At 41.9% G+C, this 71728-nt stretch overlaps 2 protein-coding genes across 2 annotated transcripts in view; both read right to left on the reverse strand.

The window, feature by feature from the left end:
* Window positions 1-6110: 6110 nt before the first annotated feature.
* Window positions 6111-46525, reverse strand: LOC310940588 (regulator of G-protein signaling 12-like; the record flags this gene model as incomplete). The annotated part of the gene is made up of 18 exons (XM_083905578.1): window positions 6111-7237; window positions 7444-7618; window positions 9613-9683; window positions 9773-9869; window positions 11456-11582; window positions 11689-11762; window positions 11852-12049; window positions 12201-12295; window positions 12918-13068; window positions 13155-13337; window positions 13796-13939; window positions 14032-14124; window positions 15205-15374; window positions 17189-17210; window positions 38872-38991; window positions 43146-44192; window positions 45087-45323; window positions 45416-46525. 18 exons carry the CDS (start codon window positions 46523-46525, stop codon window positions 6681-6683), a joined length of 4671 nt encoding a protein of 1556 aa, XP_083761704.1. The 3' UTR covers window positions 6111-6680.
* A 5649-nt stretch (window positions 46526-52174) lies between these two features.
* htt (huntingtin) overlaps window positions 52175-71728 on the reverse strand; it is a gene marked incomplete at both ends in the record, with an annotated part of 32562 nt that continues 13008 nt past the window's right edge. The window contains 43 exons of the mRNA XM_083906412.1: window positions 52175-52388; window positions 53583-53743; window positions 54181-54343; window positions 54436-54658; window positions 56164-56377; window positions 56793-56907; window positions 56997-57187; window positions 57283-57438; window positions 57961-58093; window positions 58196-58326; window positions 58395-58480; window positions 58569-58708; window positions 58802-58956; window positions 59676-59779; window positions 59860-59986; window positions 60067-60251; window positions 60335-60436; window positions 61091-61268; window positions 61357-61502; window positions 61592-61799; window positions 61888-62010; window positions 62088-62223; window positions 62309-62385; window positions 62490-62666; window positions 63566-63745; window positions 63824-63965; window positions 64060-64276; window positions 64798-64940; window positions 65037-65296; window positions 65840-65962; window positions 66058-66174; window positions 66836-66972; window positions 67075-67223; window positions 68041-68096; window positions 68170-68331; window positions 68421-68499; window positions 68582-68805; window positions 69888-69965; window positions 70045-70155; window positions 70259-70383; window positions 70490-70616; window positions 71398-71621; window positions 71704-71728. The exon at window positions 71704-71728 is cut by the window's right edge and continues 157 nt beyond it. Of these exons, the coding sequence (XP_083762538.1) occupies window positions 52175-52388; window positions 53583-53743; window positions 54181-54343; window positions 54436-54658; window positions 56164-56377; window positions 56793-56907; window positions 56997-57187; window positions 57283-57438; window positions 57961-58093; window positions 58196-58326; window positions 58395-58480; window positions 58569-58708; window positions 58802-58956; window positions 59676-59779; window positions 59860-59986; window positions 60067-60251; window positions 60335-60436; window positions 61091-61268; window positions 61357-61502; window positions 61592-61799; window positions 61888-62010; window positions 62088-62223; window positions 62309-62385; window positions 62490-62666; window positions 63566-63745; window positions 63824-63965; window positions 64060-64276; window positions 64798-64940; window positions 65037-65296; window positions 65840-65962; window positions 66058-66174; window positions 66836-66972; window positions 67075-67223; window positions 68041-68096; window positions 68170-68331; window positions 68421-68499; window positions 68582-68805; window positions 69888-69965; window positions 70045-70155; window positions 70259-70383; window positions 70490-70616; window positions 71398-71621; window positions 71704-71728 (6324 nt within the window). The remainder of the gene's footprint in view (window positions 52389-53582; window positions 53744-54180; window positions 54344-54435; window positions 54659-56163; window positions 56378-56792; window positions 56908-56996; window positions 57188-57282; window positions 57439-57960; window positions 58094-58195; window positions 58327-58394; window positions 58481-58568; window positions 58709-58801; window positions 58957-59675; window positions 59780-59859; window positions 59987-60066; window positions 60252-60334; window positions 60437-61090; window positions 61269-61356; window positions 61503-61591; window positions 61800-61887; window positions 62011-62087; window positions 62224-62308; window positions 62386-62489; window positions 62667-63565; window positions 63746-63823; window positions 63966-64059; window positions 64277-64797; window positions 64941-65036; window positions 65297-65839; window positions 65963-66057; window positions 66175-66835; window positions 66973-67074; window positions 67224-68040; window positions 68097-68169; window positions 68332-68420; window positions 68500-68581; window positions 68806-69887; window positions 69966-70044; window positions 70156-70258; window positions 70384-70489; window positions 70617-71397; window positions 71622-71703) is intronic.

Genomic DNA, 71728 nt, shown 5'->3' on the forward strand with positions numbered 1-71728 from the left:
TGCTATGTCGTCCCACTTTGACAACTTTTGAGAGAAAAAAAATTTAGTCCAAAATTTGAAAAAATGCCATACTATACTATGTCGTCCAAAATCTGAATAATTTTTTGAAAAACGTTTTTTCGGTCCAAAACTTGACAAAAACGTCATACTATACTATGCAGTACGTCCTACTATACTATGTCGTCCAGAATGTTACAATTTTTTGAAAAAAAAAAATTGGTCCAAAATTTGACAAAAACGACATACTATACTATGTCGTCCAAAATCTGAATAATTTTTTGAAAAACGTTTTTTGGTCCAAAACTTGACAAAAACGTCATACTATACTATGTAGTACATCCTACTATACTATGTCGTCCATAATGTGACCATTTTTTGAAAAAAAAAATTGGTCCAAAATTGGACAAAAACAACATACTATACTATGTCGTCCAAAATCTGAATAATTTTTTGAAAAACGTTTTTTCGGTCCAAAACTTGACAAAAACGTCATACTATACTATGTCGTCCATAATGTGACCATTTTTTGAACCAAAAAAATTGGTCCAAAATTGGACAAAAACAACATACTATACTATGTCGTCCAAAATCTGAATCATTTTTTGAAAAACGTTTTTTGGTCCAAAACTTGACAAAAAACGTCATACTATACTATGTAGTACGTCCTACTATACTATGTCGTCCAGAATGTGACCATTTTTTGAAAAAAAAAATTGGTCCAAAATTGGACAAAAACGACATACTATACTATGTCGTCCAAAATCTGAATAATTTTTTGAAAAACGTTTTTTTGGTCCAAAACTTGACAAAAACGTCATACTAAACTATGAAGTACGTCCTAGTATACTATGTCGTCCAGAATGTGACCATTTTTTGAACCAAAAAAATTGGTCCAAAATTGGACAAAAACAACATACTATACTATGTCGTCCAAAATCTGAATAATTTTTTGAAAAACGTTTTTTGGTCCAAAACTTGACAAAAAACGTCATACTATACTATGTAGTACGTCCTACTATACTATGTCGTCCAGAATGTGACCATTTTTTGAAGAAAAAAAATTGGTCCAAAATTGGACAAAAACGACATACTATATACTATGTCGTCCAAAATCTGAATAATTTTTTGAAAAACGTTTTTTGGTCCAAAGCTTGACAAAAACGTCATACTATACTATGCAGTACGTCCTACTATACTATGTCGTCCAGAATGTGACCATTTTTCGAAAAAAAAAATTGGTCCAAAATTGGACAAAAACGACATACTATACTATGTCGTCCAAAATCTGACAATTTTTTTGATAAACGTTTTTTTGGTCCTAAACTTGACAAAAACGTCATACTATACTATGTAGTACGTCCTACTATACTATGTCGTCCAGAATGTGACCATTTTTTGAAAAAAAAAATTGGTCCAAAATTGGACAAAAACGACATACTATACTATGTCGTCCAAAATCTGAATAATTTTTGAAAAAACGTTTTTTTGCTCCAAAGCTTGACAAAAACGTCATACTATACTATGCAGTACGTCCTACTATACTATGTCGTCCAGAATGTGACAATTTTTTGAAAAAAAAAACTTGGTCCAAAATTGGACAAAAACGACATACTATACTATGTCGTCCAAAATCTGAATAATTTTTTGAAAAACGTTTTTTTGGTCCTAAACTTGACAAAAACGTCATACTATACTATGTAGTACGTCCTACTATACTATGTCGTCCAGAATGTGACAATTTTTCGAAAAAAAAAATTTGGTCCCAAATGTGACAAAAACGACATACTATACTATGTCGTCCAAAATCTGAATAATTTTTTGAAAAACGTTTTTTTGGTCCTAAACTTGACAAAAACGTCATACTATACTATGTAGTACGTCCTACTATACTATGTCGTCCAGAATGTGACCATTTTTTGAAGAAAAAAAATTGGTCCAAAATTGGACAAAAACGACATACTATACTATGTCGTCCAAAATCTGAATAATTTTTTGAAAAACGTTTTTTTGGTCCTAAACTTGACAAAAACGTCATACTATACTATGTAGTACGTCCTGCTATACTATGTCGTCCAGAATGTGACCATTTTTCGGAAAAAAAAATTTGGTCCCAAATGTGACAAAAACGACATACTATACTATGTCGTCCAAAATCTGAATAATTTTTTGAAAAACGTTTTTTTGGTCCTAAATTTGACAAAAACGTCATACTATACTATGTAGTACGTCCTACTATCCTATGTCGTCCAGAATGTGACCATTTTTTGAAGAAAAAAAATTGGTCCAAAATTGGACAAAAACGACATACTATACTATGTCGTCCAAAATCTGAATAATTTTTTGAAAAAAGTTTTTTTTGGTCCAAAACTTGACAAAAACGTCATACTATACTATGTAGTACGTCCTACTATACTATGTCGTCCAGAATGTGACCATTTTTTGAAAGGATAACATTCAACTACATACATAGTATGTTAATATTTGTCAAATTTTTGGACCAAAAACATTTTTCAAAAATTTTTGGATGACATTGTACAGTTTGTCGTTTTTGTCAAATTTTGGACCAAAAACATTTTTTCAAAACATTTTGGACATACTATAGTATGTCGCTTTTTGTCAAATTTTGGACGACATAGTAAATAATGTCGTTTTGGTCAAATTTTGGACGGCATAGTATAGTTTGACGTTTTTGTCAAATTTTGGATCAAAATTTTGGACGCCATAGTATAGTATGTTTTTTTTTGTCAAATTTAGGACCAAATTTTTTTTCAAAACATTTTGAACAACATGGTATAGCATGCCGTTTTTTATCAAATTTTGTACGACAAAGCATAGTATGTTGTTTTGGTCAAATTTTGGACGGCATAGTATAGTTTGACGTTTTTGTCAAATTTTGGATCAAAATTTTGGACGCCACAGTATAGTATGTTTTTTTTTTGTCAAATTTAGGACCACATTTTTTTTCAAAACATTCTGAACAACATGGTATAGCATGCCGTTTTTTATCAAATTTTGTACGACAAAGCATAGTATGTTGTTTTGGTCAAATTTTGGACGACATAGTAAAGTATGTCGTTTTGGTCAAATTTTGGACGGCATAGTATAGTTTGACGTTTTTGTCAAATTTTGGATCAAAATTTTGGACGCCATAGTGTAGTATGTTTTTTTTTTGTCAAATTTAGGACCAAATTTTTTTTCAAAACATTCTGAACAACATGGTATAGCATGCCGTTTTTTATCAAATTTGTACGACAAAGCATAGTATGTTGTTTTTCCCAAAATTTGACAAAAACGACATACTAAACTGTCGTTCAAAATTTGACACTTTTAGAAAAAAATGTTTGGTCCAAAATTAGACAAAAAATGATAATAATGAAGCCTGTTGAAATATCAAATATAAGAAATAACTGAAATCAATGTATAAGTACACGTTACATTAGTCATAACAAATGTCTCTCATTACAGAATCATCATCAGGTTTAAACATGACAGAACGCATCAGTGATGTTTGAAAGATGTTCCTTTTCTTCCATTCTACTGCAGTTCCCATAAAGTACCACAGGAGGGAGCTGTTTTGCACATATAGGATACCCTTTTTTAAAATTATTATTATATCATATTTCTAGATTATGTTTTAGTTTTATTCTTTATGGATTCATCTAGCATCATAAGTGTTTTTTCTTATTGAAAAACGATGCATCATACCGCGTTAAAACCAACACTTTTACTTTGAAATTGGGTCGTAACCGGAGTCGTAAACAGACGCTGATTGTGATGAATAAAATAAGGATTTAAACATGGTTTTAAATTCACATGATCATTTTAACAACACTTTCAGAGATGGATTTCAACTTACCTTTAGAAGCCCCGCCTCCTGCCACGCCCCCAGTGCACGTGGATGTGTACTGGCGTGCTTCCTGTTGACAGAAACATGTCACAGAGACTTTGTTTTGAAATAAATAGTCAATTAACTGACAACTAATGACCTACACATGGTCCCGTCCTTCCCGTGAGGCTCCGCTCCACGGTTTGGTTGGTTTTCCGTTTCAATGTCGCACCTGGTCAAACTGGGCGGAGTCATCACTGCGCAAAAAAACTAAACACTAAAACTAATGAAAAAAATTAAATTAAATAAAAACTCAATCGATCAATTTTCAACAACACACACACACACATATATATATATATACATATATACAAAAAATATATATATATACATATATACATATATATATATATAAATATATACACATATATACATATATATATATACATGTGTATATATATATATATACATATATATATATATACATAACACCAACTACTCTGACGAACTGTTGTCCTCCTCTGTTGCCGTTTCTCTTCCCGCCAGCAGGTGGAGCTGCTGCTCTTTATATTTTTTTTCTGTTGACTGGTGGAAGAAGGAAAAAAGAATGGTCCCAACTTTAACTTAACTGTAAATTTCTACTTTTGTTAATTTTCTTTTCCAAAAATGTAAATTTCAACTTTTGTAAAAAAAAAAAAAAAATTTGAATAAAGTAAATTTCTACTTTTGTCAATTTTTTGGGGAAAAATATAAATTGTTTTAATATTATATATATATATATATATATATATTTAATATTAATATTTAATGTTTTTTCTGAAAAAAATTATGTTTCAATTTTAATTAGTTTCAACATTTGTAAATTCAAAACAATTTGGAGTTGAAGATTTGATTAAACCACCACACAGACTCCAGTGGAGGTGAGAAACTCAGCTCAGGGCTCCATGAAAGACCTGGACCGGCCCTCACGATCAGGAGACCGGGGATGGAAATAAAACTGCACAAAAAAATAAAAAAGGAGAATAAATGTGTCGATTGTGACCCGGGCTAAGAAAAGAGGCCGCTCACAATCACATGAGGATCTTACGGTCGCGAGTTCTATCTCTGAGACATTTATTTCATCTATTTACAGACAGTAAAGTACAAGTCACGTGGAAACAGAGAGGACATTTCTACTGTGACACAACTGAAGAAGACGATGTACAACTATGTACAAAAAGTTAACACTTTTTCTTATAAACTGAGAGTAAAAATGAATGAAACGTGGGATAAATTAATGTTGCTCTGGAGAATAATAAGCACTGTGCGAAATACAGGGGGATCTTGGGGGGGGGGGGGGGGGTTAGACCCTCCTGATTAACACTCGAGACCCCCTGAAAGCCTCAAAGGCAAAATTTGAGGGGGGTCTAAACTAGGGCTGGACGATTAATAGAATTTTATTCATGATTTTGATTTTGGCTTCTCACGATCATAAAAACATTATAATCGAAGAAAAACGATTAATGCGCCCGCATGGTGCGGCGTGTATGTAAATTCCTATGCTCGAAAAACACCCTGAATGCACCCATGTTATGTGCAGCTGCAGCAAGCGTGTGACGTGTGCGGGAAATTTTTTTTTTTTTTTTTTTTTTGGAAAGTCAAGATCTCGAGTTCCCAATTTTTTTTGCTTTTTTTCCCAAAAAATGTTTTTGTTTTTTAAAAAAATTTTTTAGTTTTTTTCCCAAAATTTTTTTTCATATTTTTTTGGAAACTCGAGATTACAAAAAAAAATGATCTCGTCATTTTTTTTTTTTTCTCATGTCACTTCGGTGGCTCCGTAACTTCTGGCTGTTCTTTTAAACAATATTTAAAGTTGAGTTTTGGTGGTTCAATAAATACTCAAGTTTTGAAATCGATGAATATCGTGTCCATTAATCATGATTTCAATATCAGTCAAAAATAATTGTGACTAATATTTTTGCCATAATCGTCCAGCCCGAGTTTAAAAAGATCTTTTTGATTTCAGTTTTACATATATGATCTACATACATTATACACGTTGCATGCTTTCTTATCCTTTATAACCAGACAAAATGTAAATTTAAAAATGTCAAATTTTATTTGTAATTTTGTATTTTTAATGTTTTAATGAATTGCTTTCCAAATGGCGCTGTGGAAAAGGCCCACACAAGCCCACATCTGACAGGGAAAATATCCAATACTGCAGCGTGGCACCTGGTGGTGAAACAGTATTGTGCAACAAATTGGAGATGGGACCCCCCCCCCCCCGGTTATTAATGGGTATTTCGCACACTGATAATAAGAACAGCACAGATTATTAAACATGAATTGGAAAAGAAACGGCTAAAAAAAACTGCTGGAATGTGGCAAAGAAAGCAAGAAATATGGAAAACGATGAAGTTGTACAATGTGTGTTTATAGTCTTTGTGTTCGTAAGTGAAGAGAAACACGGCTGCAAACACAGAATGTCCTGTGCTTTCGCTTTCTTTTCTTTTTTTAATATTGGATAAAAATCTTATGAACATGAGAACGGAAACTTGGCTAAAGTGCATCGATAGATCCCTGGTACACAGGTGGGAGGGAGGGAGGGCGTTTGGCACCTTTCGTCCTGAACTCCAAAGATGAAAAATCCACGGCAAAGTCATCTGGAGAGCTCACACAGATCCACAGCACTCACTCTGCGTTACAATAATAACTCACTATATCCACGGTTAAATTATATGAACACTTATTGTACTGTATATTTACACAAATCTGTCCGTGAGTCACGTGACGTGGTAAAAAAAAAAGGACGCATTCGGACGCAGACTGACTTCAGAGGCGGGGGATCGCTCGCTCCATCGGCGAAAATGTCTCACACGGGAAAAGCGCCCGAGGTCGGTCGACCGCGCTGTTGTGCTCGGGGTCTGCAGGGCAGAGGCGAGGGCGTGACGTAGCAGAGGCTGGGGCTGTCGATGTCGCCCTCTCCCACCAGAGTCAGGTCGGACAGCGCGTCCTCCTGCGGCTCGCCCCTGTTCGACTGCTGCGGGTGGACGGGGGAGACGGCGCCGGGGAAGGGCGGGAGCGGCCTGGACGTCCTCCAGGCCCGTCCGCCGCCGCCGCCGCCGCCGCCGCCGCTCTCAGCGCCCAGAGCAGAGTCCAAGCTCTGGGACTGATGGCTGAGCGAGTGGACGCCGCTACCGCCTCCGCCACCTCCGCTGTTTGTCTTGTTGCCCCGGCGACCGTTGCTAGGGAAGCTGCCGTTGTTTGGGTGACGGGAAGTAGGCGTGGAGCAGTGAGGAGGAGGAGGAGGAGGAGGAGGAGGAGGCGACAGGCGCAGAAAGTCTGGGAGCTGCAGGTGGCTTTTGTTCAGCAGGCCTCTCTGGTCGTCGGCTCGGTTGCTCTGAGCTTTGGAAATGAGGTCGAAGAATTCTGCGCACACACGCACACGCGTGAATAATCACATACTGAAATCATTCATGATCGTGCTTTAGTAAACATGCAGAGGAGGGCGTGCCTTTAATCGAGTCAAAGCTACATTCAGTGTGAGCGGCAGCTAGCTTTGAAAGCGTTTTGGTGCCAACAGGCAAAAAGAGTTAGTGACAGAGACAGAGACAGAGAGGTTGTTCGGTCTTTACCTTCAGCTTCGTCTATATTAATCTTTCTCTGCGTTCTGTTTTCCGGAGCCTTGTGCAGAGACACAGAGTGGTCGGGTGAGGCCGGGCCTCTCGGGGGGTCAGGGCCTCGCCCGGCCTTGCCGTTTTCCCCGCGGGGGTGGGCTGAACCTGCGCTCCCCGGCGAGCCGTCCTCCCCCTGAGGGCCACAAGTGAGAGCGGAGCAGGGCGTTAGAGCCCCGGATGAGTCACGGCGGCGGGCGGGCGGGGAGGGCGGAGGGCGGAGGGCAAGTGTGGGCACAGAACTAGCGTCTACTAATGATGGAGACGGGAGGGGTGAATGATGGCGATGATTTTGACTCGTATGGTTAAAGCTGCAGTGCGTAACTCACAGGGATTTTTATTTGTGGACTCTTTTCATGATACAGTTATATAGCAGTTCTACTCCACTCAGTTTGGTCATTTTCCATGACTTTAACGTGGGCGGGGGGTCGCCATAACACAGCTTCACAAAACTGCGATAATGGAGGACATTATGGTGTATTTTTTTGGCAGACAGCAGCCATTTATTGCTCGCTGTAACCCCAATCTCTGACCAATCGGTGGCCGGCAGTCTGTTGACGTCATCCTTTTTTAAGTATCGAATCAGCTAGCTCGGAAACAGGTACCAAAAAAAATAAAAAATAAAAAAGCACCAGGTACCAGGTACTACCAGGAAATGAGTCGTGCTGCAACCGTATCATGGAATAAGTCGCAAAAGAGCTTTTTCAATACTTAGAGTAGAGTAGAGACTGTACATCACTGACAACAGGAGGAAGCTCTAACAGAGAGCAGATCATCCACGGTCCATAAAACGTCAGAAAATTGAAAATTCCGCTTTCAAAATCTAGTAATCCACTAACAATCTCTTTATTTATAATACTACAAATGGATGGGAACATCCCTGGCAGTGGACATTTGTATTTAAAAGTTATGCACTACAGTTTTAATAATGACATTTATTGTAAAGAAAATCACCTGGTTCAACATATACATACATTTACTAAAGATACACTACCGTTCAAAAGTTTGGGGCCTATACAATTCTTTTGTATGTTTTCCATTAAAAGTCAAATAAATTTAATTCCTCAAAATAGTAATATTTTTGTAAAAAAAAAAAAAATTCTCAATTTTTTTATTTCTTTCTCAAATTAAATTTTTTTCCTCAAAAATTTAATTTTTTTCCTCAAAAATTTAATTTCTTTCCTCAAAAATTTAATTTCTTTCTTAAATTTTACTTTCTTTCTCAATTTTTTTCCCTCAAATGTATTATTTACTTCTCAGATATTTTTTTCTCAAAATTTCTTTTTTTTCTTAAAGTCTTTTTTTCCCCTCAAATTTATTTTTTCCTCAAAATTGTTTTTTTGGTCAAAAAAAAATTTTTTCTCAAGTTTTATTTTTTTTCTCAAAATGTACATTTCTTTCTCAAAATTTTAACTTCTTTCTCAATTTTTCCCCCTCAAAATTCTTTCTCAAATTGAGTTGTATTCATTGAAAAAAACTTGCTTTTCCTTCAGAAATAAGGACATTTCTAAGTGATCCCAAACTTTTGAACGGTAGTGTAAGACGAGTGTCGAAGAAAAAACACACACCGCGTCACCACAAGGAGAACTAACTACACACTAAAAGACACACTACTGCCCCCTACAGTGGGAAATAAACGCCTGTTTAAAGGAATCCCTCTAAAAAGGTGGAAAACCAAAAAACAACACGGCCCAGAGAGCGACCATCACAACACCAACTACATCACGAACAGGAGCTTTTGAGGAAAGAGAAGTGACCACAGCAGACGCTGCGTTGGCTTTGTATTGTTGTGTTTTTTTAACGGGTCAGTCGGTTTTTGGGTTATAGAAGAAAGAGAACCAGCAAACCACAGAGCAGAGACGACGATGCATTCGGCCACAGGCAGATCACGGGGACATTGAGAGTTCTCTCAAAAGTGCACACATAGAAACACATACGTACGAAACGTACACCTGAATCGTTTTTTTTTTTTAAAAACACGTTGCAAACAAACACGGGTGACAGCAAGGGGGGGACACTTAGTAGCGTGACATCTTCAACCAGGAAGTGGAGACATTGGCTGGTGTTATAGGACATTCCAGTGCAGGAAGAAAATAGAATCAAACATAAAAGAGTTAGAGGAGATCTTACTGTCGTCGACTGGTTTCTACTCGTCGAGGCCGAGAAGAGATTCTTGGACGGACCTACTTTCTGTTTGTCCGCTGAACGAAGGAGAGAAAGCAGGTTATTTTTTCGATGTGTGCGACGCGAAAAAAGAACAATAAAACTGGCGCTCGTCGTCGTTCCTCACCTTTTACAGGCGCGTGTTCGGCTGCGTCCAACACCACGCGCAGCCCGTCCAGGTTGGATATAGGAAGACCTAAATCTAAAGGCTCTGACTCGCCACTCTGCATCACACACACACACACACACACACTTAATACAATGGATTTTATTTGACCTTTTCAATACTCAATCTCGAGGTCAGCGGTTTCCCACAAACCAAAAAAGATTGAGTCAATGACTTATTTGTTATATGAAGAAAATATTCACATTTTAAGAAGCTGAAACGATCAGAAATTTAAAAATCTATTTATAATTCCAAAATCAACTTACAATTCCAAAATTTACTGATAACTCCAAAATCTAATTTCAATTCCAAAATCTACTTATAATTCCAAAATTTACTGATAATTCCAAAATCAACTATTGATTCCAAAATCAACTTATAATTCCAAAATCTACTTACAATTCCAAAAACTACATATAATTCCAAAATCAACTATTAATTCCAAAATCAACTATTAATTCCAAAATCTACTATTAATTCCAAAATCAACTTATAATTCCAAAATCCACTTACAATTCCAAAATCGACTTATAATTCCAAAATCTACTTATAATTCCAGAATCAATTTATAATTCCAAAATCAACTTATAATTCCAAAATCTACTTATAATTCCAAAATCAATTTATAATTCCAAAATCTACTTATAATTCCAAAATCAACTTATAATTCCAAAATCTACTTATAATTCCAGAATCAATTTATAATTCCAAAATCAACTTATAATTCCAAAATCTACTTATAATTCCAAAATCAATTTATAATTCCAAAATCAACTTACAATTCCAAAATTTACTGATAACTCCAAAATCTAATTTCAATTCCAAAATCTACTTATAATTCCAAAATTTACTGATAATTCCAAAATCAACTATTGATTCCAAAATCAACTTATAATTCCAAAATCTACTTACAATTCCAAAAACTACATATAATTCCAAAATCAACTATTAATTCCAAAATCAACTATTAATTCCAAAATCTACTATTAATTCCAAAATCAACTTATAATTCCAAAATCCACTTACAATTCCAAAATCGACTTATAATTCCAAAATCTACTTATAATTCCAGAATCAATTTATAATTCCAAAATCAACTTATAATTCCAAAATCTACTTATAATTCCAAAATCAATTTATAATTCCAAAATCTACTTATAATTCCAAAATCAACTTATAATTCCAAAATCTACTTATAATTCCAGAATCAATTTATAATTCCAAAATCAACTTATAATTCCAAAATCTACTTATAATTCCAAAATCTACTTATAATTCCTAAATCAACTATTAATTCCAAAACCTACTTTTAATTCCAAATTTTACTTATAACTCCAAAATCTACTTATAATTCCAAAATCAACTTATAATTCCAAAATCTACTTATAATTCCAAAATCAACTTTTAATTCCAAAATCAACTTTTAATTCCAAAATCTACTTAGAATTCCAAAATCAACTTAGAATTCCAAAATCTACTTTTAATTCCAAAATCTACTTATAACTAATCAAGCTTCAAACCTGATCCATTATCACAAACTCGTCAACAATCACCGTCTTACTTTAAACCGAGACTTTAAAATCACTTTTAACCCAACGTCAAACACACAGACACAAAAATAACAACAATAACTGAATGACTTACGATGCGAGCCACCAGGTCAGAGAGGTGCAGGCCGTATTTGGCCACCACAGGTCTGAGGACCTCCGTCACCGGCTTGGTGGGTTTAGCTTTCAGGCCGACAGAGCGGTTGATGGGGACTAAGTCGAGTCTGAAGAAGAAGAAGAAGAAGAAGAAGAAGAAGAAGAAGAAGAAGAGTCAGCGATTTTCTTTGCAGGTTTCTGTCGCAGCAGCCTGACACTTTAGAGCTACTGTACCTGAAGAGTGTGCGTTTTTCTAGTCTGAGATCCCGAGAGCATAACGTCATACAGTCCTGGTCCAGAACAAGTGGCTGATTTTAAAAAAAGAGCAAAGAGACTTCATACGTAAATAAATAAATACATTTCGTGACATGCTTTCTGCTTAAGTATCAGATTATACCTTCTCCCCTCCGACCAGAAACAGGTCTATAGCTGCCAAGTTGATGCAGAGCTTCTCACACAGGCCCAGGAGTAATTCCCTGATGGACACACCAGACCTCAGCGGCACGGGACAACACGAGCCGTCCGGTAGGCTTATGTTGCACTGCCTCAAGGGGGCGCTGCTCACGACCGTCACTGCACCTCGAGAGACGTCGCCCTGCAAGAACGAAAACGCACAGAGCGTTATTAAAACAATAAGATCACGGGACGAGACAGAGCCCGAAATCAGACGAAACACTCTGTCGCTGAATCGATTACAGCAGGAGACAGGAATGTTTGTCCGTGACAGTAATCTGGTCTAATCTGACCTCATTCCTCAGCGATCCCGACGGCCCCAGCTCCAGACTGGCCCCCGACGACAGGGAGCCCTGTGATTCACGCCGACCGTTACTGCCAGAGAAATCTGAAAGATATTAAAGCCATAAGTGTCTCTTATAAGAGAGAGAGAGAGAGAAGGTTCCAAATCCAATAAACATGGAGTCGTGCTTTCGACCGTATCATGGAATAAGGCGCAAAAGAGCATTTTCACCGACAACAGGAGGAAGCTCTAACAGAGAGTTTGGTCAATAAAAACGTCAGAAAATTACGTACGAGCGTACGAACACTTGAGTAATCGCCGCAGCCCTACACGAGTCTGTTCGTCTGCTAAATTCCTCAAAAAAAATTTATTTGAAAAAAGTGCTTTTCCTTCAAAAATAAGCAAATTTCTGCAAAACATAAATAAATTTAGAGAAAAAAATTAATAAATTCACAAAATTTAAAAAAATTTTTTGCAAAATTTAAATTCTTTTTCTCAAAAAGTTTTTTTTCACAAAATGTTTTTTTTCCACAAAATGTTTTTCTTTCACAAAATGTTTTTCTTTCACAAAAATGTTTTTTTTCACAAAATGTTTTTTTTTATACATTTTTTTTTATACATTTTTTTTTTTATCAAAATGTTTATTTCTCTCAAAATGTGCGTTTCATTCAAAAATAAGGACATTTCTAAGTCCCAAACTTTTGAACTTTGGTAAAAAACTACTAACTGTAGTTGAAGTCGGCCAACTCTCGCTTCTTTGGCCCTTTGCCGAAGCTCCTGTTGCGCGACCAGGAGAAGAACATGCCTTTCCTCCGGTCCCCCGAGTCGTCCCTGCCGTCCTCATTCAAAGAGCGGCCAGATTTGCTCTTTTTGTCCTCCTGGAACACACACACAGAGAAGACCGTTTATCAAAACAGACACAAACAGATAATCCAACGAAACGGAATCGATTAAAATCCGTTACCTTCTTGGGCGTGGAGAGGTTGGAGCGGTCCGAGCCGGTGGTGCTGTGCTTGGAGGTGGGGCTGCTGGGGATGTGGTAGGGGTCGGGCAGAGGTCGACCCTCCACCTCCGCCAGCATGCACTCCTGGTACAGCAAGGACTTGAGGAAGCGCGTGTAGCTGTCGAACTTCATCAGGTTAAAGATCTAAAGATCAGGAAGGGGAAAGAATATCCAGTCGAGAGTGCTTTTAGTCTCTTCTGGAGTGAAATTAATCAGATATACATGTTTGTTATTGTGCATAATAACTATATTATAGCCCACTTGTATGTTAGTCTGATATAAATACACCATACCACAAGATCTTGGTCGTGTATGAATCATAAAAATAAAGATATCCGGCCAAACTTGTGACTCTTATCAGAGTTTGAACATCTGAGCTCAGCTGCTTAAATCAATAGAGCTTTTCAGGAACCCTTACCCAGAAGCACATTCACGTCCACGATGCTCGACAGCAGCCCTCAGTGATGCAACACTGGTACATTTGGCACATTAAGGGCTAGTTTAGAGTCATCTTAGCAGTTAAATGCTCTCATAAAGGCTTGAGGTTAGCCCTAAGCTAAGTCGTTGGTGTACTTGTACACAGTCGTGTATTGGGTCTCTACCTGCAGCTGCTGCTCCTTGAACATGTCCGGCCGCGGGGCGTTGAGGATGTCGTCGGCGAGCTGAGCCTGGCTGTCTATGTTGACCGGCGTGGTGGCTTTACTGGACAGGAAGCTGTTGTAGATCTCCCTGGCACGCTGAGACAGCTGGAGGGTGGAGAGGGTTTTGTCGTCAGGTCGAGACAAAACAGTGAGACGGTTGTAATTGGATGCGTTTCTGTGACCAGGTCACGACTCACCTGCTTCTTGTCGTTCTCGGGGATGTGGCTGAAGAAGTCGCACGCCTGCCAAAACAGGATATTCTCCTCGCTGAACTCCTTCTTTAAGAACTCCTAAGAAGTGAGAAGGAAAAATTCACAGAATGCCAACATTTTCTAATCTCGGAATGTGAAAATTTTCTAATCTTGGAATGTGAACATGTTCTAATCCCTGAATGTGAATATTTTCTAATCTCAAAATGTGAAAATATTCTAATCTCAAAATGAGAATATTTTCTAATCTCAGAATGTGAATGTTTCCTAATCTCAGAATGTGAATATTTGCTAATCTCAAAATGTGAAAATATTCTAATCTCAGAATGTGAATGTTTCCTAATCTGAGAATGAGATTGTTTTCTAATCTCAGAATGTGAATATTTTCTAATCTCAAAATGTGAATGTTTCCTAATCTCAAAATGTGAAAATATTCTAATCTCAGAATGAGAATATTTTCTAATCTCAGAATGTGAATGTTTCCTAATCTCAGAATGTGAATATTTTCTAATCTCAGAATGTGAACATGTTCTAATCCCTGAATGTGAATATTTTCTAATCTCAAAATGTGATAATATTCTAATCTCAGAATGTGAACATGTTCTAATCTCAGAATGTGAATATTTTCTAACCTCAGAATGTGAATATTTTCTAATCTCAAAGTGTGAAAATATTCTAATCTCGGAATGAGAATATTTTTATAATCTCAGAATGTGAATGTTTTCTAATCTAATTTCTGTAATTCTGAACTATGAAATGAGAAGGAAAAGGAGGGAAATATAAATATAAACGTGCTACAATTAAACTTCCTGTTCAACAAAGCAGTAAAGAAGTGACATTTTCACCCTTTTTGGTGGCAGTTGAACGACATAGTGTACACAAACAGACTAATACATCTCAGCTACTGACCAGTAGGAAATAAATGAATATTGCCTTGGTTGGCAACTTGAGCAGCTTTATATCGATTCCATTTTGCCATGTGGAATACGTCAAAATACCTTGGTTGCCAACACTGACTGGCACAAACAAACACAGTTGTCATGTCGACGACAGGACAACAATAACCCCAGGTTTGCCCCACAGAAAGCTAAACGTAGCACGTGCCGTCCTGACAGCGGTCACGTGCCGTCCTGACACCGGTCAGCGTGCAGCGCGACGTACCGAGAAGTATCGCACTCCCACTGGATCCTGCAGCAGCCTCTCGAAGCAGACGGCCCAGCTGGCCACTCTCCTCTCCGTGTGTCGCCGGTGGCTCTGGACGCTGGGCAGACTGGCGTTACTGTTCAGACTGTTGTCGCTGCTGCAGCCCTGCAGCTCCACGCTGTTCAGCTCTGTTCACACACACACACACACGTAGGATTATATGGTGACATGGCCTGGATTAGGTCTGCAACTATTTGTTTGTTTTTTTTAAAGGGAGAAATCTATTATAGACATGTCTTTAAACGAAATGCATGTGGTCTATACAGTATTATTTTTTGTCATTGACTTGGGGCTCGAGTTTAGGGAGAATCTGCAAAAAAAGTCGTGTGCATATTGAGCGACTCTACATTTAGTTTATTCTCGTTTTCTTGTGATATCTAACGTCTTTTCACACTGACTTTAGTTACTTTTCAATGACAGAAGTTGGTAAAAAAAATTCAAAAAATACCATTTCAGGTCCTAAACACCATCTCTGTGTGGACAAACATCAAAACATCACAGCTATAAACCTAATAAATGATAGACCTACTAAATGTAGAGGGTGCTGTGTATGGTAAACTTTCACCCAGTCCATTCCTGTAAATCCTCTAAATGTATTATGGGAATTTTGATTTGAATTTTGATTTGACTTGTTGTATAATTATAGCGTAGCACGTGAAGGAATGCTATCAAATCATTAATGAGCAATAATTACATGACAATTAATCATCAGCTCAATGTCACAATCGTGACATTAAAACTCCACAACATGGCACAACAACACTGCGTTCAAAAGTTTGGGGTCACCTTTACTATAATTTTGTTGTGGATTCCATTAAAAGTCACGCTTTTATTCATCAAAAGAGTTGCAAAATGAATAGAAAATGAGAAATAATGAATTGATTTTATTCCAAATAATATTTGTTTTATTTAGAGAAAGTAGCTTTTTCGGAGAAAGCTAAGCTACGAGATGCATTCAATGCTCCATCCACATTCAATACATTATTATATATATATATTTTATATTTTTATCATCCAATCGTCTTCTAACGCCATTAGCAAACACAATGTACCATTAGAACAGTGTAAATGGGCCTCTATACACCTATGTACATATTCCAATAAAAACCAGACATTTGCAGCTAGAATAGTCGTTTACCACATTAACAATGTAAAGAGTGTATTTATGATTCATTTAATGTTATATTCATTGGAAAAAAAAGTGATTTTCCTTAAAAAAATATGGTTATTTAAAAAAGATTAAAAAATTTTTTTTCAAGATTAATTTTTTTTCTCAAGATTAATTTTTTTTTCTCAAATTTAATTTTTTTTCTCAAATTAAAAAAAAAGAAAATCTAAAAATTTCAAAAAACTTTTTTTTTCTCAAAATGTATTTTATTTTTTCTCAAAATTTTAATTTCTTTCTCTAAATGAGTTGTATTCATTGAAAAAGGTGCTTTTCCTTCAAAAATAAGGACTTTTTTTCGTTTTTTTTTTATTTTTCTTTCGTTATATTCATAAACACGCTAGAATAGTCGTTTACCACATTAAGAATGTATAGAGTGTATTTATGACTCATTCATTCATTAACAAAAATAAGGACATTTCTAAGTGACCCCACACTTTTTGGTGTATTCGACGCCGTTTAACGACTTCTGCCACACAACACCACAACGCTGCCGCCGCCGTTATTATTATTCCACTGTGTGTGTTACTAGTTACTGTATATATGCGTTACACTGTTCTGTATCGCAGACACTGGTTCGACAGACTCGGGGCTATCTTTAGCAGCAGAGGTGAGGCAGAGGTTGAACAGGTCAAACCAGATTCCGCTGCTTTTTAAGCGCACGTTTAATGAAGTCCGCTGTGAGCGCGCGACTCACAAGTCAAGTTAAGTTAAGTTAAGTTAAGTTAAGAGCTGATGGTCAGCGGTGAAAGCGCGTGTGAAGGCAGGTTTACTCACCTCCATCGGAGACTGCGGCCGACTGTAAGGAAACACAGAGAGACATGGGTTAGGATTATTCATTCAGACACAGTCAGACAAGCTGGGACAGGAGGCAGCTGCCCTGGCATGTTCTTTGTCCACATGGAGACTGAGGCTGAGTGAGTGACTGGTGTTTCTCACACACACACACATGCATCATAACACAGTCATTGTCATGTGTGTGTGTGTGGGATCATCTGTTAACTGGCTCTGCAAGAAAACCTCCTCATACAGGGGTGGAGATGTGTGTGTGTGTGCATATGTGTGTGTGTTTGCATGTGTGTGTGTTTGCACGTGTGTGTGTGTGTGTGTCGCACATTCCCTCAGGTTATTTTTCATGACACAAACACATGTTTAAATGAAACTTGGGGGTTTGGACTTGAATCACATTTTCCTTACAAAAACACACACACACACACACACACACACACTCACACACACACACACACACACACACACACACACACACACACACACACACACACACACACACACACACACACACACACACACAGAGCTGGGATGAGATCATTCCACGCAGACATCAGTAACGCAGCTAACTCTGGAACATCGTTGAAACACTTTGTGAGTCAGACGAAGACAAAAGAGAAAGAGGAGACAAAGAAAAGAAAAGAATAGAAAGAAGGTGAAAGGAGAGATTTTGACTATTACGAATGTTATATATTTAACTTGCATATCCTTATTATGTCCCACACTGTAAACAAAAACATTTCATTATGATTGAATAAATTAATGAAAATACAACCTTTGCAGACAGAGAAAAAACAAACACACTCGACTTCACACGAACCCAAAAGGATTATGTATGAAATAAATGTCGTTCTACAATTCAGTTACTAAAATATTTTTTTCCCCCAATTTTTTTAGTTTCTGTTATTTCGGTTTATTTATATCACAAAACACCCGTTTGTGTTGTTTGTGAACGGTTTATTTTTGTAACTTCTGGGAGAAAAAGGCAGCTAGCTTAAGCTTTTATTCATGCTTAAGTTGTTTTTGTTGTACAGGAAGTGAGTTTTTATTTGTTTTGACTGAATAAATGTTAACTTTTGTCTTACGTTTGCCTTTGTGTGATCGCATCGTTGGAATCGGTTTATTTAAAAATCACAATATCTAATACAAACTGTATCGTTTTGATGCCATAATTTGCCCAAACGCACGATGCATGGCATCAATTTTTCAATCGAGAATCGTTTGAATCGAGAGTCGTTTGAATCGAGAGTCCTTTGATTCGAGAGTCGTTTGATTCGAGAGTCGTATGAATCGAGAATTGTTTGAATCGAGAGTCGTTTGAATCGAGAGTCGTTTGATTCGAGAGTCGTATGAATCGAGAGTCGTTTGAATCGAGAGTCGTATGAATCGAGAATCGTTTGAATCAAGAGTCGTTTGAATCAAGATTCGTTTGATTCGAGAGTCCTATGAATCGAGAATCGTTTGACTCGAGAGTCGTATGAATCGAGAATCGTTTGAATCGAGAAACGTGGACTCGTGAATCGGTTCAATTTTGAATCGAATCGTGACCCGAAGAATCGGTTCGTCCACAAACCAAAATGATTCAGTTTGAATGATTCCTTTGTTTATGTGGAGCAAAGAAACAGAGAAAATATTCACATTTAAGAATATTTTCTTTATGATGCGTGTGTGTGTGTGTGTGTGTTTCACATGTGTTACACTATGCTGTGTGTGTATTACACGGGTGTTGCTTCCAGTATAACACACATGGTCAACATCTGTTAGAGATATGTCTTTTGTTTGCAGGGTGGAATTCTTTGGCGTATACATATGAATGTGTGTGTGTGTGTGTGTGTGTGTGTGTGTGTGCGTGCTCTAATGTGATCACTTCCAGACATACTTGGTGGTGTAGTGTCTTGGCCCCTGATGGAGGCCCCCTCGCCCCCTCGCCCCCTCTCCCTCCTCCACTTCCGTCTAGACTCATTTCAAACTCACTCCTTCAGTTTGTTCTTTCTTCATCCTTTTGTTCGCCACCTATTCTCCACTTCTCCTTCCTTAACCCTCCTCCTCCTCCTCCTCCTCCTCCTCCTCCTCCTCCTCCTCCTCCTCCTCTCCTGGCAGATCCAGGTCATTCCTCACAGCCCACAGGGAACGATTGGGGTTTTCCAAACTTTCCCTCAATTCCCTCGCCCTGACCTCATATTCACAATTCAGCTGGAAAATGCTAAGCTAGCCTCGATAATTACGGAATCACAGTATCAGATACGCTACACTCTTAGAAATAAGGGTTCCAAAAGTGTCTTCTACAAGGGCTGAGGTTCTACCTTGAACCATTTGCTTCTGAAAAACCCTTTGCTGAATAAAGGGTTTTAAAAAAGGTTCCAGGTGGAACCTTTATAAAAAAAAAAGGTTCTTGGTAACACTAATGGTTCCAGTAAGAACCATTTTGATCCAGAGAACCCTTTAAAACCCCGAAAGGCTTTTAAAAGGGTTCTTGGTGGAACCCTGGAGCCAAAAAGGGTTCTCCTATGAGGACAAGTCGAAGAACCTTATATGGTTCTACTTAGCACTTTCATTTCTAAGAGTGTAGAGGAAGGTATGGCTTTTAACAATTGTCTTGTGGAGTTCGTGTTCCCAAAAAACCTTTATTAGATACACTACACTCATAGAAATAAGGGTTCCAAAATAGTTCTTCTACAAGGGCTGAGGTTCTACCTGGAACCATTTGCTTCTGAAAAAACCCTTTCCCGGAAAAAGGGTTTTTCAAGGGTTCTTGGTAACACTAATGGTTCCAGTAAGAACCATTTTGATCCAGAGAACCCTTTGAAACCCCTTTCCTGAATAAAGGGTTTTAAAAGGGTTCCAGGTGGAAAACTTTATAAAAAGGTTCTACCTGGAGCCAAAAAGGGTTCTCCTATGAGGACTAGCAGAAGAACCTTATATGGTTCTACTTAGCACTTTTATTTCTAAGCGTATAGAGGCCCAGGTCATTCAAAAATCCCATTTCAAAAATGTCCATTTCCAACCGTCTCTTACATCAGAATTTCATTCCCCGGGGCCGATTTCAGTGATTTTGGTGCCAAATGACAGGTAAAAAGTCTAATTTCTAAATCAGAAATCTCTTTTATATCTCTTTCTGCCATTTAATATGTTCTAAAATAACGTAGAACCAACACAGCATTATTCCATGTACAAAAACGGCCAATGTATTTGCACATTGTATAACCTGACGCTCAACAGGCTTCATAACAGATGATGTAAGTATCATCATCATCATCCTCTCTTTCCCACTAGTCACGGCTAATAAAGCCCACGGGACCTGTTCCCTGTAAACAATTTGTGTTTAGGGAGTTGAAAGGAAACGACAAAATTCGACATGTTTTGACCTGCAGACAGAAAAATCTGTTAATTTCAACAGCACATAATCCAGTAGGACGTTCGTTTTTGTTTTAATTCCAGAAACTCTTAACGAGCCACAAATACCAAGTACACAAGGCCTCGTGTGTGTGTGTGTGTGAGTGCGTATGATAAAATAAACCTGGCCTTTTGAATTCAGAGCACGGCTATTGTGCAGACGTGTGATTCAGCGCCTCTTATCTTTAGTTAAAGTGGGTGTTATCGTCGCCGTCGTCGTCGTCGTCGTGCTCATGTGTGGAAATGTCCACGACACTTCCACCGTTTCTCGCCGCACTTCCCACACCGGCAAAAAAAATAATCGTCCTCTTCCACAGAAACGATTCATTCGCTCCAACAACAAGATCTCCGTCACCGTTCGCCCAGAAAAATGATAATAAAGATATTACCGACTAAATATTACGTCGTTATTTTAGCGTCGCAGTGTCTTCGAGCTTCTCAGAGCGGGATAATTACAGGAGGAGGATGTGAGATATGATATTTAATCACTGCTCTGAAAAGGAATCCATATCATTATTGTGTTTCTCACGTGTATAAATATAGTATCACCGCCGTTTTTTACTCTCAGTGTGCGACGGAAATGCAAATAATTGACGACTAGAATGAATCGTTTGGTCCATAAAGTGTCAGAAAACATGAAAAAACGGTGTTTGTCAAACCTGGAAACGACGGCGTTCTCCAACGTCTCCGTTTTGTCCACAAACCGAAATGATTCGGTTTTTAATGATTTCTTTGTTTACGTGGAGCAAAGAAACGAAGAAAATATGCACATTTAAGAAGCTGAAACGATCAGAAATCTGGTTTGAATCATGAAAAAAAGCAAAAAAAAACAAAATAATTGAAGATTAATTTAGTAACAGATTAACAATCGTTGAATTGTTTCAGCTCTAAGGACGACCCTTCACGTTTAAAATGTTATTACACTTTTCCACGTAATGGCAAACAGTGTGTGTGTGTGTGTGTGTGTGTGTGTGTGTGTTGATGATGGGTTTGCGTGGAAACAACAAAGACCATGACTCTAACCCTAACCATGACCGTCAGGCTTTGTAATCTGTTGATCTTGTGCATTTACTGTAATCGGAGCGTAAAAAAGCCCCATCTGTACGTGAATAATCGGCATATAAAGGCAGCGACCGCAGACGTGGCCGTGCATTGATGTCGCCTGTGATGCTAGTAAAAAAAAAAAAAAAAATTTAAATCTAAAAGTAGAACACGTGGGTTTTTCTGCACTACGGTTCAAAAGTTTGAGGTCACTTAGAAATGTCCTTATTTTTGAAGGAAAAGCACTTTTTTTTCCAATTAATCTAACATTAAATGAATCATAAAAACACTCTATACATTGTTAATGTGGTAAACGACTATTCTAGCTGCAAACGTCTGGTTTTTAATGGAATATGTACATAGGTGTATAGAGGCCCATTTACAGTGTTCTAATGGTACATTGTGTTTGCTAATGGCGTTCGAAGGCTATTGGATGATTAGAAAACCCTTGTGTAATGATGTTAGCACAGCTGAAAACAGTTTTATTTGGAATAAATATCATTATTTCTAATCTTGTCAATGTCTCGACGACATTTTCTCTTCATTTTGATGAATAAAAGTCTGACTTTTAATTGAAAACGCAACAAAAATTGTATAGGTGAGCCCAAACTTTTGAACGGTATACACTCTTAGAAATAAAAGTGCTAAGTAGAACCATATAAGGTTCTTCAGCTTGTCCTCATTGGAGAACCCTTTTGGAGGGTTCCTCCAAGAACCCTTTTAAAACCCCTTTATTCAGGATAGGGTTTTTTAAGGGTTCTCTGGATCAAAATGGTTCTTACTGGAACCATTAGTGTTACCAAGAACCCTTGAAAAACCCTTTCTTTAGGAAAGGGTTTTTCAGAAGCAAGTGGTTCCAGGTAGAACCTCAGCCCTTGGAGAAGAACCCTTTTGTAACCCTTATTTCTTAGAGTGTGTACACCAATGTAAATAAAAAAAAAATGTTCTCAAATTTTTTTTCTCAAATTTGTATTTTTTTTCTCAAAATGTATTCATTATTTCTTCAACATTTAAAAAAAATTCTCAAAATTTCTAAAAAATAAAAAAAAATTCAATAATTTTTTTTTTCCTCAACATTTTTTTTTTCCTCAAAATTGTATTTTTCTTTCTCAAAATGTGTTATTCATTGAAAAAAGGCCATTAGCAAACACAATGTACCATTAAAACACTGTAAATGGGCCTCTATACACCTATGTACATATTCCATTAAAAACCAGACGTTTGCAGCTAGAATAGTCATTTGCCACATTAACAATGTATAGAGTGTGTTTATGATTCATTTAATGTTAGATTCATTGGAAAAACAAGTGCTTTTCTTTCACAAATAAGGACATTTCTAAGTGAGCCCTAACGTTTGAACGGTAGGTTTCTATGTGCTACACTCTTAAGGATCTTTTTCTGGCATAAACACACGACCTTAGTCCTCACGGAGACCAAACACCTGGTCATAACGAGGAAAAAGTTGATGGTTAATGTCAGGGATCAGGCTTTGTTTGGGGCGTCTGTCCAAGCAGAACCAGTAACACATGGAGTCAAAATATGTCTATCTATGGGAGAAACAGTTAGCATTCACACACACACACACACACACACAAAGACAACACTGTTTATACCAGATGAACGTCTGCCTGGCTGCTCCATCACTGAAGCTCTAACTGCCACCTTATATAAGGAATAAGCATCCACATCTTGTAGGTGTCTGCTCGAGTGCGTGTAAGCGCTGGCACGGCAACAGGAGGCCGCACCTATAACTGACACACACACACATATTCTTGTACTTGCTGCATACTGAGGACTGGGTTGCTGACAAAGTGAGGACCAGCATTTCCACTTTATAAATCAACACAATTACAAATATCTACTTCACGAATGACATCTATATAGAACTATTGGTTGCAGTACCATAAAGTGTCTGCAGTTGGAGCCCCAGAGCAAAAAGGGCTGGAAAACTTTTTGGATTTCTTTTACATTTTTAGTCCAACATTTTACAAAAACATCATACTTATACTATGTCGACCAAAAATAAAATAAAAAATTTTGCTCCAAAATTTGACAAAAACGTCATACTATACGATGTCGTCCAAAATTTAAAAAAAATTTGACCCAAAATTTTTGATCCAAAATTTTACAAAAACATCATACTTATACTATGTCGACCAAAAAAATTTTTAAAATTTGACCAACAATTTTTGGTCCAAAATTTGACAAAAACGTCATACTGTACTATGTCGTCCAAAATTTGAAAAACTAATTTGACCCAAAATTTTTGATCCAAAATTTGACAAAAATGTCATACTATACTGTCGTCCAAACTTTGAAAAAATCTTTGACAAAAACATTTTAGTAAAAAATTTGACAAAAACATCATACTATACTATGTCGTCCAAAATGTGATTTTTTTTTTGACAAATTGACTATAGCATGTTATAGCAACCTAAGGAAGTGATTTCAATGAAAACCGGCCAAAATGACCTCACTTTGTTGGTTAAAAACCCTCACTGGTCCTTCAGTATGCCGCAAGTACAAGAACACACACGCACACACACATATATACACACAACACACACTGTCCTTAAAAGGTGACTTAGAATTCACAACACAGATTTTCACACGTCTGAAAACACGCTCACTTTCAAGCCCCCGAGCAGAGGAAGCTGCTGTTTACTTTTGAATATGAGGTGAATATAGTGGCTGCCATTGAGAAGACAGAGTCACGCTCTGCCAGGAGCTGGAAAACCTGGGTTAGGATGAGGTGAATTAGCTGTTTAGGCTAAAAACACTAGTGAGTGAGTAAGGAATCAAACCCCCCCAAAAAACATGTACAATCCTCTGGAATTCTGGGATAAAGAATCAATATCCACTCAAAACTAACTGAAAATGTAGATAATGTTGAACAATAGAGGCTCAGAGGAGAGGTGACTCAGAGGCGACTGATAGATGACTGTCTCTCACGCCCTTAAACTCACAACTGTCAGGAAAAGACAGCGACGGGAGGAGGTCAAGTCTGTCTGTCTGTCTGTCCTCCTGTCTCACTGTCTCACCTTTAAACACACACACACACACACACTTCCATCCGTCCCCGTCTCTGTCACTTTCACACACTCTTGCTGCAAACAGCAACGCAACAGCCGGACCAATTTGACTAATAAACCGAGTAAATGTCTCTTATGTGTGTGTGTGTGTGTGTGTGTGTGTGTGTGTGTGTGTGTGTGTGTGTGTGTACACGACTCACTGTATTGAAGTTCCAGACCCGCTTGAAGGAGAGCCTCTTCCTCAGGCTCATCCTGAGAGACACACTCAGGACACCGTGTGCTGCTCTACTCTACATATATGAAGTAACACAAACACACACACACACACACACACACTGACGTCTAACTTTGGATGGATCCATCACACACACACACACAGGGACACACACACACACAGACTCTTTCCATACTCTGTCTCTTACTACATGATACAACCTTCTCACACCAACAACTCCACACACACACACACACACACTCACACACTCAACTGACAGACTGAGTAGGAAGTTCCATTCTCTCTCACACACACACACACAGAGTCGTGTTTCCATAGTGACACCCCCCCCCCCCCCCCACCCTCCCATCAGGGCAGCAGCTAAGCTACAGAAACAGGGGGGAGGGAACACAGGTCCAGATCTGCCAATCACACGGCAGCATCACGGCTCTCACCTCCCTCCCCCTCCCTCCCTCCCTCCCTCCCTCCCTCCTCCCTCTCTACGTTCAAATCACAGTTCAGCTACAGGTTTTTTACGTGTGAATTCAAATTCAAATCAAAGTCACGGCGAGTCCTGAGAAGACGAGAGGAAACGTGACACTGTGACGCCCTGATTTGTGTGAGTTTTTGGAGTGAAGAGTTTCTATTGTTATATATATATATATATATATATATATATATATATATATATATATATATATACACAATAGAAACTATTATGTATAACTACACTACGTATATATTATATCTAACGTATCTAAGCGCTAATACTTTGATACGTTGACACTGCATTACTCGCGTGTGAGAGAACTTCCAAGAACAGACTGAACTCTTTATGAGCCGTGATATGAGTAAGCGGCACTTACTCAGAACACACACACACACACACACACACACACACACACACACACACACACACATCGGTCAACACACACACACACAGTGACAGAGCGCCAAACAAAAGATAAAACCTGACGTTTGACTCTGCGACAATAGAGTCCTCACATACTGAGAGACAAAGAACAACATAAGAAAATAAGAAATTTTTCCTCATGTCTAACTCTTATTGGCCTCATTCCTGTGGTCTGGCCACGGCAGCTCACTTTCCCCTTGTGTGTGTGTGTGTGTGTGTGTGTGTGTGTGTGTGTGTGTGTGTGTGTGTGTGTGTGTGTGTGTGTGTGTGTGTGGGTGGGTGTAACTTGGATCATAATACTTTCTGAGAACATACAGTAGAATTCTACTTCTCTTTCAGGGGTCACCTAACAGAAGAATTTCTGCCAGAGAAAGCACTCGGAGAGCGCAAACCTTCTGTCCATGACAAACTGGAACAAACAACATCAAAACGTGACCTCAGCGTCTCAGTGAAATATGTCGGAACAGACCACCGTGAAGAACCGGAGACCAGCTTTCAGATAGTTCTGTAACAGCCAAATCAAACCAAAGCCAAACCCTTTCCCCGAAGAAAGGGTTTTTCAAGGGTTCTTGGTAACACTAATGGTTCCAGGGAGAACCATTTTTGATCCAGAGAACCCTTTAAAAGCCCTTACCTGAATAAAGGGTTTTAAAAGGGTTCTGATTAGCACTTTTATTTCTTCCTTTTGTGATATTTTTAATCGAATAAACCTAAAAACACGACCTATAATGGAGGACACTTTTTTTGGGAACACAAACTCCACAAGACAATCGTTAAAAGCCATCCCTTCCTCTACACTCTTAGAAATGAAAGTGCTAAGTAGAACCATATAAGGTTCTTCAACTTGTCCTCATAGGAGAACCCTTTTTGGCTCCAGGGTTCCACCAAGATCAAAAGGTTTCTTACTGGAACCATTAGTGTTACCAAGAACCCCTTGAAAAACAAATGGTTCCAGGTAGAACCTCAGCCCTTGTAGAAGAACCCTTAATTCTAGTACACTCTTAGAAATAAGGGTTCCAAAAGGGTCCTTCTACAAGGGCTGAGGTTCTACCTGGAACCATTTGCTTCTGAAAAACCCTTTTCCTGAATAAAGGGTTTTTTCAAGGGTTCTTGGTAACACTGATGGTTCCAATAAGAACCATTTTGATCCAGAGAACCCTTTAAAACCCCTTTCCTGAATGAAGTGTGATTTTCATAAATTAATAAATCTAAAAACATGACCTATAATGGAGGACACTTTTTTTGGGAACACAAACTCCACAAGACAATCGTTAAAAGCCATCTCTTCCTCTACACTCTTAGAAATGAAAGTGCTAAGTCGAACCATATAAGGTTCTTCGGCTTGTCCTCATAGGAGAACAAGGGCTGAGGTTCTACCTGGAACCATTTGCTTCTGAAAAACCCTTTCCTGAATAATGGGTTTTGCAAGGGTTCTTGGTAACACTGAGGGAAAAAAAAGGGTTCTCCTATGAGGACAAACCGAAGAACCTTATATGGTTCTACTTAGCGCTTTTATTCGTAAGAGTGTACCACATGCCAGCAGTCCGGTGATGTTCTAAGACAGTATTTATTAGTGTGTAGATTAACAACAACAACATCGTTCTATGAGACTATTAATACAACCAGGGATTACAGCGTTAGAACACTTTATATTAACAGTAGAGTACATAATAACAGTGGATAAAACCACTGTAAGTTAACCTATCAGTGGCAAACCAATCAATCAATAACAAATGGAGGCTGACCTGAAAGACACAAGTTCACTTTTAAATGTTTAGCATGGTTTTCCTCCCGTTTTCTCATTCTCAAGCAAACCCCAAAAACATAACTCAACACTGCCCTCTGCTGTCGGTAACGGCGTAATGAGACGCTGAATGAAACCGACTGCATCAGCAGGTATAAAGATGTAATAAGACGACAAACACACAAGTGTATAAAGTGTGTGTGTGACGCCGAGTGGCGTTTGACTTATTCGACGTGACTCACTGTAATTAATGCCGACTGCTGGCTCAACAGTTGGTCGCTGATCAGTCACTGATGCGACAACATTTTTTTTAAAAAAGGGTGAGAAATCCCGATGAGTCATGAGAAATAACAAGAAGAAGAACCAGACCTAAAGATCTCCTCTGGTAGACTTCTTCACCGCGTCTCAGATTTAGCCTACACAACTCTGAGAGTATCTGAGAGTCCATTTAATACATAAATAAATAAAAATAAATAAATAAATCGTCATCGTCAGGAGCCTCCTGAGGTGTTTCGTGTACAGGAGCAGCCGACGATCCTGTGTCATCATCTGACACACACACACACACACACACACACACACACACACACACACACACACACACACACACACACACACACACACACACACACTGCTCCCAGGGGGATATCACGAGGAGAACACACACACACACACACACACACAGCAACTACGCACATACTGTACTACATGGAGAAGAGGGAATAAGTGTGCAGGGTTAGTGTGCACACACTTGTATGAATGGGAGTTTGTGTGTGCGTGTGTGTGTGTTACGTGTGTGTGTGTGAGGTCAGAGGTCATTCCCGGTTGCTCTTTTCTCACCGCTGTGTTGAGTGAAATAACGTCGTGCGCTGCTTTCCACCGTCCACACACACACACACACACACACACACACACACACACATTATTGACCATAATACGCTAAAATAAACAAAAAAAAGTCTCCTTATTTGAACTGAACTAATAGCAAAAAAAAAAAGCTAAACCACAGAATCAACAGGTTCCCCTGCGATTGGTCCGCACGGGTCACATGACCACGAGACACGGGCCTCGTTAACACAAGTTCCACTTCCGACGCGTTCAATTTAATCTGAAAGGAACAAGCGGTAGTGGATGATGACCATATCGGACGGCCAGGTCCAAATATGTGTCGGGATTAAGGATTAAGTTCATGCACGGCTAAAAAAAATATCATCGTTAATGTCAAATGCCCACACACACCCACACACACACACACACACACACACACACACACACACACAGCTGATTTACTCACTGAATCGGCGGCGGCTTCAGAAGAATCCACGCTAAAAGTTTGCCGCTCCATGAAGACAGAAGGCAAAGTAATCCGTCAGCACAACATCGTCAACAGCTATTCAGCTCCTCTGTGTGTGTGTGTGTGTGTGTGTGTGTGTGTGCATGTGGTCAGAGATGAAGCGCTACAGAGCGTCGCTGTCGATAGATTCCTGTTCCTCCTCCTCCTCCTCCTCCTCCTCCTCCCTCTCTATCCTGTCTGTCCTCCTCCTCCTCCTCCTCCTCCTCTGCTTTTCTAACCCACCCCTCGTGTCATTTCTATTCCACCCACACTGCTGTGGGTTGAGAGATGCGCGCCTACACACTCCAACACACACACATACACACACAAGGGGAAAACACAAGCATGGCTGCAGAGGGAGACCCCCCTCGCCATTAAGGAACACACACACACACACACAGTGGGTTGAATGTGTTGTCCTCAGTTCTCTTCCGTCATCTGCTTAGTATGCCGTAAGCATGTCGAGGGCACAGAGAGTAAACAGAGGGGGGGAAAAGCTATATGTTCAGTTCTGGGGGGGATTGAGACGCGAAAGACACCAAAAGCCCAATTTATACTCCTACCCCGTAAAGTCCTCTACGTAGGTTTTACGGAGACCCCTCTACGTCGCCCGTCGGAGAGCCTCTGCGTCGACTCCGGCTAACGCGATAAAAATAATTTTTAAAGGCCACAGTATGCTTCTTCTTCCGACCGCGTAACCACGGAGACCCCTCGAGCCTTCATAGGCTAGCTTTTCAACGGCAACGATCCGAACGCAAACCGCAAAAGCGGCCGTTGCGTTTCCCGCTTTTTATTCCACTGTTCAGACGAGCGTCTCTGGGTGGAAATCTGCACGCACGCGGCGACGCAAAAGTGTGTGAAATTTGATGTCGTGTGCATGCCAGGTGGCTAGGGGGCGCTGTGAATACAACAACACCAGGAGCAGCGCTCTCTAGTAGCGCGAAGAAGAAGCTAAGGCAACTTGAACGTCCGACGTATGGATTATAATCCCGCATGTTTGTTGTTCGTTTGGCTGTACTGCACGTGGATCTGACGTCAACGCGTACGGGAGGCTAGCTAGCTAGCGTGAGCGGCTCAGATCGCACTTTTACGTTTTCGACCCTTTAGACGGGAAACGCAACGGTGGAGCGTTTTTTATGATTTCCGCTCTGGAGGGTGGGTTTATGTTTTTTAAAACGCAGTCGGCATCTAAACGAAAGGCACGTCTGATAAAATATTTTGTCGGTTTCACCCGGGAGCGTCGTTCTCCGTCGCGGTACCGGATACGCACTGCAATTTCCCGCCTGATCAGTAGGGGTCGCTACGCAAGGTTGTTGTGCGTCCTGCTACAGTGAGCAATGGCGTCCGAGAGAGAAAAACTGTTGTTGTTGTTGTTGTTGTGGGCGTTTCTGACCTGAAATAAATATTTTTCTGTGTCGCGGAACGCAGTTTTAAGATAATTTGAAGCGAGAAATTAGCCATTTTTTAGGGGTGGAAAAAAAATGACAGCTGTGATGATGATTTAAAACAGCTAACTGCATTCCTCACACATGCCTCAACCCATCAACACCACCCTTTCTAACCCCCCCCCCCCCCCCCCACACACACACACACACACACGTGTACAATCTGCCAGTCCGTCCTCTACTTGACTTGACTTGGAGTGTCTCACTCGCACATTTCATGCTGATAAATAACCACGAAAGCATTCGCCGTCAGCCCACAGGGGGGAAAAAAAAAAACACACAACGTCGTAGACCACGAAGCTCTGGGAAGTGATTTCGAGAACATCCAGGTCCTTTAACGAGAAGAAATGATCAATTTAAGACGTAAAAGTAACCCACGTGACAACAGGACAACAGTTTATCTACTATTTTCATGGGCAGTTTGCAGGTTTTACATATTAAGATCAGCCTACTCGTCAAAATGCAGCAGAAGGCTTGAGGCCTGACTGAAGTAGAAACAAGTGGATGCAATTATTCCGAACCTCGCCTCTTCACCAGACTCCTCAGCAGCTGCTGCTGCTACTGCATCAAATTAACGTTGTTTGTACTGTAAGTGTGTGGACTAGCAAGCAGGCAGTGACTGTCAATTAGTTTTCATAACAAAATGACTTTCAACCAATTGTGTGTCTGATGTTAAAGAGAGAAACAGTAGAACAAACACAGATTTTTAACCAATAACAATAATGAGGGCTCCGCTCACAGGGTTAAGAGAGCCAGGATCCTACAAAAGTGTACTAGAGACAGTACTTGAGATCTCTCGGCACCTTCTTCTTTCTGGGCCACCCAAGAAAGTTAAACCCAACCTTTGAGGGAATGACCCGAGTGGCCAAAAACAAAGAATGGTCCAAAGTTGAGGAGGATCTAGATCCTCATCCTTGGAGGCAGCCCTTGCTGGAAAAGCAAAGAAGTAAGAAGTAGACACCTCGTCAACCCTCGACGACGCCTGAGAAAGTCCTTCCAAGTAGCCAAAGCTAATGAGAATGACGGTACCAGTGGAGGAATTTATAAAGAGGAAATATTGTCCGGGACTCCAGGGATGAACAAGTCAGAGAAGCTGGCGTCGTAGCGACGTCTTCTTCGTCCACTCGGAACCAGGGACATCACAGTAAATACCATGTATGTGAAGACGTGGCCTTGGGACAACTCACTCCCAGACAGTCCCTGTCCCTACGTCAGTCAACAACAACGTTGGGAGATTGTGTTGTCCACTGCCCTGAGGCCAGATGTGGTTATCTGGTCAGAAGTGTGACGGTAAATCATCCGAGTTGGAGTGATTGCGCTGCGGGGACGCGGGGCTGTGAAGAGGCAGCGGTGACAAAAGCCAGTAAATACCAAGTGCTCGTCGATGACTGCGGGGATAAAGGTCGGCGCACTTGGATTTTCCCAGCGGAGGTGGGTTTGCATGCGGATTCTCTGCACAAACTGCATGGAATCTGCGAAACCAGGACCAGTGTTAGAGGCCGAGGGAAGAAGAAAGCTATTCAGAGGCCGGGATGGGCAGCTGAAAGAGCCTCCCTGTTGGTTTACGGCACAAAAGACACGAGATGAGCTGGAAGCCACCGCTGCCTGCCCACCAACTTAGAGAGGGCTGTGGTTAAAGGTCAGAACACTCATTGAAGGTTGGAGAAGACCTCTTCTCCGGGACACCCTCGATGAATTGGATGCCAGCAGAGAAGCTAGCCGATGAGTGCAGGAATTTCTGGAAAATATTGACCTTAAAAAGCCACAGGACCCCTCTCAAAAACATCTCAACCAGAAGAGAAGAAAGTCAAGGTTCCTCAATAGAGAGGCCACCAGTCAGGGTGGCAACGCAGGGAACTTCAGCCAAGGTTAGCCAACTCTCTTTTCTTCTCTCTGATGCACTTTGTTCAGAAAATATTTAAAGGGATAGTTCGGAATTTTGGACATAAGACCTATTTTCCAACTCAGCCGGTTTTCAAGACATTTCATTCAGTTCTTCTGGTTTCCGAGCTCGCTGGTGCTATGGCTAGCGCAAGTCAATGGTACCAGCTAGCATGGCATTAGAAACACTCATACCGACTCTACAGTGCACCCGAGGCAAATCTAGGCAAATGAGGGTTTTTAATGCCATGCTAGCTGGTACCATTGACTTGCGCTAGCCATAGCACCAGCGAACTCGGCAACTAGAAGAACTGAATGAAATTTCTTGGAAAACGTCTACAGACGTCTCCATCACACCGGCTGAGTTGGAAAATAAGGTCTTACGTCCAAAATTCCGAACTATCCTTTTAAGGTTGCATTCTTGCGCAATCACAAAAATCTGGATTGTTTTTGGATTTTGAATATAATAACAGACGGTGACTTCAAGTTGACAGGTCCAAACACTTTAAAGCTCACATAGAGTGGTCCAGTTGCACATATATGTTAGTTATGGAGGTCTACTTACAAACATTAACTTGTTTTTATGGTCAAAAAAACCCCTAGTTGCTGTAAACGAGCCGATAGAAATCTTCTTTTCTGACGGTGTCTCCCAGCTGCGAGATTTGAGACTCAACTCTCTCACCCCCAGAAGACAGAGTCTTGTGATTGGCCAGTACCCGGAAGTACACCCACCGACAGAAGCGCAGCTCCCCCCGCTGGAACGATGGATGCACTGCTACTCATTATCAAAACACTGTCGCTCGTGAAACACCTCCACAACGGACGTTATTCTTCTTCTTCTGCGGTTCAATGTACGCAACCGGATGTGCCCGGACTAGTGCCCGGAGCAGGACGATCTGCTGTTCTGGAGAACCGATGTTTACTTAACCGGACCGGGTTTTTTCAGAGATCTCGCTTGAAATTACAATAAAACACAGCGTTCTCAGCGGTGGCTGAACTGTTTGTTTAGAACCTTCAGGGCTTCGTAAACGAGGTAATGATCGAGCCGAGTGGAAAGCGTCAAATGCGCGTCTCGTCGTCTTTAGGCTAACGCAGCCTTCGCGCGTGTTTGCGCGCTCAGATCAGCTGAGGCGCACAACTATTTTCCCCGAAGAGAAACAGACTGTGTTTGTCCGCGGGGGGATGACACCATCAGTCGGGCTCTAAATCACTTAGCTTTGGACGTGTCATGCACACAGAAATAAGCACACTCGGATGAAGTAATTACACTCGGGCACTGTTTTTTTTTTTTTTAAAAAAGACTAAAAATAAATTAATCTGGTGTGTTTTTCCAAAACATCAACAATAATATAATCAGCTATTAACGGCGATTAATGTGGTCAAAAGTTCATTATACCATTTGCGGATAAGAAACATTCACTTATGGTGAATGAGTGTTTTATGGTCATGTTAAAGACTTTTTACATGACTTCAGAGAGTGCCTTAGAGCTCAGCTGAATTCATAATAAAACTGTTCCTTTGTCAGAGAGAGAGAGAGAGAAACTCAACCGATGCCCAGAATAAACCGACAGAGAACACTGGCAGCCCTGATAAAAAAATAAAAAAACACCCCTCTTTGTCGTGCGATAGAAATCTTCTTGGAATTGTCTCTCCCAGGCAAACACTTGAGCGCCGCTGGAGAGACATTCTCACCTTCCTCCACTTTATCGTTATGTTGCAGCTCATGGAGCAAACTGCGGCAATCGGACTCGCAATCGGCCTGCGGTGTGTGCCCGTTTGGCGCTCGCGTTTGTGCCGTTCCACGTTCCCGAATGACCGTTTGTCCGCGTTTTCATTGCCACAGTCACCTTGCCATCTGCATTTCAACCCTCGAGGACCACCTTTTTTTGTGCGTCAGCGTCCTTTTAAGTGGTTAATTCAGTTAGCGGCTATTTATTTTGCCGACAGTGATCTCTAAATAGCTAGCTGTGGTTTTAAACGTTTGTGTTTTCACGCATGTGCTTTTAACAGAATCCCTTTGCCTTGCAGGGAAGTGACTGTGATCCAGACAAACACAGCATATATGTACAGTTCCTTCTCCTTAGTGTTGTCATGAGACATTGTCTGTGTGTGTGTGTGTGTGTGTGTGTGTGTGTGTGTGTGTACTTGTACTGTATATACATTGGTGTGAGGACAAAAAAAACCACAACACAGGAAACGAGGACATTTTGGTCCGTTCCTCACATTCTGTTACACCTTAAAAACGGCTGTTTATGGGTTTATAAGACTTGGTGTCAGGGTTATTAATCGATCACTAAATTCATCGTCAACTGTTTTGGTAATCGATGAATCGGTTCGAACGATTAAAACAAGATTTCTGATTGCTTTAGCTCCAAGAAATCATTGCAACTGAATCCTTTTGGTTTGTGGACAAAACGAGACATTCGAGAACATCGTCACTTCCAGGTTTGACAAACACCAATCAACATTTTCTGACATTTTATGGACCAAACTTTTCATCAATTAATCGAGAAAATAATCGTCAGATTAATCGACTACGAAAATAATCGTTTCTTGCAGCTCTACTAGGGTTACAATTAGGTTTATGTTAAGGTTTAAGGGGCAAAGGAACGCACTGTGTGAGTGTCCTCACTAAGTGTGTGTGTGTGTGTGTGTGTGTGTGTGTACTGCTTGTGTGTGGAGGCCTCACTAACGAGGAGAATGTCAGCTTATTGCTCATCGGAGCTCATTAGAGGTGCAGGCTAACACTTGAAACCCCACTGGTCCCCACCACCACCAACACACACACACACACACACAGACACACACACACACACACTCACATTTGTGCACCATTCACAGTGAGGACACCTCAACCAAACAACGAAATACCTAACCTTAACCCTAACCCCAACCCTAACCCTAACCCTAACCCCAACCCCAACCCCAACCCTAACCCTAACCCTAACCCTAACCCCAAGCCTCAACCCTCAAAAGGCCCCTTTTAAGGAGCGACAGAACGTGAGAACCAGCCTAAAATGTCGTCACTGTCCCAAAATGTCCTTCCCCCATAAGTTGTTTTGGTGCTCACAAAGATACCCACACAAGAACACACAAACACACACTAGCCATTTGAATTTTTAAAGACCCCATGCCAGGAAAAATGTCCTGAAGAGTTAACCAATACAAGCACGCACACACACACACACACACACACACACACACACACACACACACACACACAAACACACACACCAATCTCACCCTCCTTCCCCCCCCCCCCCTCACAACACAAAGCCCTCTCTGTTTGTCGTCACTGCCGCATGTGCAGCGAGAGAAAAAGGCCTAACGACCGGAAGAAAAAAGGTAGAATGGAGGGTGAGCGAGAGTGAAAGGGTGATGAGGGCGTTGAAGACGCATAATTATGGGATGTTCCAACGTGTGCAAAAATGCACTGACGACGACCACGGCACGGACTACGTTTGACGGCCGCGATGGACGCATCTTTGTTCAACACAACACAACATCAGCGTCCTAATCACATTATCCAGACAAATTATTCACGCTTTGACGTGAAGCCAAACAACAATGGACATGTGTGTTACACTAGCGTTTCACTTAGAAAAAGCACTTCATTTTTTCAATGAATACAACATTAAATGAATCATAAATACACTCTGTACATTGTTAATGTGGTAAACGACTATTCTAGCTGCAAACGTCTGGTTTTTAATGGAATATGTACATAGGTGAATAGAGGCCCATTTCCAGTGTTCTAATGGTACATTGTGTTTGTTAATTGTGTTTTTTCAATGAATATAACCTCATTGAGAAATTTTTTTTTTTTTTTTAGAAAATAAGTCCTTATTATTGAAGGAAAAAAACATTTTTCAATGAATACAACTCATTTTCAGAAAGAAATAAAAATTTGGAGCAAAACATTTTTTTTTTAATTTTGAGAAACATTTTATTTTTATTTTGAGAATAAATTTTTTTGTAATTTTGAGAGAAAAATATATTTTTTGAAATTTTCAGAAAAAAAAAATATTTTTGAAATTTTCAGAAAAAATCTTTTTTTTTAATTTTGAGAAAAAAAATTTGAGAAGAAAAAAAAATTTGAGAAAAAAATAATATTTTGAGAAAAAAAAAATACATTTTGAGAATTTATTTTTTTGAAAAAAATAGATTTTGAGAAAAAAAAAATTTGAGAAAAAAAACACATTTTGGGGTCAAAAAAAATAAATAAATCACAACACAGAGAACAAAGGTCATTTGGGTTAAAAGTTGGGTATGGGTCAAAGATCAAAAGTCTATGTATTGAACGTGGATGGAGCATTGAATGCATCTCTTAGCTTAGCGTTCTCCGAAAAAGCTATAACTATATTTTCTATTCATTTTGCAACTCTTAAATAAAGGTCTTGACTTTTAATGGAAAACACAACAAAAATTGTATCGGTAGAGTAAATACAAAACTATAATCTCCTATTTCCTGTCGGGCCGTCTTCTACTGCGCTGTTCAATAAAGGAAAAATCTCAAAAATGTACAAATAAGTATAAATAAAAACCCAGGATCCCCTTATCTGCTAAATGGAGGAAACATTTAGTTTTCTTCTGATCTTTATCAGCTCTGCTGTGAACTCACACACACACACACACACACACACACTAAAGATGAATATTTAACGTACAGATTGTGCACATTATAACACCACAGCTATGATTCATACAGTATAACCTTTACAGTGACAGTGGTAACCATGAGAGCAGGCCATTGTGTGTCTTCTTCTGTGCAGCCTCTGCAGACTGTCTCATTAAAGAGGAAGAACTAAATGGGCATATTGTTAGTGTGGGGGAAACTCATGGCTCTCAAATGACTGGATTCCAGGTCATTTTGTTATATACAGAGCTGAAAGGAGACGGAAAAGTACAATTCCTCTGTGACGGTGTAGAACGTACCGCACCGAGTTCACAGAAAAACGGCTCTGATTTTGAAGCGATATCGGCCCAAACTTAATCTGCTTGATCTGGACGTTTCTCGACGCGCTCACTTTCGCACATAAAGTCAATGCGGAATCTCCAATTAAAGCCAATTTGCATGTCTATTTACTCTGAGGACAAGAGCTTAAGAAAACCCGACAACAACAACAGCGACGACGACAACACGGCGAGAACAAGCACACAGGACCAGCTTGTTCCAACAGCTGATCATCTACTTCTTTCTCTTTCATTATCTTGTTCCTTTTGCTCCTGTTTTTTGAAAAATCTATGTCAAGTTCAGGCCGTTTTCACTATAAAGCATCATATTTATGCTTTTTAGAGCTGCAACTAAGGCGTTTACTCTGCGTTTACTCGTTATTTACTCTGCGTTTACTCTGCGTTTACTCGTTATTTACTATGCGTTTACTCTGCGTTTACTCAGCATTTACTGTGTTTTCTCTGCGTTTACTCTGCCTTTACTCTGCGTTTACGCCGTTTACTCGTTATTTACTCTGCGTTTACTCTGCTTTTATGCCGCGTTTACGCTGTGTTTATTCTGTCTTTACTCATTGTTTACTCGTTATTTACTTGTTAGTTACTCTGCGTTTACGATGTGTTCACTCGTTTACTCGTTATTTACTCTGCGTTTACTCTGCGTTTAAGCTGTGTTTACTCGTTATTTACTCTGCGTTTACTGTGTGTTTTCTCTTCGTTTACTCTGCGTTTACTCTGTTTTTACTTAGCGTTTACTCTGCGTTTACTGTGTTTACTCAGCGTTTACACTGCGTTTACTCTGTGTTTACTCAGCGTTTACGCGGCGTTTACTCTGTGTTTACTCAGGGTTTACTCTGTGTTTACTCAGCGTTTACGCGGCGTTTACTTGCCGTTTATTCAGTGTTTACTCAGCATTTACTGTGTGTTTTCTCTGCGTTTACTCTGCCTTTACTCTGCGTTTACGCTGTTTACTCGTTATTTACTCTGCGTTTACTCTGCTTTTATGCCGCGTTTACGCTGTGTTTATTCTCTTTACTCATTGTTTACTCGTTATTTACTTGTTATTTACTCCGCGTTTACTCTGCGTTTACGATGTGTTCACTCGTTTACTCGTTATTTACTCTGCGTTTACTCTGCGTTTAAGCTGTGTTTACTAGTTATTTACTCTGCGTTTACTGTGTTTCTCTTCGTTTACTCTGCGTTTACTCTGTTTGCGCGGCGTTTACTTGGGCGTTTATTCAGTGTTTACTCTGCGTTTACTCAGCGTTTACTCTGCGTTTACTCTGCGTTTACTCTGCTTTTACTCTGCTTTTACTCTGTGTTTACTCTGTGTTTATTCTGTGTTTACTCTGCGTTTACTAGGCGTTTACGCTGTTTATTCTGTTTACTCGTTATTTACTCTGCGTTTACTCAGCGTTTACTCTGTGTTTACTCTGCATTTACTCTGCGTTTATTTGACGTTTACTCGGCGTTTACTCTGCATTTACTCAGCATTTACTCTGCGTTTACTCTGCGTTTACTCTGCGTTTACTCTGCGTTTACTCTGTGTTTACTCAGCGTTTACTCTGTGTTTACTCTGCATTTACTCTGCGTTTACTTGAAGTTTACTTGACGTTTTCTCCGTGTTTACTCGGCATTTACCATGTGTTTACTCTGCGTTTACTCAGTGTTTACTCTGTGTTTATCAGTGTTTACTCTGCGTTTACGTTGCGTGCGTTCTCCTACCTCAAGGTCGTCCAGGGATCGCGCCAGGCTGAGTCTCTTGGAGCGTCCGAAGGATCGCCGGGCTGACGAGCGCTGGGGGAGGGGAGGGAAACCCATCGTCAGTCCGCGGAACCGTCCGCCCTGCGGGAACACAAGACACGCATGTTCACATACATGACATAGAGCACGTGACAGAACGTATGTAGAAGAAGCCGACGATGCGTACAAATACATGTACAGTACTTTTGGAATGGAAGACTTTCCCTTTAAGGTTTTGAACGGTTTCTGTGGTGAATTTGTGCTTCTGTGCAGCATCGATGAGGTCGGGACACTGACGTTGGCTCACAATAATCTCACAATAATCTCTGTTCCAGTTCATCCCGAAGGCGCTCGATTGGGGATCGAGGTCAGGGAAAGTTCCTCCACTGCAAACTCAAGAGTCAAAAACCATGTCTTTATAGTCCTTGCTTTGTGCACCGTGGCACATGTTGGAATAGGAATTCTGGAATTCCCTCTAATTGGCATTATTCGTCCATTTAGTGTATTATTATGAGCTAAGATCATGTTAAACATGGTGTTTTTTCATCAGAAAACAGTGATTACTTTACTTTTTAACTGTTAGATGAACCTTTGTAGAATAAATGATGAGGTTTTACCAATAACATTTATTAATCCAGAGAGTCAGGGTCATGCAGGTCAGAGGTCACACTAAATACTTGACACTTAAACCTGTAGAAGCTTGGGTTTCATCTCTGCAAACATGTTTTTTTTGTACTATATGGTCATTAAAGCATGACTAAAACAACAAATATTTTACCCTGCATTTAAAACCAAAATGTACACTACCGTTCAAAAGTTCGGGCTCACCTACACTATAATTTTGCTGTGTTTTCCATTAAAATTCACACTTCTATTCACCAAAGGAGTTGCAAAATGAATAGAAAATATAGTCAAGACATTGATAAAGATTATAAATAATGATTTTAATTTCAAATAATATGTTTTTTATTTGGAGAAAGTAGCTTTTTTTTGGAAAGAGCTAAGCTAAGAGATGCATTCAACGCTCCAGCCAACGTTCAACACACAGACTTTATGACCTTTGTTCTCCGTGTTGTGATTTAGAATAGTCGAAAAAAAAGCACAATCCACCAAAAACAGACCAGACCATCATCACAAACAAACACCCCCCTCTCCCTCTCGCATGGTTTGCACCTGTATGTGTCAGTGTGTTTGGTGGCAGAGGTGTTATAGAAAATTAAAACGCTCAAGTGCCAACGACACACACACAAACACACGCACAAAAACAACAAACACAAGATCACAACAACAATCCTAGATGAAGACGAGGTTAATGCGACTATCCCCCCCCCCCCTCCACGTTAGATGCACCATGTACTGCTTTCTTTTTTTCCCCACGTCAATGTTAAATTCCACATGTCGCACACAGGCATGTGCGCACACACACACACTGACACACACTGACACACAAACCAGAGATCATAACAACAAACCCTGCGGACCTGAATCGAAGGAAGCCACTAGCCACTTTGCTAGCTACACCCGTTTAACTGCGTGTTTAACCTAAAAATCACTTATACTTAACATAACAATACTGCGATATTTTGTCATATTATCAGGAAGGATGGAAGAAATATTCTCGTAACATGAGAATAAGACGGGAGATAATTAAACGAGCCTAATAATAATAATACTAATAATGTTATATACATAAATAAACGTTAAAAAAGGGGGAGAGGGAAATGAAAATGAATGAGTTCGCCACACTGTGAGAGCAGAGTTTTCACTAAATGAGCAAACTTATCAACGCAGACAGTCAGTGGAGGCCGTGTTGTGGTTATATCGTTCGGCGCTGACTGCATTTCATCAGTGGATGACCAGTGGTGTTGCCTAGAAACACACGAGTCACACCTCCATCTGTCTCCGTGAACCATTTCTAGACTGAAAAGCCTGGTCCTAGTGAAGCAGAACAAGCATTTCTGTTTATGTTTTTAGGGCTAAGGTTTAAAAATGGTGGTTAGGTATTAACAGGTAGAAATAAATAGAAGACACTAATTCCATCGCCATGCCACGACCTCCGTTTCACCTCCTTATTAGTCGTATTTACGACGACACGCAACGGTTCGTGTGAGAAGCTGAGATTTTGAATTCGAAAGGGAACGATAAGTCTGCGCGGTGCATGGGGGCGCGGCCACAGCGGCAGTGTTTTCAGGGGAAACGTCTCGGAAACACTTCAAGTTTAAGTGGGAAACTAACAGCGCTTATCAGGGTCCTTCATCTCGTCCTCATGTGCACTCTCTCTCACACACACACACACACACACACACACAGAACTGAGGCATCCTTCCTGTTTACAACAAAAACAGCTGTCAACATCAAAACCAAACACAAACCTCTTGTAAAAAAAAACTAAAAAAAAACTGGCACTGCAACACAAAAACAAGTGCTGAATACAACTAAAATACATAGAGAGTGAAACAGTGCCCCCATGTGGCACACAAAGACACCTACACACAATCCTCACCTAATCCATTTGATACCGTAGAGTCAGCAATGAAATAACGTGTGCAATTAAATTAAATTAAATTAAATTAAATTAAATTAAATTAAATTAAATTAAATTAAATTAAATTAAATAGTACTAAAATAAACTGCTAGTTCAGCTTCAATTCAGATATTTCCCTACATCACCATGTGGCCTGGATCAGACCATTATGACCCATGAAGGTCTAAGATGGGGGGGCAAGATCTGGTTCAAGCCTCATTCGTAGGTACCAGCATAATTTTGTCACACGGTAAATGCTCCACTCCCAAGAAAATAAGCGACAACAAACTACAAGATGCATTCAATGACCCAGGTAAATGAAATCACTTCATCACGGGAAACGCTTTCAAGACGCATTCACGAAATAACTTATGCGTTCCAGTAATTGAATGCACCACAAATGAGGTATTTTAGTAATATAATCGCAAATAGTTGCCTTTAAAGGCGCCATATGTAAGAATGTGGCCAAAAACGGTTACTGCATTCAAATTCAAAATACCGAAGTCTTTTAGGTATTGGTCGCAACTGGCAACCCGTGGTTGCGCGGCAGCTGAGACTCTACTGACTGCAATGATTGGTAGAAGGCGGTAGGTGGCGCTATATGCCAAAAACATGATTTCAAAACATAAACATGATTTGCAGTCTGCAAAATATTTGTTTTAATGCAAATATTTTGTCTGTACTGTTGTTGTTGGTGAGTTCAGTTTGTTATATGAACATTATTCCTGAGTCTCTGTGACATATTGGGAGGATTTTTACGGCCAGTTGCTTTAGATTTATTACATAATGCACCTTTAAATTAGGGTTTTTGCTCCACTGCCAAGAAAAGAAGCGACAACAAACTACAAGATGCATTCAATGACCCAGGTAAATGAAATCCCTTACGCGGGAAACGCTTTCAAGACGCATTCACGAAATAACTTCTGCGTTCCAGTAATTGAATGCACCACAAATGAGGTATTTTAATAATATAATCGCAAATAGTTGCCTTTAAAGGCGCCATTTTAGGTTTCGTTTTCTGACGTAACTGGCAACCCGCGGTTGCTCGGCAGCTGAGACTCTACTGACTGCAATGATTGGTAGACGGCGGTAGGTGGCGCCACATGACGCCAAAACATGAACATGATTTGCAGTCTGCAAAAGATTTTTTTTATATATAATATGTATAATATAATATTCATGTTCTGTTTCCCACCGACTGTCATTAACGGTGAGAAACAGGTGGTTTTCAGGTGAAGGCAGATGTCGGACATGGTGCATAATAAATGACGTGATACTGGAGCACGAGGGGTTAAATAACTCGACTGTTAGCATTATTCAACAACAGAGCACGGGGGTCATATTTATTTATTGTAATTTAAGGACTAAATGAGTTCTTCCGAGTCAACTTTTCCAGGCCTTTTGAGAAAAGAGAGCGTGGTTCGGTGGGACGTAAACAAACGCGGACGGATTTACAGCCTCAATAAAGTCAAGCTCTCGTTGGAAGGAAATTTCCACAGCAGATGGGTGTGATTGGGGGGGGGCGGGGGGTATGGGGGATGTTGGGATTCTACCTGCTGCCCTGGCTTCTCATCTCACGGTCACTTTTAACACAACGCTTCCAAAAAACTAAGCACAGCCCACACACAGTGTGGCACAGACATCGCTGACGATTTTAAACAAAAATGAAAGGATAAATGAAAGGAAAGGCTAATTAAAACTCTTTATTATAATTAATATAAAAAAAAGGTACCTTTTTCTCTCCCTCCTTTCCACTCCCTCGCTTCTTCTCTCGCTCAGCACCAAACAGCTTCCTGGCCCACTCATCTTTCTGAGTGTGGGGACGTGAAGGAGCAGGAGCGGGAGGAGGTGGCGGCGGCGGCGGCGGAGGCGGCGGTGGTGGCGGCGGCGGCGGCAGCGGCTGGCTGCCCCCAGGTGGCGGCAGGCGATCTCCGGGGGGGGCCAGCGGCGCCCGGTATCGGTCGGCGGGGATCTTACTCATGGGTGGGGGCAAGGTGCTGCAGTTGGCCGACGACCATCCGTCCGTGGACTCGGCGTAGGACTCCTGGTCGCTGCTCAGACCCTGCAGGTGGCTGTGGTGGTGCTGGCTGTGCTGCTGACGCCAGTCCCTCAGGACATGGACCGGCAGCCACCGCTGCGGCTCCACCCCCGCTCCTCCTCCTCCTCCTCCTCCTCCTCCTCCTCCACCTCCTCCTCCTCCTCTCTTTTCTCCTCCTCCCCGTTTCGTCGGTGCGTAGTGGTGAGGGTGGACCCCTCCCCTCGCGTGATGCAAAGGGAGGGGGTGAGGGAGGTCGGCCAGGTGCGGGTCGTGGCGATAGTGGCCGTTTCTCAGAGCCGGCGGAGGAGGAGGAGGAAGTGGAGGAGGCGGGAGAGGGGCGGCGGCGGCGGCGGCGGCGGCGGCGGCGGCGGCCCCCAGCGTGGGGCTCCACGCCTGCTGGGAGGAGGGCGGACTGTCCCAGTGGCGCGGCCCGGAGACGTGGCTGTGATTGGGAGGCCCGCCGAGGTCCACCAAGAGCACCCGGTTGCTCTTCTCCTCGGGCAGGAAGTTGCCGATGCCGCTGTCGCTGTTGCTGCTGGTGCTGTGGTTCTGCTGGGCGTCGTTGTCCGGGTCGTGGAAGGCGCGGGCGCGCACGCCCTCGATGCTGTCGCCCATGTCCCGGTAGAGGACGGAGACGAAATGGAGGAGGGGCTGGGAACTGGGCGGGAACTCCAGGCAGCCGCCCGTGTCCGGGTCGGGAGTGCACTCGAAACCAAACCTCATGGCGACGCCTAAGTGGACCTGAGGGAAACAAGACAGTCAGGATGAGAAGAATAAAACGCTTATTATTATAGCCGACGAATTTGATAATAAAGTGACTTGAGCGTCTTAAACTTGGTTTGAGCACAAATAATTTGGATCACGACGAACCACTTTACGACTATCTGAGACTGTTTTGGACCTAATAGGACTTAAAGGTCACATAGAGTGGTCCTGTTGCACATATATGTTAGTTATGGAGGTCTACTTACATACATTAACTTGTTTTTATGGTCAAAAACCTCCTAGTTGCTGTAAACGAGCCGATAGAAATCCGTCTTGTGACCATGTTTCCCAGCCGCGATATTTCAGACATAAATCTCACATCCAGAAGACAGAGTGTCTTGTGATTGGCCAGTACCAGGAAGTGACATATTCAGCACGCCAGCTCTCAGAAGCGCAGCTCCCCCTTGTGGAACGGTGGACGCACTGCTACTCATGATCAAAACATTGTTTTAACAGTGTTTAAAAATAGCTTCTTCACGACTCCCCCCGCCGCAGTCCCTTTGACGACCTTTGACCCGGAGTCGCTCGTGAAACACCTCCACAACGGACGTTATTCTTCTTCTGCGGTTCAATGTACGCAACTGGATGTGCCCGGACTAGTGCCCGGAGCAGGAGGATCCGCTGTTCAGGAGAACCGCTGTTTACGTAACCGGACCGGGTTTTTTCAGAGATCTCGCTGAGCCCCGAGATTACAATAAAACACAACGTTCTCAGCAGTGGCTGAACTGTTCGTTTAGAACCTTCAGGCCTTCGTAAACAAGGCAACGACGCAGATACACGCAAAAAAAAAACAGCGTTAATTGGTTAACTTTCGGTCTAGGTCCGCTTTAATTCGAAAGAAAGAAAGAACACATACGGAGGTTGTTTTACCTGGTGGTGACAGAGGTCCGGGTCCACGATGAACACGTGACAGGAAGTCCTCAAGCTGCCCTCGTCGTCCCGCCTGCGATGGCGGTCGTCGCGGTCGTCGTCCGTCGCCTGCATCGTCACCAGGCCGAAGAAGCGGCGGTCGTCGGGGCAGCAGGCGCTGAAGGCCAGCTTCTCGGCGGGATACGTGGCCAGGACCTGACCTCGGTCGCTGCACAGGCGCACGCTGTCGTGCATGACCTGGTGGGAGGCAATCGCAGAGTTTATACGGCTGAAATAGTGGGATATAACTTCATGCGGCTGATATATAGCTGCTAAAAAGGAACATTCACCTTCATGAGGACCAACGAATGAATCTTCTGCTCCGCCCTGAGGCGTCTCATGCTGCCTCTGATGGCCTGCAGGCTGTCGTTCTCCAGACTGGTGCCAGAGGAGGCCAGCTCAATGGAGCCCAGATAGCCCACGATCATGCCCACGTTGAGGATGCCGTCGCCGGGCTCCAGGATCAAGTCGCCTCCGTCTCCCACGTCCGCGTCCGCGTCCACGTCCTGCTCTCCGTGCAGGTGACGGAAGTCCGAGTCCAGGAAGACCGAGTCGTCGTTCAGGACGTGGGCCATCTCCTCCTCGGAGAGCAGGTTGGGATTGCTCTGCGAACGGGCGGAGGAGCTGCGATACGGCGGGAACTCCGGATCGGACGCCGGCCGGGGCTTGGACGACGAGCTCACTCTGGGCCTCTCCTTGTCGGAGCTGCTGCTGGAGTGGCTGGAGTTCTCAAAGATCATGTTGAAGATGCCTCCAGACTGCAGCTCGGCGACCACCCTCTCTGCCCTGTTGATGCCCAGCTGCTTGGGGTCCACTTTGGGTTTGTACCAACCGCCGCGAGCGCCGCCCCCCGACCTGCTGCTGCCGCCGTTGTTGTTGTTGTTGGCACCGTTGTCGTAGAAGGCGTCCAACTCGTCGTCGCTGGAGCACGAGTCCAGGTGAGACGCCGCCATCGCCGCCGCCGCGTTGCTGCTGTGATGGCGACTGTGGTGGTGGTGGTGGTGGTGGTGGTGGTGGTTGTGGTGGTGGTGGTGTCGCCGGGGACGCGCTCCCTCGGCGACGACGAGCTTCAGGACGCCCGAGCAGCGTCCGATCAGCTTCACCACGTCCTCGTGCGACGCCTTGGAGACGTTGATGTCGTTGACGGCGAGGATGTGGTCGCCGGAGCGCAGGCCCACGTAGTCGGCGGGGCTTCCCTTCAGGATGCAGCTGAGCAGACACGGGCTTTGGCCCGACAGCGTGAAGCCGTACCCCGATCTCCCCCTCGCCACCTCCACGGCACGGATACGGCCCTGCTGGAGGGAGGAGGAGGAGGAGGAGGCCGGAGGAGGCTGGGGAAAGGTCAGCCCGCTCCCGACACCCGGGCGCCTCTTGGACGATGCGTCGCCTTGCCTGTACATCGCGTCGTGGGGGGTGGGGGGGGGATATTCTGGTGTCCCGTCAACTTTCAGCGACTCATCACACGAGCCGCAGCCTCTGCTCAAGTGGCGACGCAGGGGGTGGGAGTATCCAGCGCCTCGTCTTCGCTCCACTATCGAGTTGGTGAAGAAAAAAAAACGAAGCAGCAGGGGAGTGAGAGCGAGGCCTTCAGCTGTGGCACCGTCTCGCTAGCCCTCCCATCCTGGTGTCACTGGGTCGTCCGGCCCGCAGACACGTTACCTGCAGCACAGAAACACAAAAATGAGGACGTTGTTGAACGACCCATCATTCGTTTCAAACATATTCCTTATTTTGTCCCCTCTTTTTCGTGATATTGTAATTACATTGAAGGGACAGACGGGGGTGGTCAATATTCTGGCCCTGATTCCATTTTCTTTTTCAACACTTTTCCACAGAACACCAAACTCAGCTAAGGAGACAGTAATTTGTAAACGTTTGCCTTTAGTTACAAAACAATTCATGTCAGATTTGTGTCCCATTAAGCACGACATAAGACAGAACCCCAACCTTGTTAAATACATTTTAAACAAAACACAAATGCAAATCACATAGCACAAACGCAAATCACATAACGCAAACGCAAATCACAAACGCAAATCACATAACACAAACACGAATCACATAACACAAACGCGAATCACAACACAAACACAAATTGAATTTGTGCAAATCACATAACACAAACGCAAATCCCAAAACACAAACGCGAATCACAACACAAACACAAATTGAATTTGTGCAAATCACATAACACAAATGCAAATCACAAAACACAAATCACAAACGCAAATCACATAACACAAACGCAAATCCCAAAACACAAACACAAATCACATAACACAAACGCAAAACACAAACGCAAATCACATAACACAAACGCAAATCACAAACACAAATCACATAACACAAACGCAAATCAAAAAACACAAACGCGAATCACAAAACACAAATCACATAACACAAACGCAAATCACATAACAAACGCAAATCACAAAACACAAACGGAAATCACAAACGCAAATTAAAAAACACAAATCACATAACACAAACGCAAATCGAAAAAACACAAACGCAAATCACAAAACGCAAATCACAAAACGCAAATCAAAAAACAAACACAAATACGTGTTATTATCTTATAATAGTTTTGTGTTTTGTTGTGTCACTGTTCGTTTTTTAGACGGCGATAGGTGGCGCCGCATGACGCCAAAACATGATTTCAAAACATAAACATGATTTGCAGTCTGCAAAATATATTTTTTTTTAAATGTAAATATTTTGTCTTTACTGTTGTTGTTGGTGAGTTCAGTTTGTTATATGAACATTATTCCTGAGTCTCTGTGACATATTAGGAGGATTTTACAGATTTATTACATGACGCACCTTTAAATAAAGGTTAAATAAATGACATAAACAATAATAATAATATAATACACCTGTACAGGGCGGAGACAGTGAAGCTCTGACCAATGACAAACGAGCTTCCCCACACACCTGTCACGAACCACTGCAGGTAAACGCAAACTAACTTCACACACACACACAGAACTACAACTCCTCTGTGACTTAACTTACAACGTTTTAACTTTTTTATGAACACGTATATTATTGTTTTACTGTCGACACAACGCGAGCTTTAACTGTAAACAACCTCCGACATTCACCGAGTAAAGAGCAAATACGAACTTTTTTCTTTTACTATCGCGTTACCGTTAGCTTAGCTAGCTCGGCTCTGCGTGCTAACACAAGTTAGCGCTGGTTAAATCGCGTTGAATAAAGTGGCTAAAACGACACCAGCGGCTCCGCCGCGTGTTCGTCTACGTAAATAAATACGTGTCGTGCTTTTTACGCTTTATAAGTTATAAAAGTAGTAGTTTTTTTTTACTCTCTCTTGCCGTTTATACATGGTGTCCCAAAAAAAAAAAAGTCGCATCCCCTCCGTGCTTGCTTGGACTCCTAGTCCCGCCCCCTTTTCCTCCATCCTTTGGAATGTCGGCGTGTCGCCATGGCAACGAGAGCACACACAAACTCTCGCGAGATCCGTCATTGGGCCGCGGGGCTGTCACTCACACAAAAGGGGGGGGGGGGGGCGTGGATTTTAAAGTGTGGGGGTTAAAGTTAGATTGAGAAATCACAAATAATAAAATAAATAAAGTAGCGGGACACTTTTTCTTCTTCTTCTTCTTCCGCAGGTGTCCAACACTTTAACAGCTTTTAAGGACAGCGCGTGCACGTGCACGTGACGTGTTTTACACACACACACACACACATAAGTAGAGTAATAATCATAAATACACGCGCGAGAGAAACGACAACATCAACAAGTTTGCGTGAAAGTTGGGGAACATCAGAGCACATTGTTGTTCTTCTTCTTCTTCAGAGAAAGACTTACTTTTGTGGTGATGAAGAAGATGATGATGATGGTGATGAAGGTGATGATGGTGATGGTGCACGAGCTGTTCCCATTGTTGAGTAACTAAGGTCGGTTAGGTAAACTCAGAGACGAGGGGTAAACAAAAGAAAAGGCAGCACCATCTGGCGAAGTGGCCTTAAGAGGAGGAGATGGAAGGAAGGAGGGAGGAGGAGGTGTGTTTAGAGAGGGAGAGGAGGGGGGGGGGGGTAACACACTTACTCTATATATTCATTATTATTATAATATATTTTTTAAAGTTATTATTAAATCATTCTATACTGTACTTCTTGGAAATGCATGTTTATTATTTATTATCTGAAATATAAAAACATACATTATGATACAGTGGCCCTGAGGTGCAAAACACAAACGCAAATCACACAACGCAAAACAAAAAACACAAACGCAAATCATCACAAAACACAAACGCAAATCAAAAAGGCAAATCAAAATACACAAACTCAAATCACATAACACAAACACAAATCGAAAACAAAAACGCAAATCAAAAAACACAAATCATATAACACAAATGCAAATAACAAAACATAAACACAAATAAAAAAATGCAAAACAAAAACGCAAATCAAAAAACACAAATGCAAAAGCAGAACACATGAAAACATTAACTCAAAACTTTTTTTTTGTGTTTGTGTATTTTGTGTTTTTGTTTTTTGTGTTTTGCGCCTCAGGGCCACCGTATCATAAAGTGTTATACACTGAATAAAGTAGCCAGTACTCGACTATTATTGATACAAATAGTATAATAGTACTTTTAAGGCTTTTACGTACTGTAAGTAATAAAAAGGTGACAACCAGTGTCATTTTCTGGTAATACTTATCCCTTTCAGGTATATATATACATATATATACATACATATATATATATACATATATATATACACACATATAGCCTTTGTTATATTACTATTACAGTCGTTATGTACAGTCGATGTTATGATTCCGGTGTTTTGTGAACATATGGCAGCTGCTCACTAATCCCTATTAATGCCTTTTAATCATGCTAATCATGCTAATGGCGGCTTTATAAACCAGGATCTATGACGTTTTCACACTGTGTGAACCTGAAAAACTGTAATAATAATACATTTAATTTAATTTAATTTAATTTAATTTAATTTAATTTAATTTAATTTAATTTAATTTAATTTGAATAAAAAATACAGCTATCAAGCTAACATAGAGAAGGTGGGGGTGGGGTCAGAGTAGCTCACAAAAAAACACGTTTCACGTCATTAAATAATTTATTAAACTTCTACAATGAACCATTGAGCAGTAAATTCATCTCTTTAAAAATACGAACGTAACCTGAAACGACTTCCCGTAGTTTCGCTAACATAACCGATCATAAACGAAGACGACGACGTAAACGTTAGCGATCCTCGGCGTGAACTCTGTCCTCCGCCTTAAGCAGCAGAGGTTTCTGGGTAATCGCATCGACCTCCTGCGGAGAGCTGCGGGACGCCTGGAGCTGGGCGGACGCTTAAAAAACAAGAAAAACTGCGTTTAATCTGCTTCAAAGACCCTTCGTCTGCTGCTGTAATCTGACGACTCCAGTCATTTATTGTGTGGATACATTATAATAATAATAATAATAATAATAATAACAACACGGTCACAGGAAATGAAGTCACACCGGCTTTAAATGTTGGAACTCCAAGTGCTCGGTAAAACAACGCGGAGTCAAACTGCACTTAGACACTTTGTTACTCTGCTGCTGTCGGTTGCTATGGTTACGCTGCTGCTGCTCACACACACACACAATAGTCATGGCAACCGACAGAAACAGAATGATTAAGGAAAATAGCAGTTAGCATGCGTTTGTTTTCAAGCCTTCAGTGTACAGGACATACATATACACATATACATATATATATATTTAATCAGTCTTTTCTCTTATTTTCTTTAAATCTAAGGCAAGTGAATGTACAGAGCAACAACGTCCAGCTCAAAGTCTCGTTCGTGTGTGTGTGTGTGTGTGTTTCAGACAAAAAGCGGCGTCACATTATGCGTCTATTTAAACGTTTAAATCATGCACCGTGGCGTTCGTATTATTCACTTTTTAACAATTTTTACACAAGATACAAAGGTCACGTCGTACATCCTGAGAATTAAAAAGAAAAAGAAAAGAAACGCGCTTAAATCAACAGATGGAATTGTTCAGGTTATAAACAAAGACGGATAAAGATGTAAACGATACATAAAACGACTTGTGATAATAAAACAGATTTGGTTTATTTTTTGGTCGATTCGCGGGCGTTTAAACGGCTAAAAGCATCACTGTTGTTGTTATTTATTTATATTATCATATTTGTCCCTCACTACAGCGTCCACTGTGGTCTGGCTCGGCACGGTTTAGCTTGGTTTGCCGCTACAAGGAAGTGCCGACTCAAAGTGGGGGCGGAGCCATCTCCGCTCCGCTGCATGAAACTGTAACCGAGTCTCTAGAATCGGTTCATTTGTCCACTGTTAAATATTGAGATTTAAGACATTTCCGTGCTAACTTTTTGGACATTAACCCACGTTTTTTTTACAGATTAAGTCTTTTTAACCTTTATACACTTCGGCACCGTACGTACGCGCTAACTCAACCGCGCTAACTCAACGGCTGGCCGTGTAAAGGGGCTCCTAGCTAATTCTCCACAATCATCATGGGGGGCGGGGGGAAACGACAACAACTATGATCGTGATCTCGCACACAATTTTTGACTACTTCACGAGTCGGAACGAGCACAAATATAAAAGCATCTTTAAATACACCGACTATGAACAACTTTAGCAGACCACCTGACGCAAATCAACGCATGGAAACCTTTAAATAGAGTAGATATTCCCCCCCCCCCTCCTCCTCCTTACTGACATCAAATACTGAAGCACATCCTGGCAGCACAATACACTCCGTGTTTGATTAAACTCATCTTATGTATATATATATATATATATATATATATATATTTATAGATTTCATTCAAGGTGCTGGGTGGGAGGAACATACTCAAGGTGCGGCCATTTGTGTTTCATCCTCGGTACAATTTACAAATTCAAGAGTACATTTAAAACCTCAGTCGCATCAGTAGTTCTAACTTGCTGTAGTAAAACTCATTATTCCACTTTTCTACCCCCCACGCCGCCACCGCCGCCGCCGCCGCCGCCGCCGCCGCGTCATCCTCCGGTCTCAGAGCGACGTATCCTGGTGGATGGACTGCAGGCAGCCCAGCAGCTGGTGGTAAGGGCTGCCCGGCGACGCCACCGTCTCAAAGACGGACTGGAACGCCCGGCGGTCCAGCTCCTCGTCGATCTGGTGCCGGTAAAAGTCCAGGGCCACCAGGCAGAACAGGTTGGTGTCGACCACTTCGCTGGAGCCCATGCGGCTAATGACATGCGGCAGTCTGTTAGCGAGCGGGGGGGGGTTAAGGGAAATAAAGAAGAGCTTGTAATGGTAAATTCAATTTCACCCTATACCTGCCCAGTACAGAATACCAGAACACCTTCCTACAACATCCGCAAGGAGCCGGCTCCCCGATACCTACAGTAGACAAAGAGGTGTGAAAACATCGCCTGGAATGGCAGGCTCTTTGTCTATTGGAGGAATGCAAAAGGGGAGTTTTCCCAGGTATAAATGTGGAGGGCTCACAAAACTTGTCGGCCGGCAGATGTTCTCCATTTCATTTTCAGAACAGAGCACACTTTGCTAGAGCTGAAACAATGAATCCATTATTACTTTGATCATCGATTAATCGCTTTGAAGCTTTGTTTTTTCGTGATTAAAACCAGATTTCTGGCCGTTTTAGCTTCTTAAAAGTGAGTATTTTCTCGGTTTCTTTGCTTCCACACAACAAAAAAAATCATGACTTGTGTCATCAGCTGACACAAGTCCTAACTATGCGGTTACGCAACGTTTCGAGAAATCGTACGGCGTCAAAGTTAACGCATGGCGCGTTTCCATGACCGGACGTCATGTTTACGTGCCGTGGCAGCGGAGTCCAGGCACCGTTTACCAGTTAGCTCCGTTAGCTACTTTTATATTTTCTTTGTATCTTTGCTCCACATAACAAAGAAATCATAAAAAAACTGAAGACATTGGAGAACATCGAAACAATGATCAACGTTTTTTAACGTTTTATGGACCAAACGATTAGCCCCGATTTCAGTAGCACCTTCGATGTGCGCCCTCTGCTGACGCAAGTCCTAACTACACCCTTACGCAAAGTTCAGAGAAATCGTACGCGCGTGATGTCATGTTTACGTGCCGCGGCATCGGAGTTTACCAGTTAGCTCTGTTAGCTCCTTTAGCGCCGCTAGCTGCGTTAGTTCCTTTAGCGACGTTAGCTCCTTTAGCGCTGTTAGCACGCCTACAGTGGAACTGGAGCGGTCTGTTTATTAAAGGAAAAGAGCAGCGCTACAAATAACCAGCGTACCTGTGTACTACGTATGTGCGCCTTTGTTTTTAAAGGTTAGCGTTACTTTAGAGACGTTTTAACAAATCCGGAGTAACGTAAAAACATGTTATTGAAGCGACTTAATCATCATTTACGTTCCCTCATACGTCGCGTTACGTGCTGTGTTTTCAGGTGTAAGGATACAGGGCTGAGATCCACTGAGAGGTGGACGCAGACACAAAGAAGCAGGAGAGGCTCCACATGGCCATGGCCACCGGCGTCCTCTGGGTGAAGTTGGACAGCGACAGCAGCACCCAGTCCCTCACCATGGACGACTGACCTGTGGCGTGGAGCGTCTGGAACACCTGGAAATACAGCAAAAAATAAGAGTTAATAAAAAAGAGGATTTTTCGTCTTGTACAATAACAAAGAAGACTATTTCTATTCTATTTAACTCTTATTAGCAACAAGGCAACATTTCAGGCTGAAGAACCTTTTTTTTTTTTTTTGAATACCACAGTGTCGTTTTAAGGTTAAGGTTTTAAATATAACCTAAGAATGCCGGTTCTGTTGTGTTGCAAGATTCCAGAAACCCAGCGTCTTTGCTCGAGTCGGTGTCGCCGTGACGACCTGCGCGTTTGTCTGACTGCACAACAAAAGCGCTGGCGAGCAACTTTGCAGAGACAGGACGTCATTAGAATTCTCTGTAATGATCCTCCGCCCAAGAACAAGACGACTAAAACCCTGCATTGGCAGCTTCTCCTCTGGTAAAATGATACGATTTCCACGTCCTGCCACTGACCTTGTACACGACCGTGGCCATGAACTGCGGGTAGGGCTGCTGATTGGACAGGAACTCCCCGATGACCTTGTTCATGACGTCCTGCGGCTGGAAGAAGTCGTCCAGGAACTGGGGCAGAATCCTGGACACGACGCGCGCCTCGCTGGGCAAACCCTTCCTGATTCTGCGTGGAACGACGGAAAAAATAAAAATCACAGAGTACAGACGATTATTTTTGAGGTCTACAAAAACCTGTAGTGTCTACTAAGTGTTTACCTGTCGAACAGCACCGAGACCCTCTCCATGGCAACGATGATGGACTCGCTGTCCGGAGCCTGCGGGTCAGAGTGGGGTGGAGGGCGGCCGGCAGGGCTGGCCTTCTCCTTGCCTGAGGAGAAACCAACATGACCCGCCGTGACGCCCGCCGCCTCCGCTACGGCGGAGCTAGAGTCAACCTGACCTCTAACCCCTGTCATGTCTGAGCCCGACGCAAGCACCGCTGAGAGGGGCGAGAGGAAGGGGGGAGTTGGAACACCGCCGGTTAAACCAGGGGTGGAGGGTAAATGTTAGAGGTGTCACAAGATTTGGACCAGATTTAAATCGGGGATGAATTTGAGGGAGATATTAAGAGAGTGCCGTTCAAAAGTTTGGGCTCACTTAGAAAAACACCTTTTTTTCAATGAATATTACATTAGCTAGCTAGCTAATGTTAGCTAACATAGCTGCAAACGTCTGGTTTTTAATGGAATATGTACATAGGTGTATAGAGGCCCATTTCCAGTGTTCTAATGGTACATTGTGTTTGCTAATGGCGTTAGCAGGCTATTGGATGATTAGAAAACCCTTATGCTATTATGTTAACACAGCTGAAAACAGTTGTATTTTGAATAAAAATCATCATTATCAATGTCTCGACTATATTTTCTTTTCCTTTTGATGAATAAAAGTCTGACTTTTAATGGAAAACACAACAAAAAATGATATTGGTGAGCCCAAACTTTTTAGCGTTAGCGTAGATTAGCCTCTCCTGCGGCGCTACAGCACAGAAAAGTGTAAAGTGACGACGTGCAGATGTGAAGTTTTAAAGTCATTCTTGTGTTTGCAAAGAGCTGAGCTGTTTCAAGGCTAACGAGCTCAGGACAACATGCTAGGAGTTGCTTATTAAGTTAGTAGGGACCGACGTAGGGGTTAGAGGTAGGGTATATGTCAGTAACACACATATCCACACAGAGTTTCCCCGTTATTTCATTAATGGTAGCAGCCCGACACCGTTTCATGATATTTTTACAATTCACACTGTTGCAAAACGGCTAAATTTGATTAAAAATGTTTAATTTGTACACACGGCAGCACAGTTTGTCAGATGGAAACTCACAACTCCTCAGTCTGGTGTCAACGTTAGCGCACGGCGCGTTTCCATGACGACTGACCGGAAAAGGACTCGCGCGCACTTCGTGCTTACGCGACTCCCCGATTGTTAAAACGAGTCTCTGAAGTAACGCTATACTTTAAAAACAGACGCACACATACGCAGTACACAAGCACGCTGGTTATTTGTAGCACTGCACTTTTTCGTTAGATAAACAGCTAGGCGCGCTAACGACGCTAAAGGAGCTAACGCAGCTAACAGAGAAATCTGGAACTAACTGGCGGCTCCGGTGCTGCGGCACGTGAACACGACGTCACAGGCGTCTTTTTCCGGTCAGTCTTCATGGAAACGCGTCGTACGCTAATGCTGCCGCCGTTAGCGCGCCGAGCACTCGTTTTTTTTATGCGTTACAAGAGCATGCCACATGCTACTCATGTGTTGTGACTTCATGTGTTTATGCAATACATAATATACATGTAATCACAAGCCAAAATGGAATTTTCTTGCTTGCTTTGAGTCTCCATGCAGCTCGACGCCATGCAGAGAGTGAGCAGCAGACCGGAAAAAGTACCCCGTTTCAGCTCATTCTTAACCTGCATGCGGTGGAAACGCCACGACGCAGCGCTCGTGCTTACCGGTGTACATGCAGGTGAGCATGAGGCCCAGCGCGGCCATGGCTCTGTGCGGCGACGGCATGTTGACCCGGTCCACGCTGAGCTTGACCAGCGCCTCGCCGTCCACGCGCGACAGCTGCTCCGACAGCAGGAGGCGCTCCAGCCCGCGCAGCACGCAGTGATAGATGATGGACGGCGTGGAGTCCTCGCTGGCCGACACCATCACGCCGCACAGCTGAAAGAGTGAAAGATCAGTATATTGCAAAGAGCTGCGCTGTTTCAATGCTAACGAGCTCAGGACAACATGCTAGGAGTTGCTTATTAAGTTAGTAGGGACATAGGGGTTAGAGGTAGGGTATATGTCAGTAACACACACATATCCACACAGAGTTTCCCCGTTATTTCATTAATGGTAGCAGCCCGTTAGCGCGTTGATTGGCGCGCTAACGGCGCTAAAAGGAGCAAATGCAGCTAACGGAGCTAACTGGTAAACGGTGCCTGGACTCCAGTGTCGCGGCAGGTAAACATGACGTCACGCGTGGTAGGTTAACGTGCGTTAAAACTAGTGCCCAGCGCTAATTTTTGTGTGATAGAACCAAGTACGAGAGGTGGATTTTCATACAGTACAGCACGTATTCATTTCATCTCACCTGTATAACTCCAGCCATGAACTCAGGACCTACATCCAGAGGGTAGTTCTCCATCATGTAGAAGGCCACGGCGCACATCACCAGCACATGCTGCTGGTTGTGGAGGTTCACGCAGCTGCAGCGGAGAAAACAAAAGTTGCATTTGGAGTAGAAAGCCAAAAAAAGAGTCTCCGCGTGGACGAAACGGTGCCCGCGGATACTCACTGAGCGATGGCCCTGAGGTTGGACAGCAGGTACTCCGAGATGGTGGGGATGAGCTGCTTGGCCGTGTCGTCCAGCAGGTCGCACTCCAACACGTACAGCACTCCGTGCAAGGCTCCCATGCGACTGGGCAAGTGAGTGCTGCGCAGGGTCGTCTCCAGCAGACGGCACACGGGCTCGGCTATCGCTTTGTCCTGGGAATATATACATATCATGAAGGGTTTTATTTCTGTACACGTTTAGAACGATTGACAAAAAAAAAAAAAAGGCACAAGGCCTTCTTGCTCACCATGCCCAGCACGGCAGCAGCCTTACAGATGGCAGGCACCAGGTACTGATTGAGGATCTCGTCCTCCGGTGGATGGAGCTTCTGCAGTTCCATCAGGGTGGAGAACATCATGTCAAACTGGTTCCTCTCTGTGAACAGGTCTGACACTGCCAGCAGCTGCAGAGAATAAGAGGGAGTAGAAGAAAGGTTGAATCTTCATGTAGACAAAACCCTCTGACATTTCATTAGCAGGAATAAAAAAAAATGTTTTTCTTAAAATGTACATTTCTTTCTCAAATTTTTAATCTGTTTCTCAAAATTGTAATTTCTTTCTCAAAGTTTTAATTTTTTTCTCAAAATGTGTTATATTCACTGAAAAAAGTGTTTCCTTCAAAAATAAGGACATTTAAAAAAAATCTCAAAATTTAAAATTTTCTCTCAAAATTTAATTTTTTACTCAAATTTTTAATTCCTCCAAATATTTACATATCCTTCTCAAATTTTTTTAATTTCTTTCTCAAAATACTTCTTCAAAACCTCAAAACACTTACTTCAAAAATAAGGAAATTGAAATAAAAATCTCAGAATTTTAAATTTGCTCAATATTTTTCTCAAAATTGTAATTTTTTTCTCAAAATGGTGGTAGTGTTTTTACTGATGAATGAATAAACCAATGAGATTCCGTGCGTAGCCACTCACCGATCGGACCACTTCACTGATGAGGATGGTCGGCGTCCTCCTGTTACTGGGCGAGCCGGGGATCAGCCACTGGCTGTAGAGCTCCAGGAGAAACTGGGAACAGGAATGAATGTCCACACCTGCACGGTGCTTCCTGAAAACACAGACACGGGACGCGACATCAGCTCATCAATTCACCGACTCTCTCCCTGGGAAAAATATGAAAAAGTGTGCGTGAGCGAGTGACTCGTCTGACCTAGAATTTATAGGAGATATCGGTGGGGAGGCGGGAGCCGGAGTGTCTGCTTCATCTTCCTCATCCTCGCCCCATTCTTCCTCCCTCAGAGGAGTGATGTTGTTACCCAGCCACACTGAGTGGATGGAGACCTGGAATTGACATTGAGCAACCATTAATAACCGACTCCGTCGTGATTTTCCCCTCACGGTTCTCTCACCTGTCCCAGTTTGTAGTCCATGTTTCCCATCTCCCTCTCCGTGTTGATCTGAAGCAGCAGCTTCTCGTGGCTGATCAGCGTGCCTGCTGGAACAAAGTGGAACAGGATAAGCATTAACAACAACAACAACAACACAAACAGGAGGCAGTGCGTGACTGTGGGTTTGTCCGTTACCCGCAGAAGCTGCCGACAGCGAGGGCACAGGGTCCCAGGCGTGGTACGGGTGGTGCGTATGAGCGTTGTCTCGCTTCGACACAAGCGCCTGAATCTCTCGCTCCACCTCGCCCCGGATGACGGCCAGTTTCCTCCCAAATCTGACCACACGAACAACACAGATTAACATCACCACCCGTCTCATTTCAGGCCGCATCGGTCAACGGAAAAACATTACAGCGTCGCGGCATTACCGTGTTTCTAGGGCTTTGAGGCTCTTGTTGCGCGGCTGCTGTTCCAGACAGCTGACGGCGGGGTTGCCGGCAGTAGGCAGGGTCATGGCACTCAGCACCAGGCTGGTGATGGCCTGCACCGCCAACACATTCAACTGAGTACGCTCCAAGTCCTCCTAGTTACACAAGGATAACAAATTACAACAGTGGCTGTGTTGGTTTGACCTTAGCAGGTAAACTACCGTTCAAAAGTTTGGGCTCACCTATACAATTTTTGTGTGTTTTTCCATTGAAAGTCACACTTTTATTCATCAAAAGAGTTGCAAAATGAATAGAAATATACACGAGTGCTTTTCCTTAAAAAATAAGGAAATTTAATTAAAAAAAATTTCCCTCAAAATTTTTATTTCTTTCTCAAAATGTATTTTTTCTCTGAATTTTTTTCCCTCAAAATGTAAATTTTTTCTTCCTCAAAATTGTAATTTTTCTCAAAAATATTTTTTCTCAAAATTGTAATTTCTTCCTCAAAATTCATTTGTTTCCTCAAAATCTTTAATGTTTTCAAAATGTATTTATTAAAAAAAAAAAAAAACATTTTTTTTTTTCAAAATTAGATTTTTTTTTCAAAATTCGAATATTTTTTTCTTCAAAATTAAAAAAAAAATCATTTTTTTTCCCTCAAAATTTTAATTTCTTTCTCAAATTTTTTTTTCCTCAAAATTTTAATTTCTTTCTCAAAATGTATTTTTTTCTCTACATTTTTATTTCCTTCTCAAAATGTGTTATATTCATAGAAAAAAAATACTTTTCCTTCAAAAACAAGGATATTTCTAAGTGAGCCCAAACTTATGAATGGTAGTTGTACGTGAATACATGGTTGATTCTGTGACAGTACCTCCTGCTGCGTCTCCTCCTCCTGGTCCATGGTGATGGGTTGAGTGACCAGCACTCCAAGCAGAGTGGCCCAGGTTTCCTCAAACTGAGTCCTGCTACTCCAGCCTGAGGAACAGCAACCATGGTCAATGCCCGTGTTACAGTATATTGGGGGGGGGGGCAAAAAGCCAAAATAGTTCACGTACCCAATGTGTTGATGCGATAGAGGAATTCTCGGAAGACGTCCTTTTCCTGCAGGAAGTCCACGGGTATCTCGGGTAGCGTTGTGGTGAACTCTCCTCCTGGCTGCGGGGACCAGCCCAGTTTCCAAACCTACACACAAACACATAACCATAGATATTCTTCATTTCATGAAGTGCATTGCGTCCACATCTCATTTCCCTCACACTGACCAGCGGAGGTACTCGGGTGTAGCTGTTGACCAGAGGCAGCCGGGACAGACTGATGATAATGTTCCGCAACATCTGAGTGAGGAACGCCGGGAATATGGCGTTTCTGTGGTGACCGAGGGCGAGGACGTTCTGCAGGCCTTCCACCAGCTCAGCCATGATCTCACACGCCTTCCACTCGCACATGTCTGGGAATTAAATAACAATTTACATCATAAAGTGCTGAAAAGCAAGACTGAATGAGCAAGATTTAAAAAAAAATAGTGCTCACGGTCAGCATGGACTGAGTCCACTTGGTCTCCTTCAGCATCTCTTTCTGCCTTTGTCTTCTTCTTCTCTGGATGCAGCAGCTGGTCACCAGGACTCACAGCCACTGAGAAGACACAATGAAAGAAGGAGTGAGGAATGAGAATGGTCTCACGCCAGTGGAAGCAAACCACAGAAGAGAATAACAGTAGGGAATACATATACAAACACTTTTTTCAATGAAAATAACTAATTAAAATTTTGATGGAAAAAAAATAAAAAATTTGAGAAAAAAAAAAATTTTGAGAAAAAAAAAAAAGAATTTGAGGAAAAAAATTAAAATTGAGGATTTTTTTTTAAATTTTGAGAGAAAACAAATTTAAATTTTGAGATTTTTTTTTTAATTTTGAGAGAAAAAAAACTTTTTTTAATGTCCTTATTTTTAAGAAAACACATTTTCCAATGGAAATAACACATTTTGAGAAAGAAATTAAAATTTAGAGAAAAAAAATAAAATTTAGAGAAACAAAAATTTTGACAAAAAACTATGTAAATTTTGAGAAAATCAATTTTGAGAGAAAAACTTGATTTTTTTTTTATATGTCCTTATTTTTAAGGAAACACCTTTTTTCAATAAAAAATAACACATTTTGAGAGAAAAAAATAATAATTAAATGTTAAAATGATAAATAAAAGTTTGACTTTTAATGGAACACAAACAAAATTGCATAGTTGACCCCAAGCTTTTGACAGGTAGTGTATACCGTGCCGCCTTTGCTACCTGAAACAATGATCTGGCGTAGGCAGTAAATGAGAGAGCAGGTGTGCGTGGAGTACTCTGTGGTGGACAGCTTGTTCCAGACACACGACTGCTGCAGGGACAGACACAGGCAGGACAGCGCCCACTGCAGGTCCACACTCAGCGGCAGCCGATCCTGGAGCAGGCGCCAAGCGACCACCTGTACACACACACAGAGAGAGAGAGGGTTTGTTTTCTAATTGTCTAATTCTCTATACGACTACTTAACAGTCGGAGAGTCTCTGTACCTCAGTGGCAGTGCAGGTGAACGTGGTAATGAGATGCTCCTTGTCAGAGGGGATATGCAGCGAGGACGGCAGCTGGCTCACGCTGAGCAGGTACTGGGACAGCGCTCGGCACAGCGACACGACCCTGGGGTAGAAACCTGGCTCGTCTGAAAATAGACGGCGAAAAATTACAAACATTCTCATTTACCAACGTTTCACGATGCTCCTCCTCCTCCTCCTCCTCCATCACGCTCACCGTAGATAACGGCCAACTGGTTCCAGTAGGGCTGAGGTTGGGCAGGAGGCAGGAAGGACTGATGCGGGCCAGGAAGTGACCCGGTGACCGCCGCCAACTGCTCGAGGGTCACCTGCAACGCCGTCTCCAACAAGAGCGAGCCCTGGCCTCGCGCTAACCTCTGTATGCCCATACTCAGGCATGGGCACAGCAGGCTGAGGTTGAAATCCTGGGGCAAAATTCAGATTTAGAAAGGGTGAGGGAGAGCAGATGAAGAAAACCCATTTGACACTCGAGTTACGACAACCTCTTCTCACCTTGCAGCTCATCACGTCGAGGAGGTCAGCCGGAGGTAGCTTAGTGAGCAGTTCCGTCGTCTCCAACAGGGACACGTCTCCGCGAAGGCAGCACTGAGACTTCACCAGAGCCACGTACCACTCCTGGAGACGATCGTACACGTTAAAAATCGCATTTCAAATCGCGTTTATGAGACTCTAATACACCTTTCAAATCTCACCTTATCTGCGACAACCAGTTCAGGGGCAGGCGGTGGATCCCCGTCCAGGGGGTGGGTCGTCACGGGAGGGGAGGGGCTACGCGTGTCGGCAACAGTGGCTCTGAACCTGTCCAGCAGGGAGTAGAACCTCTGGTGCCTGCGACAGAGGATACATGACGATTATTTTAAGTCTAAATTCTAACAACAGAAACATGCGAGCAGTCATGTGCAGTCAAACAAACCTTTGAGCCAGCCCACTGGTCTGGAGGTATTCCTGGATCCTGTCAAGCTCCTCCACAGGCAGCTGAGCCACGCTGTTCTGGAACGTCAAGGGGATTGATGCAATAATTAAAATACGACCCGACGGTAACGGTAGATCTTTACGTTCACTTTCTTCTCTCTTCGTCGGGAGATAAATCGTACCTGTAGCGTCTCGGCCAGCAGCATCTCTACCCGACGACATGCCAGCGTGTCCACCATGCGAGCCAGGACCCTGAACGGCGTATTGAGCAGCTTGTCCACGTACAGCATCAGCAGTGAGCCGGACTGACTCAGGTGAATGCCCTCCAAACACTGCAGAGTCTTCTTCAGCATGGTCGGCTGCTTATGAGAGAGAGAGAGAGCGAGAGAGAGAGAGAGAGAGGCAGACGCATGAAGCAGTTTGACAAACGAGTCAAAGTCACACTACCGTTCAAAGGTTTGGGCTCACTTAGAAATGTCTGTATTTTTGAAGGAAAAGCACCTTTTTTTACAATGAATATAACAAATTTTGAGAAAGAATTTAACATTTAAAGGGGGAAAAAATTCAAAATGAGTTTTTTTTTTTTTTTAAAGGAATCACTTTTTTCCAATGAATAGAACACATTTTGAGAAAGAATTAAACATTTTGAGAAAAAAAAATAACAATTTGAGAAAAAAAAAAAAATTTTGAAGAAAAAAATTACAATTTTGAAGAAAAACATTACAATTTTGAGGAAAAAAAATTTAATTTTGAGGAAAAAAATTTAAATTTTGAGAAAACTACATTTTGAGAATTTCTTTTAAAAAAAATTTAAATGTCCTGATTTTTTTTAAAGGACATACATTTTGAGAATTGTTGTGGGTTTTTTTTTGAAATTGTCCTTATTTTTTAAGGAAAAGCATTTTTTCCAATGAATATAACACATTTTGAGAAAGAAAGAAAAATTGTAAGGAAAAAATTTAAATTTTGAGGAAAAAATTTAAATTTTGAGGAAAAAATTTAAATTTTGAGGAAAAAATTTAAATTTTGAGGAAAAAATTTTAATTTTGTACATTGTGTTTTGCTTAGATTAGAAAACCCATGTGCAATGATGTTAGCACAGCTGAAAAATCATTATTTCTAATCTTGTCAATGTCTCGAATATATTTTCTATTCATCTTGCAACTCTTTTGATGAATAAAAGTCTGACTTTGACATAGGTGAGCCCAAACTTCTGAACATTAGTGTATAAATCATGCAGTGAAACGGATCATCTCACTGTGGAGAGGTTGTCACAGCGTGACTGGATGGCCTGGATGAAGAGGCCGCTGGCAGCTGAATTGCGGTGCACGGCGCTGATGAAGTCCTGCACCGGCGGCTCGTGGGAAAGGCTGATGAGGTCACTGACGTGGTTGACGATGAGCCAGGTCAGATGCTCAGAGTCGTGGAGATTCTGACACTAAAAACAACCAAACACAGACATTCAGGGAACTGAGCTATGAGTACATGTTAATAACTCTGTTTACTGGAGTCTCACCACATAATCACAGAAGAGGATCAGGGCTCCACGGCGAACAATCTCCCTGTTGACCATCGCTGACCGGGCCTCGGGCTTGTCCTCTTCTGCTTCTCCTGAGGAGTGAGGACTCAGCAGCTTTGTGCACGAGAGGCTGTGGCCCCTGACAAGGAAAAGACAAAGGCAGAGCTGAGAAACATATCCCTACTAATGAGATCATCTGGATCGCGATGATAATTTCAAAGCAGAAATTATACCTGGGCGTCTGCTGAGCCTCGGCCCACCAGGAGTAGTTGGTGTAGTTGATGATGAGGAGGACCTGGCACCAGAGGAGCACCAGGGAGGGGTGGGTGGTGATGAGGCACTGCACCATGCTGTTCAGACCCTCCAGAGGGTAGAAGAGGCCGGCCTCGGCACTGCCGTTCTCGGCCTTCAGAAGACGACTGGCAGCAGCTGTGATCCTGCGGAACATTCCTGAAGGGACAAAAACACAGTTTGTTTTTAGTTTTTTTTTTTTAGCAGTTCAATCACCCTGGCAAAACGGCACCGGTTCAGAACGCTCGCTTTTGGGTGCCTGTCTCTTTAAATATGCAAATGAGACACAGGAAACTACGTCAGCGTCACTGAGGCTCCAGCAGCTAACAGCAGTTAGCATTTGCCGATAAGAGCCTGGCACATTGCCGTCATCTATAAAATGTAAATCCTGAGAATGGAAGTTTGTGTAGAACTCTGTGCTGCACTGTGCAGCCAAGAATAGAACACTTCGCAGACTTCAGACAATTCCAGGAATGTCTTATTGTGATGTCACAAAGTGTGGGGAAGTCAACATCGCGTGTTTTATCTCCTGTACTTAGACTGAGGAGGACCACAAAAACATGACTTTTTCACACTTTGCCGACTCATAGGGCCTCCAGAGTCCCAAATATAAGTATAAGAATGAGTTGATTTTGCATAATGTGTGTCCTTTAAATGGCAAAAGAAAGATTGATGCTGACCACTTTTGAAGACGTGTATGAGACACATGAGCAGTGTCCCCAGCTGCTGGCAGTAGAAGGTGTGTTGTTGCTCCGTTATGTCCACTTTTATCTCTCTGGAGGAAATGTCATCCAGCAACACTCCGACCAGCTGGAGGAGAAACCTGGAAGGAGGTGGAAGGAGACGTCGAATGCTTGAATTTTTTCCATGTTAAACACGTGATTTAACTTGAAGCCGGACAGCGAGTGCACTCACTAACCTGGCAAAGGTCTCCTCGGGTGGAGCTTTCTGCGCCTCGCCGTTAGCTTCCTGGTTACCGAGTGCGTCAGTGGCGGGCGGGTCGCTCGGGGCGGGGATCTGCTGATGCAGGCGCCGTATGGTGTGGCAGGAGAGGAGGTGCGGGGTGAGCGACAGCTCGTGGATGCGAGACAGCACAATGTCCTCGGTGGACTGGGAGATGAGGACCCGGAGCACCGCGAGTATGCCGGACACCCACAGCTGCACGGTGGCTACGGATGCCTGCAGGGACAAAGAGAAGAATTTAACTGAAATGTAACTTGCAAAACCTCCAAGACGGACGCCAAATCCAAGATGTGTTCAGGGCAGGCACTTGGTCTCACAGATCAGTTTTTGAGCCGATCGGTCAACACACTGGCGAGTTACAGGGCACTTCCTGTTTAGCGGTGAAACAGCGACTTTAATAAAAATGACCGACATTGCGTTTCGGTCAAGTGGCGGTCTCATGTCACGCAAGAAGTTTCGTGTTGATCGGCCAATGTATTTCGTGTTTCGTGGCGAATCATCAAAATTTGCCAAAATTGCGATGGATGCCGTGGCCACGCCCCTTTTGAATCTGCGAAAGTTTCAGATCTTGGATTGGGTCTAGTTTCCCGCGTTCCTACGATAAACGCCCTGAGACAAGTTAGCTCAGTTATGAAACGCCAAGATGGAAGCCAAATCCAAGATGGCCGACTTCCTGTTGAGTCAAGATCATCATCCCAAGAGGATTTTAAGGGTTAAAAAAAAGTGATTGTGTTCAAATATTAAAGAGGCTAATCTCACCATGGTGACGGGTATGGTGAACATACTCTTGAGCAGCATGTCCACGGGCCTCAGAGAAGAAGGTGCTACGGTTTCAAAAAGAGTGTTCAACACTCCCAACGCCTCTGGGGAGTCCAGATGCATCTGTGAGGACACGACATACAAATGTTTAGCATTTATTACACACATTTGATTTTTATTTTCCAAGGTAAAGAGGTGCCTGAAAACATTTTCCCTACCTGCTGCTTGCCAATCATGGGAAGTATGACGTCGGCGATCTGTCTGGACAACCTCTTCCACTTGTCCTCGTTCTCTTTGTGACACTGCTGCAGCACAAGGATGAACATCTCCAACACCTAAAAATGTGTGTATGTGGAAAAAAAGGCAAAATGTGAGGCAGAGACGTACACTAGCGTTCAAAAGTTTGGGCTCACTTAGAAATGTCCTTATTTTTGAAGGAAAGGCACCTTTTTTTCACATTTTGTGAAAGAAATACAAATTTTGAGGAAAAAAATCAAAAATTGAGAACAAAAATCAACATTTCGAGAAAAAAAATTTTTTGATGAAAAAATAAAAAAAATGAAAAAAAATTTTTTAAAGAAATGTCCTTATTTTTTAAGGAAAATCTTTTCAATGACTTACAACACATTTTGAGAAAAAAAATGAAACAAGAAAGAACTTAAAATTTTGGGGAAAATAAATACATTTTGAGAAAAAAAGATTTTGAGGAAAAAAATACCAAATAGATGTTTTTTTTGAGAAATTTCCTAATTTTTGAAGGAAAATCACTTTTTTTTTTCAATGAATCTAACATTAAATGAACCATAAATACACTCTATACATCATTAATGTGGTAAACAACTATTCTAGCTGCAAACGTCTGGTTTTTAATGGAATATGTACATAGGTGTATAGAGGCCCATTTACACTGTTCTAATGGTACATTGTGTTTGCTAATGGCGTTAGAAGCCTATTGGATGATTAGAAAACCCTTGTGCAATGATGTTAGCACCATACCTGATGGTATTGCACCAGTCTGAGCAACATGGACACCACGACCTCTTTCTGCGTCTCCAGCTCTTTGCCTGCGTCCGCTTTGTTTGAGCCCCTCAAGACAAACAGGTCGTGAACGATTGGCTGCAAGGCTGGGATGGCTGTCGAAGAAAAGGGCACGAGTCAGTCGCTATGTTGTGGTCGTTCACCTCAGTGCAAAGGACACATTTCATGGCTGTATGTTTTGCTCGAGGTCCCCTCACCATGCGTGACGGCTTTCCTGCCGCTCGCCATGATGCCGTCGCACAGCTGGATGATCTTGGGAATGCTGATGATCTGCTTGGAGTGGTAGCGCTCGTACGACAGCAGCACCAGGAAGAAGAAGATGTTTGGAATGATGGCCTCTGAATCTCTGTCCCAGGAGTTAATCAGGCATTGGTTTATTTAAAAAAAAAAAAAAATTTGACACACAACATGGCCTAAGTACGGAAGAGGATTAGGGCCACACAGGGAAAATATATTTGAGTTCTGACAATCCTGAATTTAAAACTCAGAACTCTGACTTTATTCCCGGAATTCCGACTTTATACTCAGAATTTCTTACTTTAAAATTCAGAATTCTAAATTTTAATTCAGAATTCTGACATTAAAATTCAGAATTCTGACTTTATTCTCAGAATTTCAAATATAAACTCAGAATGTATGACTTTAAAGTCAGAATTAAAGTTGAGAATTCAGAATTTCAAATTTAAACTCTGAATTTGACTTTAAAATTCAGAATTATGACATTGAAATTCAGAATTCTGACTTTATTCTCAGAATTTCAAATTTAAACTCAGAATGTATGACTTTAACCTCTGAATTCTGACTTTAAAATTCAGAGTTCTGCCATTAGAATTCAGATATTAAAATTCAGAATTCTGCCATTAAAATTCAGAATTCTGCCATTAGAATGCAGAATTCTGACATTAAAATTCAGAATTCTGACTTTATTCTCAGAATTTCAAATTAAAACTCAGAATGTATGACTTTAACCTCAGAATTCTGACATTAAAATTCAGAATTCTGACTTAATTCTCAGAATTTCTAATTTAAACTCAGAATTTTTAACTTTTAAGTTTAAAGTCAGAACTCAAATATGTTTTTCCTGCGTGGCACTAATCCTCTTCCGTACCTAAGACATCTGGTTTGTTATTTTCTTTTTTTTACAAAATTTTGAGACAACCTACCTGAACTGTCCCACTTCAATATATTCAAACTGCTTGAGGACAAAGCCAATAAACACCTGAAACACAAAACATCTGAATGAGCCATGACCTTTATATCAGATACTTATTATTATTAACCCAATAATTTACCTGATCAGAGTCCAGCAGGCAATAATTGACTCTTAGCTGTACGAGCTGGGCGAGCAGGTCCAGCACTTGTCTCTGCAGAGCCACAGAGGTGCTGGTCGTGTACTGCTTCAGAGCTTTGATCACCAGCGGCTCAAACAGTCGAATGTGGTTGTGGATGGCATTCTAAAAGTACAAGAGATTTAAGAATAATCGAGCTATTTTTTTTAGCGCTTCACTGGCATAATTGTAGTACAAGGATGATGTGACTGTACCTTGTCTCCTCTGTTGCGTGTCGCATTTGCAATGTTGGACCTCAGCTGATTAGACGCCTTCTGCATGACATCAAACCATCTAAAAAAAAAAAAGAGGAACTTTAGGTTTAGTCTGATACACATTTAATGTCATTAATTTCTGCTCTTTTGCCACAGCTCACCCAGACGTGTCCTGCTCATGGTCGGTCTGCACCATGTTGCGGAGACTGGCGTCGGCCAGCGCCTGAGTGAAGTGAGTGTACGGCGCCATGAAGCAGTAGTGGTAGAGGCCTGGTCGCAGGCTGGACGAGCCCAGGCGCAGGGCCTTGCCCTGGGAGCGGCTGGGTCCGCTCAGGACACCCTCGTACTGGGAGGCCAGGTTGGTGCCAAACAGGGTCTTCAACAGCTAAGAAGGAAGGGAGAGAGAAAATAATCCACATTTGATTTGGGCTCTTGTGTTCTGTGAAGTAACGTACGCTCTGTGAAGTAACGTATGCTCTAGGAAGTAACGTACGCTCTAGGAAGTAACGTACGCTATGTGAAGTAACGTACGCTCTGTGAAGTAACGCACGCTCTGCGAATTAACGTACGCTCTGCAAAGTAGCGTACGTTCTGCGAAGTAACGTACGTTCTGTGAAGTAACGTGTGCTCTGCGAAGTAACGTACGCTCTGCGAAGTAACGTACGCTCTTTGAAGTAACGTACGCTCCGTTAAGTAACTTATGTTCTGTGAAGTAACATACACGCTGTGAAGTAACTTACGCTCTAGGTAGTCACTTACACTCTAGGAAGTAGCATACGCTCTGTGAAGTAACGTACGCTCTAGGAAGTAACTTACGTCCTGTGAAGTAACGTACGCTCTGGCTCTGTGAAGTAACGTACGCTCTGGCTCTGTGAAGTAACGTACGCTCTGGCTCTGTGAAGTAACGTACGCTCTGGCTCTGTGAAGTAACGTACGCTCTGGCTCTGTGAAGTAACGTACGCTCTGTGAAGTAATGTACGTTCTGTGAAGTAACGTACGCTCAGTGAAGTAGCGTACGTTGTGTGAAGTAACGTACGCTCTGTGAAGTAACGTACGCTCTGGCTCTGAAGTAACGTACGCTCTGGCTCTGTGAAGTAACGTACGCTCTGAAGTAATGTACGTTCTGTGAAGTAACGTACGCTCTGAAGTAATGTACGTTCTGTGAAGTAATGTACGCTCTGTGAAGTAACGTACGTTGTGTGAAGTAACGTACGTTCTGTGAAGTAACGTACGCTCTGCAAAGTAACTTATGACATCCAGCTTGTGTATTAAGTACAAATGTATGGAACCATCGCACAGGTAAACCGACGCCTTTACAGTCCCTGTCGGTGGGAACCAGCCTCGCTCTGTGTGGAGTCGCACAAGTCGCAGCACACTGCTCAGTGCTGCCACCATTAAAGGACTGCCACACACACACACACACATTATTATCATAGGTTGACACACACAAAAACACACAGCACAAACCTGTTGAACACAAACTGTGGCCATGGTTGGTTCTCGGGTGAAGCAGGACTTCAGGTAGCCCAGAATTTCCTCCACACACTGAAAGAAAATGCATTATATTTTACTGATTCCACTCATCCACCAGTCTATATATAAATATCCATAAATATATATTTACCTTGCTGATGTCATGCAGCGTGGCCAGCTCCAGCAGCTGCGACAGAACGTCTAAGGTGGAGCGCAGGAAGCTCCCAAACTTCTCCTGATTGCTGTGGAGGTCCACGGACACCTGAGAATCAAAGAAATATCAACAACAGTGGCCTCCAGTTAGGCTCTTAAGTCAGAACTTAGAGTTACATCATATCAAGTGATTCACACGTGTGAGGAGCTACCTTGAAGTTGGCATGTGTGGCTTTAAGGACGTCGTAGAGCTTGAGGTATGTCGGCAGGTGGTAGAAGTTGCCGAGAGTGGTCGATTTGTTCACAGCGGCGGAGCCGGTGCCGTCCGTTGGCCTGCCTAAAAACACACATATACAAACAGCCTCAGCAGAGCGTAGATATCCGACGGTTCGGACAAAAATCCAGAAATGACTCGCGCTTTGGGGTTGGGTTTACGGGTTTACCTGTGTTGAGCTCACCGCTCTTCTTCGGGCTCATGGGGGCAGCGCTGGGCTCAGCAGCCTCCTTCTCTTTGCCTTTCCTGCGGATGGGACTGAGGGAGGGGGTGTTGCTCAGGGAGGGGAGCGTGGCCTTAAAGGTGCAGGACAGGGGGAAACAAACTGAACTCAGTACAATGATCTTTCTGCAAATACCTCAATCAATACATTTTAAGAAAGAAATTAAAATTTTGAGGAAAAATTGCACAATTTGAGAAAAATAAAAAGATATTATGAAATTAAAATTTTGAGGGAAAATTTTAAATTTTGAGAAAAAAAATACAATTATGAGGAAAGAAAATAACATTTTGTTAAAAAAAAACATTTTTTCCAAACAATCTAACACATTTTGAGAAAAAAGAAATAGATCTTATGAAATTAAAATTTTGAGGAAAAAATTAAAATTTTGTGAAAAAAAAATTAACATTTTGAGAAAAAATATTAAAATTTTGAGAAAAAAAAAAAATGGGTAAAAATAAAGATTTTTAGATTTTTTTTTTTTTCAAATGAATCATAAATACACTCTGTACATTATTAATGTGGTAAGCAACTATTCTAGCTGCAAACGTCTGGTTTTTAATGGAATATGTACATAGTTGTATAGAGGCCCATTTCCAGTGTTCTAATGGTACATTGTGTTTGCTAATGGCGTTAGAAGGCTATTCGATGATTAGAAAACCCTTGTGCAATGATGTTCGCACAGCTGAAAAATCATTATTTCTAATCTTGTCAATGTCTTGATGATATTTTCTATTCATTTTGCAACTCTTTTGATGAATAAAAGTCTGACTTTTAATAGAAAACACAACAAAAATTGTACAGGTGAGCCCAAACATTTGAACCGTAATGTAAATGACACAAATAAAGAGGCTTACTTTAACAGCTGGTCCTGGCGGCGTGTCGTCCAGCACGTGGGCACAGATGTTGAGAACCTTGAGAAGGTGCGAGAAGAGCTGCTCCACCATGGCCACCAAGGAGCGCTCAGAAAGTGACGCCCAGGGTTCCTCCATCTTATTCGGGGCTGCACTGGCGTTGGCGCTCCCGCCGCTGCCTTCTTCCTCTCCGGTCCACGGGTTGCGCATGCACTTTGGAGCCACCGCTGCAAAGATATCAAGTTGAACGGGGAGCGGGTATGTTTGGGGTAAGTATGTTTGTTGATTTTATTTAAAACATTTACACACCAGCGAGCAGATTGCCGGCAAACAG

The sequence above is a fragment of the Microchirus variegatus genome (assembly GCF_963457635.1).
Source record: "Microchirus variegatus genome assembly, chromosome: 19".
Lineage (NCBI taxonomy): Eukaryota > Metazoa > Chordata > Actinopteri > Pleuronectiformes > Soleidae > Microchirus > Microchirus variegatus.